Here is a 72,089-nt window from a genome sequence, read left to right as displayed (position 1 = left end):
TGTTTTCTTATTAAAACACCAGTCATTAATCTTCTACTGGAGAGCAATAGTAGTGGTTTCCACAAACGACCAAGACTACAACTAACTACCTTTGGTCACGCTGTTTTCAAATAATTGTTTATATTGGCAATAGATGGGCCCAGAAGTGGTCCAGTTAGAAAATGGGTCTGCAGACAGAGAAAGAAATAATGCAGGGAGCACTCAAATTAAGTCACCAGATGGGCCCCAAATTGTCAAAACTAGGGACCTGCGAAATGGGACCCACACGAACCCATCTAGTCCCCTACCAGAAAGGCAAGATAAGAGTGTAGGGATTCGCTCTGCTTTCGTCCAAATTGGAGTGTGCTCAATCATGCCAAAACCTAATCAAAACAATTGACGCATCATTACATTAGAGGGAGATAGTGCTGGAGATGATATGAACAGGTTAGAGCTTATAAGCTACTATTTTTTTAACATGATGTGAAAAGTATAGTCTTCTAAGGGCCTTGCATAAGTTGGTTACATTTAAAATTGCAATGATTTACTTTAAGTAAAGGTCTATTTTGTTTGTTTTTGAGGTTCATGTACTTCATATTATTTAAAAAATTAAATGATATTTTACTTTAAAAATTGGAAGAAATTCCCAATCTTTTGAAAAGGTAGGACAGCTCCTAATCTCTTCTTTCCATTAGTGAACTTCTCCATCCAATTTCACGTTCTGGTTAGCAGCTCCATTTGCTTTCCTTGTGCCTTGCTTACAATTGTAAATTATCAACCGAATTGAAAGAATTTTGGTTATATTTCTGATAGGCATGGGCTTTTCAAAAATACTCTATTTAAATCTGGGATTGACAACAAACTCCATACAAACTGTAGCCACTATCAAGCTTCTCAAACAAAAAAAAACTCCATACAAACTGCATTCTGCCCTTAATTTTATAATATTCTAAAAACATAATAGCAGATGGTACTTTCACAAATCAAAATTCAGAATGCAGGACAATATAAAATGCTTCAATTTGGAAATTTTTATATTGATTTAAGCAACTAAAACTTATAATTGGAAAAATAAAATTTGTATAAAAATGCTATACAAGTCCTTACATGCATGGTACAAAAGCAAAAAATAAAAAATAAAGGGCCTGATACTGAAGCATAGTTGCACTGTTGGAATGTAGGTTGCTGTCGATACAATGAAAAATGGGGATTAACTGAATTAGGCAATTACAGGCAATCACCAAAGTACAGTCCAGAAATATATAAATACATGAAATAAAGTTAACAATTGCATTTACATACAATCATTATATTTCCTGGCAAGGGAAATATTTCTGTAATATTGACCGGAGACATCAGCCTAAGAACAAACAGGAGCAACACATCAATCTGAAAATCCTGTGAAAATTCATTCTGATCCCTTTCATGCTTTACTACTCCAGTTGCAATCAGATTAGAACCATATTTCTTGCTACCAGTAATTAAAATGATAATCAATGCAAGCTTGTCATTTGAATTGAACAGAAAATATCAGACCCAAAAAGAAAGCAAATTACCGACTATATAAGAACAGATCATAATGCAAGATTTTAGACAGTACTATAAAAGGCTTGGAAGTTATCAGCTCGAAATAAAAACACGATAAGAATTATTAATTTGAATAGCTCAAGATAGCAACTTGTATGATGCAAATGGCCAAAAAACTATTTCAACTAATTTGCAATATATCAACTTAATTTGCAATCCATCCACAATACTTCTAGTAACATTTGACAAATCTCAAATAAACAAAGGGTATCGATTTGTCCTTACAGTATATAGAATTACATCAAAAATTAGGGAGAGAAAAAATTGAAGATGACAGCCCTTTGAATAGAATCTATCCAAAAATTAATTGAGGGATGCTAGCATCGATGAATTCTATCCCCATTTGATAATACATCCCCGTCTTCACTAGAATTGAAATTTTGAGTCAGCATGAATTTATCGCCATCTCAGCACCATCACTGATGCAAATAACCCCTTTTATCCAAGTTCATTTACACGAGAGAGGAGTAGAGCTTATTCATGTTTACCTTTCTCTTTGTGACGATATGTCGATATAATTTTCTCTTTCAATCGAGACCATTGAACATCCCATCAATTGATTACCACAATTCCTTCCTCCTTGCATACTATTGTATTGTTCTAGTGAGCTTGCACTTCGAGATGAATAGCGTAGTGGTATAATTAAGGCTGCAAAGTTTCAACAATTCAGCCGACCGCTGCTTCACCTCAGGACAACAGCCACTTTGTATGACAAGTAACAGCTTGGCCGCTAATCCGGCCTCTACAGCTGATCCGGCACACTCCGGGGCCATCTCACACACAGCCCACAGCACATTCATTGAACACCTCGTGCATGCCTCGGAAACACTCATTATCACCCAAACCAAATTCCGTACAGCATTTTTGCATTCCTTTATTGCCACACGCCCATCCAAGGTTGACGAAATTTCATGGAGTATTTGCAAAGTGTGTTCTAACAAGTTCGGTTGTGATAAAAAATTCGAATTGGCTGAGACAAGATCCACCAAATTGGGCACCACACCAAGTCCGACAAGCAATCCCTTTGTTTCGTGTCTCTTTGTACATATGGTTTTGAGTAGTGTTAGGCCAGAGAAGACCCCATTCAAGTGTCGTTTATCTTTGATTAACCGTAACACCCCGACTAACAAACTCGGGCTGGAGACAATTTCGGACCTGAACCCAGAATCATCCTCCATCAGCGTCTGGATCAACCCGGCACAGCTCACCTTTGTCTCAACTGTTCCCTCATTGAGCATATCTGTTATTAGAGAAATTTTACCAGGTTGCATCAGAATTGATCTTGACTCTTGATCGAGATGTAATTGCACGAGCAAAGCTACCACCTCTGACCCGACCGCATGAGACGTGAACGGGCCCAGCAGTGAGGCAAGAAATGTGGTCCCACCTGATGTGGCAACCGATCTTTTCACAGAAGGATGTAAACCTATAATCTTTTTTATCTCCTTCAGAGCATGAACACGTGCCTGGCCCTTAATTTGCCGGCTACGTAGTGCCGATACCAAATCAGAGGCACGACCATCTACATCCTCAGCACGCTTTTTAAAGCGGACATATCTCTGGGAGAACCAAGTTTGGATGAGGCATGAGAGGGTTGTATTAGGAGTCACCACGTCATCCCACAACTCCTGCATGGTGGTAGGGCAGGTGCGGCGGCCCATGGCCAGCCACCTCTGAATGTGGGTCCACTCGTAGGTTTGTCCAGTGCACAGCGTCACTGGATCGACCATTGGCTCGAGAGAGATGGGGCAGATGAAAACGGACGGTATGTCCTCTAGCTCGTCACCGGACGCCTCCAGTTCCTCCATTATCCGCTTCAAATCCGGCTGGTTTGTCGCAGGTGGTTTACCATTAGCCGAGTCTTTGTGAGATGAGAACGGAAGCAAGGTTGTGGGCCCGCCTAGGATACCGTCTTTGACAGCCGTGGCCAGATCTAGAACCTGAGCGCCTCCTTCGATGTACTCAGGCATTTTTGTTTCTTCTAATTTTCAACTTGCGAAGTTTACAATTTCAGATTCGAGTTATTGATTGCTACCTTTTCTAGGTGGTGAGGAGAGCGAATAATGAAAGCACGAACTCCTTCCTTATATCGCCAATATCTCTTCTGATCCTGCCTTGAAAGAGCGGGCTGTGGTGCAAGAAATCATCATTGTTTGGAAAAATAAACAAAAGCAACCAAAAGAAAGGAAGATTTTCTGTGTGGAGAGGAGAAGAAAAGAAACGAGAGGAGAAGAAATAGTGAAGTGCAAGAGACCCGACAAGCAAAAGAAAAGAAAGGGGATCTTGGTCAAAGTCTCAAAGCCACTTATTATGGAGTCTTGGGTGTTGGAGATGTACGCTAGTCAAGTCCCCAGTCCCCACTTCCCACTGCCAAAAAGAAAAAAAGAAAAAAATAATGGTGCTCCAGGTGTATCCAAATAAAATATCCGCTTCTGACTACACTGCTCCTGGTTCCCCATTTTAAATCTATGGCATCTGAAATACCCTGCCTGTGTATATAAAAAATAAAATATGTGAAATTTAAAGGCTGAAATTGGGAATTTTAAATGGGAAACCGCTAGGCCGGTCACTACTGGAGAAGGTCAGATCTCTATATATATATTTTTTTTTCTTTGTTTCTTTATCGACTGGCGTAAGGCACGTGCAACCGGTCTTGTTGTGGGTGCAGCGTAGACCACACGACCCTCAAAGACCGTGAGTCCGTGACTTTACAAATTACGAATTTGCCCATTTACTTTTCTATTTAAAACTTGCTCTGAACGGAGGACATAATCGGATGCATAATATACCATAGTAACGATGGATTCGATTGTGAATCATGGCAAGAATTTAAGCATCGATGATCTCAATGTGTACTAAACAGTGGAATAGGGATTTTAGATCTCACTTATTTCGTTAAATGTGATTTAATTGAGTCTGACTAAGGTAAAATAAATCGGTCTTTAAACTGGTTTAAATTGATCTAAATTAACTCATCGTGGTTTAATTTTATTTGAACAGCGACCTAACTTTTATTTTTTTTATTATTTTTAATCATCTTTTTAATTTTATTTCTAATTAAGCATAAAGAAACTTATAATTTTATTGATTATAGAATCAATCTTTTTTTAAAATGACATAATTATTTAAATTAACAAAATATACAATCTAAAAAATAATTAAATAAAATATTTTTTAAATTGTAATACAAATATATAAATTTTACATCAACCCAACATATTTTTGACAAATAAATTAGTATACATATAAGTTTAATTAAACAAGATTCATTAAATGAAATGTGCATCTCTGAGATTTATAATTAATTTGTACAGTTTATTTCAATCAAAATGAAAAAAAAAAAACAAAGAATAGTTTTATTAATGATATTACAATTTTGTAAGACAAAATAATTTGTAATATCAGAACATTTCTTAACGCTCTGTTTGGATGGAGAGTAGAGGAAGGAATGGGAGGTAAATAACAGAATGGAATGGAATAGAATAGAAAGGAAGATTAACATATTTAATCTCTTCGTGTTTGGATGATTAATGAGAGAAAATAAATTTAACTTTCATTTCCGTCTTATTTCTTGTTTGGTTACACCTTGTTTGGATGGAGAGTAGAGGAAGGGAGGGAATGGAAATAAAAAAAAAACTTTTCGTCGAATTGTGTTTGGTTGATAAAATTATGTCGGAGGTGAAAGGTTTAACCTTGTATCATTGTAATTAATAGAATCGGTTTCCCTCCCAATTTGGGGTGTAACGGATGGAAAGAAATTTTGTTGCAAATATTTTTAGAAAAAATAACACAAATGTTCAAGTCTATATCTTACCATTATAATTCTCATACAAAGTTTTTCATCACAAACCTACAACAGCCATCAAATTTCTCATTAACCTTCTAAATTTTAATCAACTAAACAAGAAATAAGATGAAAAGGAAAGTTAAATTTATTTTCTCTTATTAATCATCCAAACACAAAGAGGTTAAATATGTTAATCTTTCTTTCTATTCCATTCCATTCCCTTCTATTCTTCACCTCCCCTTCTTTCCTCTACCCTCCATCCAAACAGGGTGTTAATTAAAATTTAGGAGGTTAATAAGAAATTCTGTGACTGTTGTAGGTTTGAGAAAAAAAATTTGTATGAGAATTATATTATGTAAGATATAAGGCTGGACATTTGTGTTATTTTTTCTAAAAATATTTGTAACAAATATTTTTTCCATCCGTTACATCCCAATTTGGGAGGGAAACCGATTCTATTAATTATAATGATACAGGGTTAAACCTTCCACCTCCTGTACCATTCACCTCCGACATAATTTTATCAATCAAACACGATTCAACGGAAAGTTTTTGTTCCTTTCCATTCCCTCCCTTCCTCTACTCTCCATCCAAACAAGGTGTAAGCCAATAAATTCTTATCAAACAAAAAAACTCAAGTTAAAGTATAACTTTAGACATCAATCAAATATGAAGAATTTAAATTAACCTAAGTTAAAAGAGGAGGGTTCAAATGCCTCCATTTTTTGTGCCTCCATCATGCCTCCATTTTTTAAAACTTTAATAATTCAAAATTTAAAACTTAAAAGTCAAAATAAAACCGTTGGATATGATATACATCATTTTATCTATGCACGTGTAAAAAATTATGACATTTCAATTTTATTTGAATTGCCATCAAGAGCTTGTTAAAAACTTACTAATGTGGATCATTTCTAGACGTTGATTTTTGAACTTATTGATTCATATAAAAACAAAATTGAAATGTCATAATTTTTTATGAGCACATAGAGAAATTAACATAGATCACATCTAACGATTTTATTTAAACTTTTAAATTTAAAATTTTGAGTTATTAATGTTTTAAAAAATAAAAGCATAGTGGAGGCACAAAAAATGGAGGCATTTGAACCCTCCTCGAGTTAAAATAGTCAACTTAGATATCACTAGCTTTAGTTCACAAACAAACACTACAAAAAAAAAAAATATACAAAATTAATGAGTGTTGCTTTCCTTTTGAAGTAGAAATGCTTCCTAGCTAATATTAATGCTGCGTATCTACTATCATGTCAGCAATATCACTATGAACAGAGTTCGTGATTAGATAAATAGTATTGCTCCCAGGGTGTCAATTGTCTCTGAATTTTGAAGTTTTATACAAATTAATTGATTCGATTCGACTTTGTCTCCTTTGGATTTATGGTTTGTTATTAATGTTACATTTACAGTTAAAACTATGATAAAGTTCTTGAATTCTAATTAGAATTAGAAGTTAGAGTATTGAAAATTAAAAGTCAGAGCATTGGAAATTACAAATTAAAGTATTATTTTTTTATCTAATACTCAATTAGCGAATAAATTTGAACCCGATTAACTAATTAAATTCAATTCGTTATTTTCTTATCTCTTTAACAAAAATTCTAGATCCGCCTCTGATTGATTGCTCTGTCAATTAAAAATTTGAATTATTAGTTCCAAGATCCAATTTAAGCAGTTTTCTGTCTACAGGTTCAGTCATCCAGCTCGCCATCTCACGAGTTGGAGGGCCCGACAATGAAAAGTGTTGTTCAGGACTTCCAAATAGTTTATTAGTGCTAAGTGCTAATTAACCACCATTCCTTCCAACTTCCGAGTGTTTTATCTAATCTTCAAAAGTTAGATATAAAAATCGCGGGAAACAGATCTGCATCCGCGAAATATGATTGCGAGGCAGACTCAGAATTTTTATGAGGAAGCAAAAAAAAAATATCGAATTGAATTTAAATAGTTAATTGAGTTTAAACCTATTAACTAATTAGATACTCGATAAAAAAACAATGCTTTAACTTATATTTTTCAATACTCTGACTTGTAATTTCTTATTATCTAACCTATAATTTAAAAAAAATATATTTTAATTTTAACCCTAAATTTAACCCGAATTACAAATTAAACATCCAGAAGGAGGCAAAAAAATTTCAGGAGAGGCAAAGCCGATCAAAACATCCCGATCTCCACTAAAACTCAAAATCCAAAAAAAGCAGTCCCCCCCCCTCCCCCCCCGTCTGGGACCATGTGGGTCTGCACCTGCCTTTCGCAACGAATTAAGTTTATGATATTATATTTCAGAAAACTTATTATATGTGTATTTTTTTAAAGATGATTGTTATTGTACTCAATAAAAAAAAATTAAATATTCAATTTCTCTGTCAAAATTAAAAAGTATTTATATTCCTACTAAACAAACAAACAATATTTCTCATTTTTTTCCCCTTTTTTAATCTAATTTTAGACTTTTATTTTAACTTATTAATAATATCTTATTTAAGATAAAACACAAATTTGTCCTTCTCTTCAAAACACAAATTCTTATTACTTAACTACGATAAATATTCTTTTATTGATTATAATTAATTAAATGTTGAATGCTAATGGATAAATTTTTCACTTCTATCAATACAGACTTAGTTTTCCCATTAATACAAATACAGTAACTAAACTTGGAATTTTTTTTTATAAATCATAATTAATTAAATTAATTTTAGCAAAGCAGCATGATTACTTTTTTTTACAAAAAACATAAGGACCAAATCCCCAATTCGGTCTCCCCATTTTACTTTTCTCTAGACCGAATTGGGGATTCAGTCTTCCTTTATTTTGAAATAGGGGCTGTCCCTGGCAGAAACAGCTTGTTCCCGGAAGAAACAGGAGCTGTCTCTGACGAAAACAGGCCGAAACATGGGCCGAAACAGAGGAAATACATCACATAAATACGGGGTGTTCGAAATAGCTTGTTCCTGCGAGAAACAGGCCAAAACAGAGAAAAATGTGGAGACCGAATCTCCAATTCGGTCTCTCCAAAAAGTAAAATTTGGAGACCGAATTGGGGATTCGGTCCTTGTAGTTTTTGTAAAAAAAACAGTAATCATGCTGCTTTTCTAAAATTAATTTAATTAATTATGATTTATAAAAAACAAATCCTAGACTTGCCCTCTGATTGATTGGAATCCAAAAATATATTGATCATAGTTGAAAGGTAAGAATGTGTTCGTTTTAAAATATAATATTAATAATAAGTTTAAATAAAAGTTTAAAATTAGATTAAAGATGAGAAAATGAGAAATGTCGATTGTGGAACCAAGAGTAGTGTAGTCAGAAACGGAAATTTCAAAATGAAGAAATAAAAATATTTTAAAATGAAGAAATAAAAAAGTTATGTTCCAGATGAGAAATATGCAATTTTCAAGTTATAATAGGAAAATTAATATTTAGAAGTTTTTTATGGGCATGATAACAACTACCTCAGTTTAGTTTAGGGGGATAAATTGACATCTTTTGTTTTAAAAAATAATAATAATTAAAAATATAATTTAAGCATGATATATAACATTATAGGTATTATCTGTATCATCCATGTATTATGTTTATAAAGTATGATGCGATTTGGTCTCTACTGATACATTGAGAGTTTTAATTATTTTTTTTGGTTGAAAGTCTATAAGCGATTGCATTGATCCAACGATTTACAATGTAACTATTACATAGATTTTCTTGTTAAATTAAAAAACATGAAAATCTATACATTGAGCTACTTATAAAATATATAATCTACTATTTTAGGAAATAATATATACGTGAAACCAGAGAATGCAAATTGGTCTATTCACATCCAAATAGCAAGTGGGTCTTTTGTTTTTCTTCACAATTTGAATTTGATTATTCTCACTCTATCCTGACAGAAATCCTAAATCCGCCTCTCTAATCTAATATATTTTCTTAGAGTGAGTCTATTGTACTATGCATATCACGATTTGGTTTGTAAATACGGATCATCCATTTTCAATATACTAATGGTCGATCCGAACTGTTCAAAATGATTTTCATGTGAATATGTACCTGCAGACCGATTTTTATATTTTTTAAATATTTTCACTATTTTCTAAAATAAGTAGAAAAATCACTATTTTTGGATGGTCCAAAATTTTCAGATCAAGTTATTTTCTACCTATCTTAAAAAATAGTAAAACAACTCTAAAAAAATATAAAATTTAGTATGCAAGTACATATTTATACAAAGATCATATAAACGGTTCAGATCGACTGTTAGAATTTGAAAATCATAAATATTGATCCGTATTTGTGAACCAACCTGTGATATGCATACTACCATATACTCACCCTCTTATTGAAAATGTAAGATAGGATCTTTCTTTTCCAAAAAATGATTGACCTTCTTATTATTATTTTTTATTATTTGAGCTGATGTGCGTTGATCTGCGCCAAAGCAGGTAATGGTGTTACAAATCTTAACAGATCCGAATCCAGCGGTCCAAATCATTACCTGACTGGTCAATACGATAATGAACTTTGCCACCTCAGCAACACAAAAGTGGAGGTACTTTTGACCACATATGGATCCTCATTGTTGCAATTTTTTTTTTTGATTGAATCATTGTTGCAATTCAATTATCTGTTCTTGACCACCCTTTTCCTGCTGGGACCACTCAATAATTGCCACGTGGTTGCGGGGACCATTTTACAACTCACAAGTCACGTAGTAACAATTTCATGTTCCTCTTAAAATAAATAAACTAAAATGAAAATAATTTAAAAAAAAAAAAAGTATTATCTCCAGTTTTGAATGCACTGTCGAGAGTTGAGACTAAAAGATTGAACAATCAGGCACCTATTAACCTATAAGGCTACAACTGTATCCGACCAAATGGGTCCGTTACTCCCGTGTAGTGCGGCCAAAGCATGATTTCAACTGTAGCACCGTATGGATGTTACAATGGAATATGTCGGATCATGTGGGGTTAAGTTTATTTTTTGACATCGGAACGGTTAATTGTAAGTTGTCTTGAATGCGTATCCTCTGCATTAACTCAAAAATGAATCTCAACCGTCTGATTTTAAACGTAGCCAATTCGGTTTTTGTTTATGATATAGGGACCCTTTAATATTAGCGCGGATTTAGACTGCACGAATCTTCAAATAGATCGGATGGTCAAGATTCATTAACTCAAAAGAGAATCTTTTCAATTAATGCAGATGATACGAATTCAGGTTGTCTTCGATCAAACTTGGGTTGGCAAAAAAGCTCATTGCTTGTGGATTGATCGTGACTCGCTCACTTACAATTCATTTGTCAGTGGATCGAGCTGTTAACGAGCCAGCTCACCACTAGTTCGATCAACAATTAACAAGTTTGAGTTGGGATCCAAATATGAATTTGTAAATTAGTATGAATTTGTGTGAATTTAGTATGTATGAATTTATTTTGTGAACTATGTTTATATGAATTTATTTTGTGAACTATGTTTATATGAATTTATTTTGTGAACTATGTTTATATGAATTTGGAAATTTAGAATTTTAATATGTATGAATTTAGTTGCAAACTTAATTTAAATTAGTAGTTGACTTTATAATACATAATTTAATATATTTGGGCTTTTGATCCACGAGTTTTCACGAACTAGCTCAGTTCGCTCGTTGTCAAAACAAGTGAACTATGAGCAACTTTTTCAGTTCGGATCTGAATGTTGGCTTGCTCATAACTCGCTCATTGCTAAAACGAGCGAGCCATCAGCATGGTCTAGCTCAGATCGAGCCGGTTCGTTGCCCGTCCTTCAAATTGAGTTGGATTTTGAATAATTTAATCTGGAATTATTTCTAAATTTCAGGTTATTTTGATATTATTTTGTTCAGTTTTTGTGTACCGCTTGTTAATTATGAAGTTGTGTCATTCTGTATATATTTTTGTGTCACTTGTGTGTTGCGTCCCAGGCAAGTTTAAATTTCTTTAAACGGTGAAATATTTAAAAAAAAAAAAAAAATCAAAGTAAACGGTTGGGATTTCTTTTATTTCACATTGCTTTATGAGTCTTGTAGGAAAGAAACATAAAGTTAAGACGTCTTACATTTTTTCCAAGTAAAAAGGCAGAAGTCTTGTTCAATTAGATGAAACAAAGTTTCAAGTTAAGTTAGACGTCTTATATACAACAAGTCTGAATTTGAAAACAACCTTTGACTATCAGAAAATAAGAACAGTAATCGGAGAAAAAAACGCTCTTTTTTATTAGAATAATCATTTCTGTACCCGCACTACAGTATCCGCGCTACAGTAACTCCATTTAGAGAAATAATGTATTATGGTCCCCATTAATTATATTGTGTACACTAATTATTATTCTAAAAATATATTATATAGTCTTAACTAATTATTATTCTAAAATCGTAGCAGCACCCTTTCAAAGCCTCGGCACTAATTCCGCGTCAACATTTCTCTAACAAAAATAGTTGACCTCATAAAAATAAATACTTCAGTGCATAGATATAAATACTTTCAATATTTAGATATTAATATTTTCAGTGGCATATGTAAAAAGAGGAGGGATCCAATTACAACATTATGACAGTTTAGACCCTCACAAGCAGTTATGTAAAAATTACAACATTGTTTACTATATAGATATAAATACTTGTGTTCTTTGAACTATATACTTCAAGATTTGACTATTAATATTAAAAAAAAGTTATAGATCTGGAACGATTGCGGTCCCCACAAACAATTACGGCAGTTTAGGTGCGGGTACGACGTCAGAAATTTCAAAATAAGGTGCGGGTACGATTATTTAAAAGTAATTAATTTATCATTTACATTGTTTACTATATAGATATAAATACTTGTGTTCTTTGAACTATATACTTCAAGATTTGACTATTAATATTTTAAAATAAAGTTACAGATCTGGAACAGTTGCGGTCCCCACAAGTAATTATGGCAGTTTAGGTGTGGGTACGACATCAGAAATTAAAAAAAAAAAAGTGCGGGTACGATTATTTAAAAATAATTAATTTATCATTTACATTGTTTACTATATAGATATAAATATTTGTGTTCTTTGGACTACATACTTCAATATTTGACTATTAATATTAAAAAAAAAGTTACAGATCTGAAGTGCAGTTATGGCAGTTTGAACCCCACAAACAGTTATGGCAGTTTAGGTGCGGGTACTCATATCAGCTTCCTTTTTATTATTATTCTCATTATTATTATTGTTGTTATTATTATTATTATTATTATTATTATTGTTATTATTATTATTATTATTATCATCTTATAAAATTTTGTTTTTACTATCCCAATTAACTTTTCTTTTACCATACAACATTTTTAGTCAAAATAACTCTATTTATTTGTTATTCTAATTTTACTATCTGATAGTATTTTATCTCCATTTTCTTACATTACCCCATGATTAATCTATCAGACTACAGCTGATGCTGTTGCTCTGCAGTCAAAAGGTACATTAAACAAGTTATAAAGCATTTGAATAATGATTAACCTTATCCATTCCTCGCTTAGATGGATAAGGTCATCATAAGCCTCTCGCCTTCAAGGACAAATTGGTCATTACACAAATTCTCGGTCATCGAGGCGTATAGACTGCACGGGGAAACGGCTAACCAACCGGATAAAATATATTTTTACCGGCTACAGTAGGTAAAATAAGAGGACGCTCTGCCCACCGTGCACACGGTGTATTTCCCGAAAAGAAGACGCAAGAATTTTAATTTCTCCGATTATTGTTTTTATTTTAATCTTGTTTACTTTAACCAATATATCTTTCTCCTCGTTATGATAATAATTTGCAGACAACCTTTTTTATAATAATAATTTGCACAGAGGTGCATTGAACGAGTTGTTGCGTTTTAGATATCTGAAAATGTACTTTTAAGTTTTCGAGATGATTTTTTTCTGAAAAATAAATAAATATGAAAATTAACATGACGATCCACTTATAACATTTTATAGTTACAATATCTTATAATATAATTTTTCACAGCTCAAACACTCGATCCAAAATGTTCAACATAATCACTCTATTAAATTGTGCTTGGAGATCAAATTTTATATTTTTTTTTGAATTTTTTTACTATTTATTTAAGTATTTTACAAAACTGTTGTTTTCATACCATTGAATTTGTATCAATATTAATAAAATTTTAAAAATATATAAAATTTGATCTCCAAACACATTTTAATATAAAGATAATGTTGATCAATTTGAATCGATTGTTTGAACTTTAAAAATTCATGTTGTAAGATATTGTAACCATATAATTTGTTGATTCCTCCTCAAATAGCATACATCCAAAATTCAAAACTCAGAAGATTTATGAAATACCGTTAAGAAGTTATCAGTTTAGTCAATACTATTATGATCAAATCATTGCAGATTGAACTCGCATTTTAATATAAAAAATAGTTTTTATTCAATGACTTCCAAGAAATACAATTAATTTTGTAAAACAAAATTACTTCTTATGACTAACTTCTTTAATATTATAATCACTATATTATGTCAATACACACCAGATGACCAGAGCAATCAGGCCGGGCATTTTTATTAATATCCCTAAAAAAAATTGAAATTTTAAAAATGCCCCTGCTCACAATTTTTTTTTAAAAATGCCCTGACCGCCTGGGCCCAGGGCGGTCCAAAATACCCAGTGAGGCGCCACCCCCTGGGGCGCCTCATGTGTATTTTTTTTTTATTTTTTTTTAGAGAAATCTTAGTATTTTGATTTGAATAATTTTGTGAAAAAAAGTTTAGGGTTTATGTATATGTGTATGTGTATGTCAAAAAATAAAATATTATGTATATGTGTATGTGTATGCCAAAAAATAAAATATTTGATATATTTACGAAGTGATGTCGTAAATTTTTATAACTTTGATTTTTTTTTTTTTTTTGGTGAACTATATGTATAATATACACATATACATATACATACACATATACACATATACATATATAGTTCTAAAAATAGTTTAACATAGTTCAACAAAAAAAAGTTCAACAGTACAATCAAAAGCGCAATTAAAGTTCATAACATAGTTCAAACCAAATAAATCAATTCGCATAAGCAAAATACTACAACGGCATACAATTTGGGTCTAAGCCTTACGAGCAAACTATTTTAGAACTGCACTTATTTCTAGCATATTCAAAAATAATGCAGCCCATGTTCAACCTAAATACCAGGAATTTAAAATTCATAAAATCTAGATACATTACTAAATAATACAGTACCGTCGAGTCCATAGAATAAGGTAACATAAAATTCATACAGCAACAACCAGTTCAAATAGCAATTATACAAACCGTTACAGTTAAAACATAAAATACTACAACAACATACAATTGGGGTCTAAGCCTTACGAGATGAGGAGCTTGCTCCCTTTTTTTCCTCAGCCCGACGGACGCACGCAGGACACTCCCACGTAGTGAGACGAGCGTCATTCAGCAGATCTGCATGCGGGTCCATGCAATTGGGATGAACAGCTTTGCCACATTTATAACAGAATAACATATCCACCATATCTCCCTTCAGCTCACATAAGCAGCACTGTCCCCATCCAGGTGGAGGGACCCTGTCCACCCAGCCTTCCATCAGCATTTTTCTAATTGATGGATCAAGAGTGCTCAGAAATTCTTCATTATTTTTGGGTGAAAACAATCTTTCCAAATTCCTCATCGCGTAGGCTTCAGCCGTCCAAAAATTATCAATGAGTGCTCTTTTTGCTTCGCGTTCGATTTCAGTTCTTCCTCTATTTTTTCCAACTTTGGGTGCCATTATAACTAGGGTTTCAAGTGACAGCAATTGATTAGGAAGGCTAATTATGTGCGTAATTAAATACTAACTGTACAGTAATCAACGACTAATTAGAAAATAATTAGAAAATATTTAAAAAATAATTGAAATAAATATTTTAAAAATAATTAAAAGAAATATTTAAAAAATAATTACAAAAAATATTTAAAAAATAATTAAAAAAATATTTAAATTACCTATAGCTGTAGTCACCCAGAAAATCGTCCGAAATCGCCTTCAGCGCTTTCTCCCTTCTCTCTGCCTTTGAGGTGGGAGGTAGACTGATGTTGGAGTGAGAAGAGAGAGAGAGAAAAAATGAATAAATAGGCATCCCTAGTGGACCGCCCGTGGCCCAGGCGGTCAGGACCCTAGCAAACCGTCCCTGTCACAGGCGGTCTGCTGGGAGTGTGGGTCGCAAATAATAAAGAAATTGTAATTACTTGAATATAATTTCTTAGTTTGAATGTAATTACTTGAAGTGTACTGTTAAGCTTTTAATTATATTGTTGAACTTTAATTGTATTGTTGAACTTTAATTGTATTGTTAAACTGTGTTATAATAAAGAAATGTAAAGTGCAAACAACATAATACCAACATGAACATAAAATAAAAAAACATAATGTCAACATAATGCGCGCCAATATAATACAACAGTCCCATAGTCAAAATACTAAAGTCAGAAATATATCACATTAAACAAAAACTCTACAATCATCATCTTCGTCTCCTTCCGGATAGAGACAACCTAGGAGCCGCTATGCCCTTGCCATGCCAGTGCGGCTGCACGCGCCTCTGCGGACTCACATCTCGTAATGCATCCTCTCCCAAATCCTCCTCATCGTCTCCCATATCCTCATCCTCGTCCCCCGTATACATGTGCTGCGTACCTGTCCTGGCTGCCCATGGATCAAATCCAGCAGCTGACTCTGCATTGGCGGGCTGTGTATGCAGCTCCCATGGATCTTGCTCCCAGCTTGGAGGATACGTGGAAGGAGGCGGTGCACCAAATAATGCAGAGACAAAGCCATCTGCAGTCTGAGATGAACTCCCACCAGCCTCAAAGTCATGCTCCATCTCCACTCCATATCGTGGTCTGTGGGAGTCATACGCCTCTGCATCTGTATTTGCCGGGTCCAGCTCATTTATGCTAAATATGGGATCGGCATTCTGTTCGCGTGAAAGCGCAACGCAAGTTTCGGTACGCTTGGGAGCGTACCTTTTAAAACCGCGGTTACACTGTCCGATTAGGGTTGCAAGTGCACAACCCTATCGAGGAGTATAATCGGGTATCGATCCACAGAGACGGTTTCCTTGTCTAGAATCTACTTATCTTGACTAAAGACTAGAAGTGAGAAAGAAGGAGTTTTGGTATTTAATCTTCCTAAAGAATCAATTCAAGCAATCAAACAATGCAATAGAATAGTCACTGTGCAAGGAAAGGTATAAACTGTGTTTTGATTTAGGATAAAAGATGTTTCAAGGGTTTCAGACTTCATCTCTGATTTGCCTCTAGTGGTACGGGTCTTACCAAGTTGGTACGGCTAGGCCGCACCAACCTGGTCCGACCAAGCCGAGTGGGGCTTGGTACGGGTAGGTCGCACCACTCTTGTAAGACTCGTACTGATTTACCAGAACATAGCTTACAAGTTCGAGTTGATGCATTTCTTGCTGGTACCTCGTATTAAACTCTTGAGAAAGGTTCAGTTGACCATACCTAAGGTTCCTAAAGCTCAACTCTCGTTTGTTGGTTCAAGATCTAGGTTTGGGAGTCAATTCTTCACCTTCTAGGGTTTCTAAACCTCAACTCTCGTGTTTTGGTCCAGATCCTCTAGTTGATTGATTGGAGATCTAAGGTATCCTCTAATCTGTCAATTAGGGGAGAATTCAACCTTTCGGCTTCAATTCGAACAAGTCTACCTAAAGGGATTGGTTTGGTTGAGAGAAGGCAATGGTCACATGACCTAGTTAGGGTTGATCTACCACTATAGGCACACCACATGCAATCACAGCAAGACAAAGCAATCAAGACAAGCAAATACACAATCAATACAATCAAAAGAGTTCATACAAGATCCAAATCAAGAAAAGCAACACAAATCAAGAAAATCCATCTACAAACCCTAGAAACAATGATCAACTACTCACAAGTCATAGATCTGTCCAGAAATACAAATAAAAAGATAAAGAGAGGCATGATAGAACTAGATCGAAGATCGGAAGTGGAGAAGGGGTTGATCCGTCGATTTTCGCCTCTTCCTCTTCCTTCTTCTTCTCTCCTTGCTCCTTTGCTCTCTTTCTCTCTTTCTCTGAGCTCTCAATCTGGAATGGAATGGAATCCCCCGAAAATGGAGAGATCCCTCGCTTTAAATAGCCTCTGCCAAGATTTGAATTCTGTCAGGCGGCATCTATGTACGGCCCGTACCAAGGTGGTACAGCTAGGCCGTACAAGATGGGAAAGAGCTGGATCGGCTAAGTCTGGTACAGCCCGTACCAAGCCTGGTAAGGGTCGTACCAGGGAGTCCAAAAACGCCGTTTCTTCGTGTATTTTGCTCCAATCCTGCAGAAAACAAACAAACTCTCAGCAGTACCAAATTCTATGGATATTCAATGTAAAATACACGATTTGGTGGTTTAAAACGCAGATTTTGGTACAGGAATTGGTCGGAACAATAGATCAAATATGGAGATATCACATTCCAACGAGTTGCTCCATCCTAGATTAAAATAATGTTAGTTTTGCTACATACAAAGAACTCTGCAACAAATAATGGTATAATTGGCGACTGACCGTGCCAAGCTCTACTGCAACTCCGTATTTATTTTTATAAGCATCCCATCCTTGGGTATTCAACACCCAGTCGTGGAACGCCCAACCTGAGTCATCAACTGATTAATTGGAAGTTAACTGAGTTAGAATGAATAATTCAGCGAAAATAATAATATTGTGTGTGTCGTACTTTTAATTTTGAAATGTAATTACCTGCAGGAGGTGGCGGCATATCGTGACTGTAGATGGCCTCTGGTTGGTAGTCCGGATTCCGTGGTGCAGACTTTATCTCCTGCCAATTGATGTTCTCCCCAGCATGCCAACGAGGCGGCCTTCAAAACCGCCTGTCTCCACGATTGGTGCAGTGTGCTCGAGCATCTAGCATCCTATATATCGCCAAGGATCCCTCGCCATGCACGCCAAGCTGTGTCCAACTCCTCTCATAGCGGTCAACAGCTGCACACAACATGATTATGCCAAATAATGAGTAATTAAAATTTGCAATTTTAAATTAAAGTATGTTTCGGTTGTACTTACCGCGCGAGCATTGATCGGACCCCAAGGCATGTAATTACTGGATGAATCCATCAGTCTACGTCGAAGGGTCTCGCCATAATGGCCCGTCAGGTAGACTGACGGCATGCCCCATCTCTGGTACCATACGGCATATCTCAGATCGCCGGGACCAGCAACCAACGATGTAGTAGATGGCGGGCTCCATAAGTGCTACTCCGGATGTCGAGCCCAGTTGTACTGCATGACGAAATGCTGGCTCCAGTCGACTTTAGACTTAGTGTGCGCCGTTCTGCAAGTGCAATTAATTAGAAAGTAGAGAAATAGTGGATATATTAAAGTGATAATGAAATTAAGTAGATGGTACTTACTTGTGGAACTTGTCGGTAGCATCATTGCCCATCAACGGGTGCTCCGGGATGAAAGCATCCAAGCCAAACTGTCGGGATACCCGATCGGGGTAGTGGTACTCCACTATCCAGAAACAGACGACCGGTCCCCGATAATACCATAGATGTGTCTGCTCTAATGTCAGCGGGCTCAGCCATCTACGCTGATACCATGCACGATACGGAAACCAATCGATATTTCCATCTCGGAGCATCTGGAGCTGACCCCGGACATAAGAAATCCCCCTGCCCATCTCTTCATGATCGTGATGACTGCCCCATATGGCGGCGTGTGCGGGGCATCTGGCTGGGTCAGGGCCTCCCCAATCGGGATGCGGCAATGGTATGACTGGCCAATTTATGGGCAGATGTGACCACGACCAATGCTGAAGCAGAAGAAGTGGTCCAAAAAGCTGTTTATTCTTGACCTGAAAATTTAACTTAAAATAAAAACTGGGTGCTTCTTATCCAACCTTCAATAACAACGTATATTAATACAGACTTACCAGACAAGCATGACAGAGGCCTCTGTATAAGTGGGTGAGGACAGCTCCACCCCAGTTCCATCTCGATTCTTTCTCCAGGTCCCTCAGCAGGGAGAGATACATCATCGGAACCGCGTCACCGCTGGAATCCTCGAACATGACAGCACCGCACAAATCCAGCACATATGCTCTAGTATACCTGCAATATAAAATAATCAATGTAAATAATTGAGACTGTTGAGCAACTACTAAGTTAATTTAAAGAGTGTAATAGTACCTCCTGACCGCCTCAATGTCATCAGTATCAAGATCTATCTGATTCTGGAAGAAGTGAGACCGGAGTGCCTTTAGAGAAATGCAGTACCCGGAATAACGAAACTCCTCCTCCTCCTCCTCCTTCTTCTTATATTTCTTCTGCAGAGTCTTCGGATCACATCCTAACAACTCCGGTATCATCCTCTGCAGCTCTGGATGGTCTGAGATGCCACCTATGGGGTCGCCATCGATACGTAAACCCCATAAGGCGCTCACATCACCAAGGGTGACTGTCATCTCCCCGACCGGGAGATGAAATGTATGAGTCTCAGGTCGCCATCTCTCCGCTAGACCATGCATAAGAGACACATCGATCTTACTTTGCGGCATGGTGGCAAGCTGGTACAACCCGAGGTTCAAGATGTATCGCTGCATTTCTCTATGTGGAACGAATGGAATCTCAGACCTGCGGTGCCTCACCGTAAGCATGACATCATCCTGTATTTATTATCAATTTGTCATACTCAAATCGTGCCATTTTTTTAGTAACTCAACAGAATATCATTTTTTTTAAGTATAAAAATCACGTACCTCAAGAGATGCCAATGGGACGCGGTGCTTAACATGATGGGTCCATAGAAGAGGACTAAATGTGTCAGGATCATGCACACCATCTGGAAAATCGGCCTGAGACGACGGATCCGCTCCAGTCGGATCCTCAAAACCCCTGCCAGTCGTATCATCATACGACGACGGGCCCTCTCCAGTCGGATCCACCGAGGACGTGCCAGCTCCACTCGGATCCACAACATCTGCACCCTCTGCAGGCTCAGCTCGTACTCCCCACCGTCTAACTCTAGGCATACTACATTTGCCAAAAAGTATTAATCAAAACATACAATTTATATAAATTTTTTTTAATAAGAATTGAATGTATATAATCCCAAAATAATTGCATGTATATGATTTTCAATAAATCTAAAAAAAGTAAACCCATAATTGTAACTAAATTGCATGTATATGTATTTTTTTTGTTTACAAAAATTAATTTTGTTGAAAATAAATAAACTTTACAAAAAAAAAAGCATATACAATTCTGGATTTACTTTTTGGGTGTATATGCAATTTGTTTACAAAATTAATTTTGCATGTACATGCATTTTTTTTTGTAAACAAATAAACTTTACAAAAAAACAAAATTAATTTTTAAACAAAAAAATGCATTTTTTTTGTATTCATATATACATGTTTTTCATGAACTATCACAAAAATAATTTTCAAAAAATAAATATGCATATTTTTAAATCATAAACCCAACAACTAAATTCTTAAACAGTTCAACCATTTGAACCATAAATTCTAACCCTAAATTGAACCGTAAACCCTAAATTTTTAAGTAATTCACAATTCACAAACATAAACCCTAAATTTAATTATAAACCCTAAATTTTAAAAAAAATTCACAATTCACAACTATAAACCCTAAATTGAACCATATGACATTCAAGCAATTTTACCATAAATCATAATCCTAAATTCAAGCAATTGAACCAATTCAACCAATTCAAGCAATCAAGCAATTCAACCATCTAATTCAAGCATCTAATCGAACCAATTCGACCAATTCAAGCATCCAATATAACCAATTTGAGCATCCAATCAAACCAATTTGACCAACCGAACCAATTCGAGCATCCAATCGAACCAATTCGACCAATTCAATCAATTCAACTAATTACTCACATTTAACCCTAAATATCGAATCGAATCAAACCGAATCACATTACACAATTCAATCACATTTAATCTAAAACCTAAACTCTAATCGAATCAAAAACAAATAAAACTTACTTGTTCAATCGAGGGAGAAGCGAATCGAGGTCGGACGTCGTGCGAGGTAGAGGTGCGTGGTGCGGAGCTAGGGCGGCGGTTAGGGTGGACGGTGGGGCTCGGGTGGGGTGGGGGCAGAGGGGGGGGGCTAGGGTTTTTTTTTTTTTGGGTTTCTGGGCGGGTGAAACGCAGAAGGGAGACAGAGAGGGATGGGGCGCGGTGGGGTTAATGTTGGGTAGTGGGGCGCCAGGGCGTGGGGCGCCTCACAGGGTATATGGGCCGCCAGGGTGTGGGGCGCCTCACTGGGTAGTTTGGGCCGCCCTGGGCTCAGGCGGTCAGGGCATTTTTAAAAAAAAAATTTGAGCAGGGGCATTTTTAAAATTTGCCATTTTTTTTAGGGATATTAATAAAAATGGCCGCAATCAGGCTATTGTATAACTACATATTTGCCTATAATATTGATTCACATATGTACATATCAACCAAGGCGTAATTGTTGACAGCTATTATGTATTGATTAAGTTATAACACAATCTGACAGTTTTCCACAATTATATTAATCTTTTAAACTTATTGTCAAACCCATTTAATGCACACTTGAATATTACACTAATACACACCTGACTATTGTATCAATGCACACTTGTTAAAATATGTAAATAAATAAACTAAATAATTTATATTATACAATGGTTAATAATTAACGATACAACTATTTAAAAAAATATGATATAATGTTATAAACAAGTGGTCAAGTTAAGATGAATTCTTAAGATCAAATTTATAATTAGATTCAAACTAACGGATTAATTAATGTTAAATCGTATGCAATATAATCACATTTCAGTCTTGTAACAAGAGATTGAGTTGTATACAGTGGCAGATCTAAATTTTACAATAAAATACAAATCAGAATTAACATTATCCCTTCCTGAAAATTGTTTTCCTCTCTTTTGAAAAAATAAAAACTAATTGATGAAACTGTTTCGTCTCCTCCTCTTTTTGAACGCTCATCTCTCTCACGGCTAAAAGACAAAACCATTAACACTAGTGAGTCCCTCTCTTCTCTCCCTCACTCTCAAGTCTCGAGATTTAGAAATTTAAATATAGAAACAAAGAGTAAGAATTTAGATTTAGAAATCAATTATTCAATTTATGATGATGGTGTATCAATTAAATTCTGATTTGGTATTGGTTTTGTCACACAATCTAAGTGTATCAGTAATTAAGAACTAACATTTGGTCTAGTGGCAAAGACACATGGTCTCTATGTGAGAGATTGTGATTTCGAAATCCGGATGGAGAAAATCTTTTGTTATATTAACAAGGGTATTAAATAGTTGGGTGACTTGATCTCTAATCTTTACTAAAAAAAAAAAAAGTGTATCGGTAATTGATACAAATACAATAGTATCAAATTAAAATATTGATATCCAATTAGCTAATATGTTTCAACCCGATAAGCTGTTTGAATCCGATTCTCTTCCCCCTGACAAAATTTCTACATCCACGAGGCCTGTTCGGCCATTTAAAAAGAACAAAAATGAAAATTTTTGAATGACCAAAATACTGTATGTATAGGTTGATTTTTGCAAAATCTGAGTAATTTTTTTTTTTTTCACACACAGTAAATTGCCGAACAGCTTGTAGAGGTGGAACAGATTGGAGAAATAGTAAGTTTGAAACTATTTCCGACATCCCTGCCAACAGACAACACCCTCTCCATAGAAAGAGAAAACTAATTTTATTTGGCTGAGCCAGCTAAGCAGTGTAGTCATGACACTTGGCAGAAAGCATACGGGATCCAGTTTTTTAATTATATTTGACTGGATCCGGTTCATACCATACGTTTACACGAGGAGCAACCAAATTTCAAAACTGTATTTTTCCAAATAGGAAAATTTAAGCATCTCCGATGGCGATGTGGCGATGTTACAGTACAGTACCCCCAAATCCCCAATCCCCCATTCCATTCCAATATTCCATTTATTTACCATATTGGCAATTTATTATTTTTTTTCAATTAATTTTTGAATGACCCTCCCCGTTTATCATGTGTACAACAGCACTAGGTTTGTGCATATTCCAAAAACTATTTTACTGGAATACAAATTCGTTATGCGACCGAAAAGATATATGGATAGAAATCGTTTCGCCATCGAGCATGTATGAACAGAAAAATATAAATCAGGTGACCAAGGATATAAATAGCGATTATTATGTTATAGCGGAAAGATTAAATTTTTTTTTTTTTTTTGTGAATAGTGTAGCTATAACGAAAACTATCTTATATAGTATTTTTTGTTTAAAAAATTAAAATTATATTTTATATTTGTACTAATTATCAAAATTATCTAAATTCTCATAGAGCAACAAGTAATGCAAAATTGATTAAGAAATTAGAATATTCATATTAAATCAGTACAGAGTCCAAATTGTTATTCAAAATATCTCTAATAATATCATAAACTATCTTGTTGGATTGTACCATACTCTACTTGTCAGTTTGACTAAACTTACAAAACATGTATTGTTAAATTTTACAGTTTTCTTGTTTTGAGATATTATGCATGTTCATGACTATATAAAATGCAACATATGCATAAAATGATGGATGATCAATTGCTAGATTTATTGATAATGCAGTCATGCATCACTTGACATTGGACATAGAAGCATCATCTCAAGATTAGGATTATAAATCTGTAAAGTTGGTAAAACTATGCTTAAGAATGTGTCATTTTATGGCTAACCGTTAAAAGGTTCAGTAACCATTGTAACAAAATAATTCAGAACTTTAACCGTTGTGCAACGGAATAAATTATTTTGGCACCCCAAACTTCCAAAGCCAACCGTTAGGGTTTCTCGGCAGTCAAACCTGAGTAATTTGGTTAATCGTTGTAACAGTTCAGGAATCATCATAACTATTAAGACCAAATTACCTTTTTTCTCCTTCTCTCTCTATAAATAGAAGCAAAATTAAGGCTTGAATTATCACTCTAACTACCCCCAGCTGCAATATTTCAAATTTTCAGATCAAGAAAAAGTAATTGTTGCTTGTGCACTAAAACATCAATACCCATACACAATCTCAAGCATATTCAACCAATACTCAATCTCTCTGTAAGATTTCGAGTGATCATGAGCGATCAACATACTTCTTTCAAACATTAGAGCCTTTGTTGCTCCCCTTGTTCAACTTTGAGCCTTTAGTGCTCGTGAGCCATTTATATGCTCGGGCCGTGTGATTTCCCAGAAACTTTGTAAGGGCTCACTGGTTCCATCTTGTACTTCATTTCTCATTGGGTAAAGAAAGATGCGTCATCTCAAAGGTCAGGGGCCCCGGAAACGCAAGCGTTAGTGCCGAACTCCGTAAATAATCCTCGTATCAAGTGTCTCTAAACTCTACTATTTAGTTTTCATATACTTGTTCAGACTAAAATTATACTAGTTTCTGCCAAGAATAACTCATAGGCACGTTAGTTAAAAGTAACTCAGTGTTAAAAAGACCAATATTCAACCCCCTCTAGGTGCCTTTGGGATCAACATATATATCTTTTTCCATTCAAAATAACCTAAGCATCATGGCATAAATTATATATTTTTTCTATTAAAAAAAATCTAAGTATCATGAAATAAACTATCTATATTTTACTATTTAAAAGCAAAATCAATATGGACCTTGAAAAAATTGATCTTTAAAATTAATTTTCAGTCGAGCCTTTACATTAAAGCCTACGTAGCATAGCGTGCGTTATAGCGCGTAGCGTGTAGTGCAAATAACGGACCGATATTGCCACTATAGCGGTCGTAGCTGAAATAACCAACTTTTATCTCATAGCTTAGCGTTTAAGGTCTTAAGACACTATAACGCTGCTATTGCGTCGCTACAGCGCGCTATGTAGAACACTACCAATTCATTTACTGTCACAGTCATGATTATTAAATTTAAGATATATGAAATTGGCTTGTAGGTTGTATTACAAAAATGCCGAAATTTTTATAAATACCCAAAAAAATTACGAAATCTACCCAGTTTCTGAATGAATTTAAAAAAAATACCCCTTCCGGTTACTAAATAACCGGATATTGATCTTCTTTCCGGTTACCCAATTTCCGAATCTGGAAAAACTGTCCAGTTACTGAATAACTTGAAATTTGAGGAGTGTCCGGTTATTAAGTAACCGAAAAGTTGCTTTTGTTTGACCGGTTATTTATTAACTTTTTTTTTTTTACAAAACAGAAATTTTTAAATTTTTGTATTTTTGTATTGAAATATTAGAAATGTTGAATATATTTCTTCGCAAATAGATGAAATACAATATAATTTGATTTATTAGAAACACTGCAACAAATAATCCGGATCAAAATTTTTCAAGCCGGATTTTTCACAGCTGTAAGAAAAATTAATATATTTCTTTATATGTTATTGAAAAAAAAAATATGTTCTGAATGTGAGTTATTGATCGCAGTTCAAAAGTTACTTCTAGGTAATAAAGAAAATATTGTGATCCTTCTAGTACATTTAATTTCTAAAAGGTTGTATCTATTTTGAGAATTCTTTTTGAATATCAATCATTAAATAACTTAAAGTTTTTATTTTTTTTAAATAGATACAACTTTTTATAAATTAAATGTACTAGAAGGATCACAATATTTTATGTATTACCTAGAAGTGACTTTTGAACCGCGACCAATAACTTAGAATCTAAACATTTTTATTTTTTTCCAATAACACATACAGAAATATATTAATTTTTCTTACAGCCGCGAAAAATTCGGCCTGAAAAATGTTGATCCGCAGTATTTGTTGCAGTCTTTCTAACAAATCAAATTATATTGTATTCCATCTATTTTCAAGAAAATATATTCAACATTTATAATATTTAAATACAAAAAATTAAAAAAAATCTGTTTTGTAAAAAAAAATTGCTAAACAAACATGAAACATATCACTTTTCGGTTATTTGATAACCGGACATTGTATTTTGGATCTGGTGACTAAATCACCGGAAAGTTGGTTTTTGTCCTGTTATTTAGTCACCAGAAGGGGCAATTTTCGAATTCCACCGAAAAAGTTGGTAGATTCGGTGATTTCATATTATTTTTGGGTAATAATAAAAATTTCGGACAAAAATGCATACCATTTGAAAGTATATAAGTTAACCATTTTTTAATCACTTTCCATTTACATTGGAATTAATTGATCTCTCTATTTTTTTATGTCATATGTTTGCAAAAGTTGGAAAAAGAAATATATATCTAGTTGATGGGTTTTATTTCTTTCGATTTTAACAATTCAACGATATAGATTATTAATATTATATTTTCTTTAAATATTTATTATATATTTTTACTACAAACATTAATTTTTATTTATATAATATTATGTAATTAATAATATTGTACGCTTAACTGCAACTTAACTTACATTGGTTGTCAAAATAGTTATAATTGAAATAATTTTCTGTTGACCTTCCTAATAAAAATAGTTTGCGCTTGGTCTATATATGTATTCGATTTTTTTAAATAGAATCAAATTTAATATTTTTAACAAAATAAGCACTATTAGTTTGGATTCTATAAAAAAATGACTCCACCGAATAAAAATACGTTTGCTCCACCAATTTGCTAGATCGGTGGAGCCATTTTATGACTCATCTATACAATCTAACCACATAAATCAATAGCAAATGACTCCACCAATCGGTGGAGCAAACATGTTTGTGCCTCACATCGATTCTGCAGATTGATGAAGCTGTTTTTTATAAAAATTAAATCAATAATGCTTGTTATAATTAAAATTGATATATTCACACCGCTTACAAATTAAATGATTACAAAAATATATTACTATTTTTTGACAAATTATTAATTTAGTAAAATTATTAAAAATTAAAAACTATTCGTTATCTATAAATCAAAATTTTAAATAACAAATCAGTATTTATAATTCTTTTACGAGCAAATGAAGAGTAGAATTAAGGTGTTCCTAAGTTTATCAAAATCCCTTTGTGGACTCAACTCTAAAATATATTGGATTAATTTCAACTGACGAATTCAAATCATTAAAATCTATGTATCTTACGAGTGATATGTCTACATGCGAAAAATGTAAAATTTAAAATTAATTTTGTATAGAGTCAAGTGGTTAAAAAACGTTCAAAAAATGAATATATTAAAACTAATTTATAAACCTTCTAATTTTGACTGCTTGACTTTATATTATATTAATTTGAAATTTTTTAATTTTTGTATGTTAACATCAGTGGCGTAGCCAGAATTTGAATCAGAGGTGAGCAAAAAAGTTTCAGGTTACCGAGTCAGTGGGCAAAATTAACTTATATACTTGAATCATTTTAATCAATCTCAACAAATTCTAAATCAAATTTAAACAAAAAAATATATATTAACACTCAACAATTTTAGTTAATTATCAGTCGCAATTTGCAATTTAATTCATTCAATTGGATTGAAATATTGAATTGCCAAAGAACAAAGATAAACAATCTAATTATAAAGAACAGGAAAACAAACATATTTATACTACTTCATATCTGATTTTAAAATATCATAAATAAGTAATTGCTCACCCCTGTTATATGTATGGTGGCTCCGCTACTATTAATCATCCCTCATAAGATAGAATTTTTTTAATAATTTAAATTAATTATTTAAAACTAATCTAACAAATTTAAAGTTGAATTCAAAGTTAGTAAACTTAAAAACACCCTAATTCTACTTGCAAATGAATATACTTTTGGAAGTCTCTTTCCACTCCTCAATTGGGTTCAGTGGATCTCTCAACCTCTCACTCTTTCTCCTTTGCTCACTCAATAGTGTCTTTGACCAAGATTTTCTTTTGGTGGAGCGACCGAACCTTTGTTGCCTCCCTCCTTTTCTGTCTTCCCAGTTCCCACCACCCTCCCTGTCAAATTTATATTCAGTTTCCTCCTTTCGCGCTCTTTTGCGCTCCTCTGATCCCTCTTCCATTCCCCCCCTTTCTAATCAATAATGATTATGATTTCACCCTTTTGGCTCTAAAAGCACGCGATCATATCTCTATCATTCCATTCTCCTGCTCCAACTCCTCTCATCATCTCTAGCCCCTCTTTTTTTTGACTTCATTCCCACTTGTACATTTCCACCACCACCACCACTAACAGATTTCGTACCTTCTCTTTACCATAACTAAACGGGTGATGATGGAACTGGACGCATCCAGTGACGAACCAGAGGAGATGCTTCCCGTCTTCATCTGTCCCATCTCCCCTGCTTCTTAACAGTAAAGATGAAGAACAGAGTTCATAACCTTATATTGCATTGTTCGGTATAGCAGGGGCATGTACACAATTGGCATTTATACAGTAAAGATGAAGAACAGAGTATCACCATTGAAGTGAGATGCATGTACACAATTGGCAATTGTCTCGCTAACTTAGCCGTATAAGTGCAAAGTGTTGACACATATTTATCGAATTAATTGTCAATTTTGTAGTATAATTTGGGAATTTTTTGGATAGAATAGATTATTGAAACACTCTTTTATGGAATGTTGATTGTTTCGATTATGCATTTCTGAAATTTTTGTACGAAATGTAAGAACATGCTGTTTTGCAAATTTCAAAGTCAGCGTGGGATGTGAATTTTATATTTTATTTTGAAGGGTTGTATAGGTAATTATACTAAAATTATAATTTGTTTAATTTTTCGTTTTTAGAATTCAGAGTTATTTCCCCATGACTTTAAATTATTGTGCTTGCTTCCATTAGATCTGATTTCTTTATTTCATCAGATTATAATTTTAGAAGATCTTTTACGTACTCGTGCTGTTAAGAAATTCTAACGAACAATGTTCTCGATCGAGAAATAGTTCATTAGTATATACTGTTTCTATTGAGTTGAGGATTGCTGGTAGTTTTACATGTACCACAATTCTTGAATCTTTTTTAATAGACAAATGGAAACGAAATTAAATAAGTAGAAATATGCCAGTTGGATTTCATAATTTAGGAAAAGGACGGGAATCCGCATCACCCCCAGGTACCTGAGGTACAAGTGGTGAATCTGGATCATTCATTTCACTTGGCACGAATCTCAAAGCAGGCCCCCATAACCTCAACAGCTACCGGATTGAGTTTAACCCTAAACCATAAACGCGACTGATGTGTCCGGTGCCCATTCCGGGTGATGTAGGAGCCTAGTATTATTTGAGCTTCGAGATTCGTGCATAACGTATTTGAACGTTTGAGATTTTCTAAAAAGTCACTCAAAATATGAGATATCTCAGAGAATGCGAATTCGGATATAAAGAGAAGGCCCGTGGGATGGAGTCCACATCGTCTGCATTAACTCAAAAGAACATCTTTTGAGTTAATACATATCGGCCGTCCGATTATAAATGGAGCCTATCCGAATTTAATTCGCACAAATTTTAAAACTGATCGGACAATTCATATGTATTAACACAAAAGATTTCTTTTTGAGTTAATGCAGAGGATACAAATTCCCACGGATGTATCTCAGCAAGAGACGCTGACATTGTATTCTGATTTGCATGGAAAGCTAGCTAGTGTGGGAAAAATGGCACGGCGGAGCTGGCTCCGTCACAGAACGGCACGGTTATGGCACAGAACGACACGGCACGTGTTACTGTTCCGTGCCGTGACTTGTGTGTCGGGTGCCGTGGTCATCTCTTGACATTTTGGTCACAACACGGCATGCGAAAGATCCGGTCACGACACAGCACGTAATCACGTGTAATTAGGACCATTAGGTTTTATTCAAATGGTGAATCTTGAAGAAAATAACTTAAATTATGAAAAAATAGTTAAATGTGACCAGCTACGTTTGGACACGGCATGTGAATAGTCACAGCGTGACTCGCATGTCGTGTCTACCCCTTAACATTTTGGTTACGGCACTGCATGGCACAAGTCATTGTTCACTTGATTATAGCACGACACGAGACCAAAATCACAACGTGTTAGTTACGGCACGACACGTTTTTTCCACTCTAAAGCTAGCAATGCATCATGCTCATATTTTCTTACATATTTAATTCTGCTTATATTTGCAGAATTTGCAGATATGATGTGACATTTACCCATGTACCACATTATTTGTCGCATTTTTTTTTTTAATTTCTTCCTCGCATTTTTCTACTTGAGCGGTTAATGGAATAATCATAAAACTCCGAAAAAAATTTTAGTTAGCACTTCAATAATTTAAAATTAAACAACCACCATTTAAAACTCTAGGTTTCAAATTTTATCATTCAGGCACTCTGTAGATGCACATCAAAATTTTCAATGCGCCAACTGAGGATGCGCACTAAAATTTTATTTTATTTTTTGGTGGGCACCCTCAAGTGCACAAAATATATATTTTTATTTTTTTAGTTTTGTTGTGTTTGAATTTTTTTGACTAATTTATTTTTTGTTTTATTCTATTTTGTTATGTGGTATTTAGAATTGTATTTACATATCAAATTTGACAGTGAAATTGTAGAAAATAAAACACACTTGTTTAATAAATAAAAATTTGTACTAAATTTGAACTAAAAATTACTACAACAAATTATAAGCACAATTTAAGCATCGTTTTGTACTAAGTAAGTTGGTGCGCAAATTACTACAAATTATACACATAATTTGATCAACGTTTTATACTATAAATTATACGCAGAACATAACATAACTAAGAATATATATATATTTGGTGCGCTTCTTGAGGATGCGCACAAAAAAAAAAATTGTGATCATTATGAGGATGCGTGAGTGGTAAGAATTGAAATTTGAAGATATGAGTAGTAGTTGTTTAATTTTGATTTATTAGCGTGCTAATTAAAAAAAAATCGATCATAAGACTTTGTACTATGAGTTCGGATCCTCTCATGTAACTCAAATTTTGAGTTTAGATCTAGACCATTCAATCATAATCCGGACTAATCCGATCTGAAGTGGAATGTATGGGACCCCTTTAATATTTGTGCCAAGAAAGATCGGACGGTCTGGATCTAAACTAAAAATTAGAGTTAATGATATAAATTCTTATATTCCTTGGGTTCTTTGGTTCCAGTTGGAAACGAAATGGCCTGACTTTCCCTGTTCCACGTAGGAAATGTATGATGTTTCATTCATGCACGGTGTTATGATTTTTATAGCGATTCTTTTCTGAATTTGAATCGGTTTAATAGGCAACACAGCGTCACAACTAGGGGTGCAAACGGATCGGATATTATCCGACCGTATCCATATTAGAAAATTGTATCCGTATTTGCATCAGAAAATTAGATACATATATCCGTTATCCGAATATCTGTGTGGATACGGATACGGATACAGATATAGTTTTGAATTTTAATTATCCGTATCCGAATCAGTATTGTAAAAAACGTCCGTTTAGGCCGATTAGTCGCTGGCGGTGACCAAACCATCATGAATTTTCCCGACTAATCGGCTGATTATTTTTTATTATTCCCGATTAATCGCTTGGCGGTACCCTGTCCGTCCAACGACCGCATGCCGTTATTTACAACACTGATCCGAATAGTAAATATATATCATATAGTTTGTCATAAATTATGTATATATACAGATATCAGATATCCAATATGTGTCCGTCTAATATCTGATTCGTATTCGTATCTGAAAATTAAAAGCAGATACATATATGATTTTACCACTATCCGATCTGTATCTGATCCGTTTGCACCCCTCACAAGTCACAACTCACAACAGTAGAATGCAATAATTGGCAATAAATTTGGTGTAATAATTTTACATGTTATACACGGAATAAAAGACTGTTGAATTAAGGTAGTGTGGAAATGTGGATATATATAAGAGGAGGGTTCAAATGCTTTTATTTTTTGTGTCTCTATCATGTCTCTATTTTTAAAAACTTTAATAACTCAAAAGTTAAATCTTAAAATTCAAAATAAAACCGTTGGATGTGAACTACATCATTTTATCTATGCATGTGTAAAAAAATTATGGCATTTCAACTTTATTTTGGTTGTCATCTTGAGCTTGTAAAAATGTATACTAATGTGGATGATTTATAGACGTTGATTTTTCAACTTATTGATTCATATGAAAGTAAAATTAAAATGTGATATTTTTTTTATTGGCACATAGATAAAATAACATAGATCACATCTAACGGTTCTATTTTGAATTTTAAGTTTTAAACTCTGAATTATTAAAAATTTTAAAAATAGAGGCATTTCAACCCTCTCTACATATAATTTCTTAAATCGACAAGTTAGATGGAAAGTTGAAACGAGACAGTTGATGACTTGGTGTAAACATCAAGCGGCCAAAGAAACTCGTGAGAGCTACTGAAACAGTTGGCTTTGAATAAAAAAGAAAAAGGAAAAGAAAAGCAACATAAATAAGCTAAGATTGCAGCGCTTTTAATACAAACTGTGTGGGTGTGTCTGTGTGTTCGTGCAAGGGACAGTTGGTCAAAAAGATTTTTCATGGACAATTCTTTTGCGGGTTAGTTATCTTGGTGTCTTTTTCTCTCTGAAGCATTTTTTTCTTTTTCTTTTTGAAAAATAAAAATCACAGGATGTCCTTTTTTTTCATTTTTATAAAACACCAAGGTGAAACAATGGAAATTCTTTTAGAAACCATAAATAAAAAAAAACATTTGATCAAACCAACTTAATTAGTTTGGTTTCTATAAAAATCATAAGAACCGAGATGTCATTTCGGTCTGAAATGTTTTTCTTTGAGACCGAGATGTTATTTCGGTCCGAGGTGTTTTCACAAGTTTTATCCAGCATCTACATAATTTTTTGATCGAAATCTATGAAAATGGCTCGGACCTAAATGACAGCTCGGTCCCGAAAAAAATAATATTTCAGATCGAAATGACATTTCGGTTCTTATGATTTTTGTAAAAAACAAAGCAATCGAATTGGTTTGATAAATTTTAATTTTTTATTTATGATTTAAAAAAAAAAAATTTCGAAACAATGTACCGTTGTTTTCTTTCAGTAATGTGGCAGCGTGTAGCCTGGAAAGAGGTCCTACTGGCTACTGCGGTACAACTGGTACAGACAATAAGTGAATACTGATTACAGAACCAGGTCTTTGAGTGGTCCTCTCCAACATCGAAATACAATTACTGGCTACAGATAGATCTGGATCTTTCATTACTTATCTAACCGTTCAGATTTTTACTGATTAACATAACAAGTATTCAATTTTAGATGATAACAGTTAAAAGCAATGTAGAAAATCCGTAGAGGAGAGAAGACAGAAGATTTAGATCTGCCAAAAAGCGGGAATTTTTTTTGTCCATAGAAATTATAAAATTCTAATTTCTGGAAAGACTACCTCGTTTCTATCAAATATAGTAAGATCAAATTCATTGAATCTGATCTATTGAATTTTTTTTAAACATGAAAAGAAAAATTTGCAAAAAAATAAAAAAAAATAAAAAAATATGAATCGGACTCAATAAATCCGATTCATAAAAGAGTTGATTTTTTGTGACACAAAACCCTCTGTATATACGGATACAAAGAGTTTGATGCCGCAGAAAATTTATGGATTGTGAACAATGATTTTGATCCATAAAGGGATTGATTTTCTACGTCACCAAACCCTCTGTATCCTAGAAAATCAATAGTTACAAATGATTTTGTGCCGCAGAAAATCAACCCTTTTATGGATCAGAATCATGATTTCGATCCATAAATTTTTCTTTTTCTCCGTGCTGTAGTTCAAAAAAAAAAATCAATGGATCGGACTTATTGAATCCAATCTTACTATATTTGATAAAAATTATATACTTTTTATATTTTTGTACGTCTGAATTTTATCATTCTATAAATAAAATTTTTCCCAAAAAGGGTGAAATGAATTTCATAAAATGAGAGAGGACACACGAACTGACGAATATGGACCCAATCTGAGACCTTTACAGTCAACACTCAACAGCACATGTGACTATCTGATCTAATTGGATCCTCTCCGTTCTGCGCTCTCAGTATACAATCAGATCAGAGGCATCATTTCTCTATTATAGTTCAAGATAAGAAAATCCCTTGATTGTTTAACCCCAATTGGCCCAATTGGCCCATTTAAGCCCAAATGATGACTTCAAAATTTAAAATGGAAAACTTGGGCTACATTTGCGAACAGAATTAAAAAAAAAAATACAAAAGGAACGTAAAATATAAGCAAAGAATAATTCTTAAAAGATGATTTTCACAGAGATTACTAGAATTTGAGACCAAATTTTGTAGAAGACGAAAAGGTGCATGGCTGAATCAAATCATATTTGTTTTCTTTGTTTTTGTTTTTGTGTTGAAATCTCTGCTTGAAACTTGCTAACTTATTTTTCTTTGTTATTTTTTATTTTGAAAACGTCTTTCTTAAATATATAGATTTTTATCAGAAGATTATGCAAAATAATGTAATTTTTTGTAATTTTTTATTTCCTTGAAATTAATCCGTGGGTATTTTTAGTATTCAAAGATTATGGGTGCATCAGTAAAGGCCGAAATATTTTTATTTGCCATCTTAATATTTCAAAATTCTGACTTCCGTTTTCTCAAAAATTTCAATTTTACCATCACACAGTCTGAATCTGCATAGAACAACTTTTTTTTTATTAAAAATTATTAATCTAAAGGCATAATTATCGGTACAAGGTAAACAAAAATCAGCGTCGCATTTTTATTTTACAATGAAATACCAATGCACCGCTATCGAAATTAACCAAAGTATATAATATCGTCATATCATTAATGTTTTTGTAATGAAACCTTAATGTATTGTTTTTAAATTTTAAACCACTATTAAGTTTGGTAGGAAATGATATGTTGCGTGATCTCCTCGGACTACAAAGAATGAATTGATGAAAATGATCTGATTCACGTGATCTATTTAAAATGTCTAATATTAATGAGATGCTGAGAACATAGAAGATTAAGATCATGAAGATTACGAAATCACACTTTGTCATTTTATTTTTATTTTTAATGTATGTCCAAATATATGGTAAAATAGATCTGAGGTTGTGAATGTCTGATTCTAGCCGTTGTATAGCTAGATATTCAAATTCAAAATATCTTGTCAACACTCTCAAATTTACTTGACTTATCTTTTAGGATATATAGTTTAGTATCTAGGATTTAGTTCTAGAGCTTTTCGATCCTAGCTAGTGCATCCTGCTTGTAAGGCTCAAAGGGGTACACTAGCTTGAGCATTTTCGTTCAAATATATCCATAGTTGTATGACGATCTCAGGGGACTCTCCAGCTTGAGCTTCTGGGCTCACCTTGTACACGAGTTATGCTGTGACTTCCCACCATTGTTGGGCTCACGTGTTATGAGTTGTATAACATAAACTTTCTTGTTGGGTAATAGGAAAGGGATGCCGATGATGTTGCTCTACCTCAGAGACGTAGGTATTTTACGCCGAACTCCGTTATCATCTTGCATGTCAACTTTCTTTATACTCTACTACATTTATTTTACTTGTACGCACTTGTTTGACTTGTTAGTTTAGAGGGTTTAAGTGAAAAAACGTCTAAGAGTCTTTAAGACTCCCTATTGACCTCCCTCTAAAGTGTCGTTAAGGACTCCAAAGTGTATTTGAGGTTGCTGGAGAGATAATTGAAGTTTGAGCACAAATAACAATGGACTAGGCTAAACCTCTCAAAAAGATTATAAAGTGTAAGATTTGTGAGTATTCTTTCGTTATTGAGACAAGAGACATAGCCCACTATTTATAGTGCAATTCAAAGGAGAGCTAACAGCTCTTTGCAGATCACAATATCTACAACAAAATGGTTTAGCCTATTTTTCTTTTGCCCACGTTTACATTATTGATCATGCCCGGTAATTTAAATTTTGAATTTGATATCCAGTCAAGCAACGGCTAGACTCGGGTGATCTTAATCTCAGATCTATTTTACCATACTTTTGGAGATAAATAAATATAATAACGCAAATGGAAAAGTACGATCTTCATAATCTTTATGATTCAGCATTCTATCAATATCTAACATTTCAAATGACTTGTGTGAATCTTCCATCAGATCGTATATATTAAATCCTTCCTTGTAGCTCGAGGAAATCATACAATAGATTATTTTGTGCAGTTGGTCACGTTTCGACTTGTCATGATGTACAATTTGACTTTCTTTGACCTTCGGACGCAACTTGTTACTCCAACTTGTCATAATGTGAATTGTTGACTTGTGTTGACCTTTGACCGTAACTATTAAACCTACACATATCTCAAACAGAAAAATTGTAAAATTTAAAGATTATATATTTTGTAAATTAGTCAAACAACACATAATATTGTTTGCAACAATAATTATATGAGATTACATTATTAGAGAATATTGCTTGCAACAATAATTATTAGAGAATCGAGAAAAGAGTAAAAAGCAAATATAAATCTGATATATAATCCAGCCGCTTGTAGATTAGTCTTGCTTTCAATCTCAATTTTGAGTGAATAAAAGACAACGAGCTTTAAAGAGAAAGGAGAAACTTACGAAATCTGAATCTGTTTTTAACCGGGTTATTTTAATCGAATTGGTTTGATGGGTTTTAATAAAACCCGACCGGTTTAATTAGATTTGAACGGTTCAAGAGCATAGACGATCCTTTCAAAGAACCGGATCGGACCGTGTTTAATAACTCTGGTTTTAAGTGTAATTAGATAATTATCTATATAGGGCAATATTATATGAGGTGTGGCAGTATTAGAGAAAATAAAGTGATGGGCCAATTTAGGATCACAACAACTGCAAAAAGTCCAAACATGATGGATTCAAATCTGCTCCAGTACTCTCCTATTCTTTCATTTGAACCGTTCAAAATTGATTACACAGCTTCAATTATTATTTTTCTTTTATATCAATATAATATATTAAAACAAATCAGATGTAATTGAAGCCGTGTGATTGATTTTGAATGGTTCGGATGGAAAAATAGGAGGGTGCTCCTTTTCTTAAGAAAAGGAGTAAATTTGAATCCAAACAGGATGATGCATCTAAAGTTTTAATCTGTGTCCAGCCTTATAAGTTCCAAAAAGTCCAAATAATTTAACGGCTGTTGACAGTTAAAATTAATAGAAGAAAAAATAAGAAGAAATTCCAAAGAATGCTACCGATAATGATTTGAACCGAACTGAATTAGGTAAATTAAAGTTATAATTCGAAAATAAAACTAAATCGAACCGATTTAACATTATAACTGAATCAAATCGAGCCAATGTTTTATTTTAGTTTGTTTGGTTCAAACTGAAACATATTACTTTTATTTAAAACAATTGATTTATAATAAACCAAAGTATATTAAGAAATAAACCGGATATTAAGAAATAAATTGAAGTATTTAAAACAAATAATTAAAAAATAAATCGGGATAGTTCGGACCAAATTCATAATATATAAAAGTTGAGTCGGTTCAGTTACTTTGGTTTTAAAATTTTCGAACCGAACTGAAATTATAATTCAGTTTTTAAAAATAAACCGAACCAAAGCATTAAATCAAAAAAATCTATCCATTTGGTTCAAACTTCAAACTATTTCGGTTGAAAACCAACTAACCGGACCCAATGAACATCCCTACATCTAATCAGTTGTTATAACTTATAAATATTGAAGTATCTTCTAAAAGTAACAAGCCTTTTATTGAAAAGCTACAGAACTCCAACTTATGCAACATTACAAAATACAAAATAAATCCCTCTCCCCAATTTTGGTTCACCTGTCTCGATACAATTCCGAAATTCCCCCAAAAAGAAAAAAAAATAAAAAAATCAGAAAAGCAAAGTGCCGATGTCATGGCTGGCTCGATCTCTAGCCGCCTCCCTCAACCCCCCTGATTCCGATCAACCGGCTGATCCGGTCACCGCTGCTGAGACTCCCTCTCCCTTTGTCAGAGATAACCGACCCGAGCCGGTCACCACCACCGGTACAACGGCTCATGGCGTCAAAGAAGATCTCTCAGAGCTATCCCAAACCCTTTCTCGCCATTTCAAAGGCGTCGCGTCCTTCCTCGCGCCACCTCCCGCTCCATCCGATCAGGATCCGTCCGTTGACTTGGACGGCCCAGATTCGCCTATGTCCGATTTGAGCCATAGAACTGTGTCGGAAATCTCCAAAATCGCGTCGTCTTTTCTCCAATTGAAATCTGAAGATGAAGAGCAAGAGGAAGAGGAAGAGGAAGAGGAAGAGGAGGAGGAAGTAGAAGAAGTAGGTACAAGTGGATATGCTGGATTTGATGCAATTGGAATTACTGATGAAGTACTGGCCTTTGCGAGGAATATATCCATGCATCCGGAGACGTGGCTCGATTTCCCTTTATTGCCTGATGAGGATGAACCTGACAGCTTGTTTTCTTGTAAGTCAGTTTTATTGGCTCCATTCCCGTTTCCATAAATGTGGTTTAGAAGTTACTAATTGGAAATGAAAAACTATTTGAAATCTCATTTTCTTTGGATAATTTAGAGAATTAAGTTCAAATTGACACTGCAGTGTGAAACACTTCACTTGTACCAATGGTCAAACTTGTTTGAAGCGTTAAATGATACAATTAGTACAGTATGTGCTGAATTTCTTGACCTTTTCTATTGGATTTATATATTTTTTTATACTAAAGGAAATTTCTCTTAGAATCTGATCAAGGATATCGACTAAATCCACCTTATTATTTTTTAAATTAGTCAAAATGATTTTTAAATTATTCATGGATGTCCATGTGTTTATCTTTTGTGAAAGGAGTACTAAATATTTTTTCCTTTGAATTAAATGAAACGGCACATTTGCAAATGAATACTAGGAATTGAAATCAAAGTTGTCTGTTCTTTTCGTCATTTCCATGTCTGGATAATTTACAAAGAGAATATCTAATATAAAAGAGATGCTTATTGGTCTGCCACTCTGCAAATCAGTCACATTGGTCTCATATGAAGCTGACTTAGACGTAGTTTGATCAAACTATAGAAACTGTAAATTTTAAACTGGAGGTACAGTAAATTTCAGATGAGTGCAGCTTTCTCCTCTCTTGCAGCTTAACATTTGTTTGGTGGCTCTGGAACTATTGTACTAACCTGACAATTTGGCAGAACAATGCCATATTAGAACCGGGCATTTTTAAGATCTGAATGGCAGAAATCCTGACCTGACCAGACCTGAATTGGATTAGAGTAGATACCAAAGTGGCACCAATCAAATTTGCCTGAAACCTGAAATTAACCAGACACAATTCCAAATCTGATATAATGAGAACTGATTTAAAAGAATCACCAGAACCTTGTGTTGACCTACTTTTACAGTGACCAATTGACTTGAATCAGACTCTGACACAACCATCATTCTCTGTGGTCCAGTGACCTGAAGCAACCCAAATCAAGATTGTTTTATAACTGGAGAGCCTAGCTCCTGAGTCAATCTTAAAAACCTGACTGATGGAAAACCAAGTCAAACTAACCTGATGGTGATCCACACTAAACATAATTTTACTTGAACAAGAGCCCACATTTTTTCTCTCTTATATATTAATTCATCTAACTTTCAGTTATGTATTCTTTTTGTTTGTTGCAGATTTTGACATGTCAGAGGCTCAAATTGAACATGCAATCACCATTGAAGGACTAGCACCTCGATTGGCTGCATTGAGGTTTGAGCTGTGCCCAATACACTTGAGTGAAGACTCTTTTTGGAAGATATATTTTGTTTTGTTGCACCCCAGACTCAGTAAACACGATGCAGACCTCTTGTCCACCCCTCAGGTTTCCTATTTAACCCTCCATTATTATATCTGTTACACAGGAAGCATTCTGCACTTGCCCAATATTATCTTGTCCGTACTGATGTTTTTCGGGTATTGAAATATGGTGCCAAGTTAGTAATTTAGAAAATGATCTCCTGTTTTTTCTCTTTTTTCCAGATTGTTGAAGCAAGAGCAATGCTAATGCAGTGTTTGCAAAGCAAATCTAAGCCAGAAGCAGAGAGGCCGACTAAAAGTTACTTCACTTCAACTGTACCTGATGCAACTGGTTTTCCTACGACTGACATTGACACAGACAAGCATCCGATCCTATCAACAGAGATGCAGGTAGTAGACAAGTGCATCATACGAGAAGAACCGTCGTGGGACCAACAACCTAAGAATATCGTCAGTGATTCACATATACATCCATTTCAAAGTTTTGATGTTGAAGTTGACAGTGATGAGGATTGGTTCAATAAAGAGACAGAGTTGCAGGAAAATATCACTACAATGCATGTAGGGACAGAAGAGGATGTCTCTTTTAGTGATCTTGAGGACGATGATTACTGTAAGAAATAAAAATATACCTATACGGCTGTACCTATAAAAGTTCTTTCATCCACTTATCCCAGTTTATTTTGTGATAAGAAGGTGATATTGGTGTGACCTTAACTAAGGTTGCTTTTCCCTTTATTTTGTCTTTTTGGCTGATTTGTTTTGTTGTACATACAAAAGTCATTCTTTGTTACTTGGCGAGTAATGTGATTATGCTGTGAGGTGACCACCATATTTTTGTGGACTATATTTATTAAGTGCAATTTTTTTGGTTTTTGGTTGAGAACATATGAGAAGCCAAAATTTCTGTGCATTTTTTTTTTGTTTTATTACAATAAACTCGTGCAATTATATGCCTATAATGTCTATCGTAATTAACAGGAAGGCTTGTGCTTCTTTACCCTTTGATTTACATTCTTATTCCAAAACAAGATATTATTGATTGAGTTTAAAAATTATACTTTGTCATATATTGTTTGTTATAATTTCATATAATCATATTAATAATCTACTACGTTGACCTAAAATGAATAAAAAATGTCCGTTGCCAATAGCTTAGTACCATGCAAATAAGATAACACGAAAGCCATTTGCTAACCGTGACAAAATTGAAATAGCGTACATGTTTAATGTTTTCAAATTTGTTACAATTTGAAAATTATGGTCATTAATAGAATGTTGATAGAACTGAACCATTAAGTTTTTAATGATCAAATGCTGATAATGGATCGTTAAATTAATTGCTTGATCAACCAATTACTCTTTTATGCACGAATTACCCAAGTTACAGACACAAATATAATTATAAAATTTTGATTCCGATACGTATCATAGGCTTTACGGTCATTATGTTTATAACCTAACATCCTACAACAATAATAAGGTAATTTGTTTTGATCCAAACTCCTCTTTTCATCAATTTCAGCAAGTACTGCTGTACTGGGTTTTTAAAATAGAACTATGTTGGGTTATAGTTCTCACTTTTGCCTTTTTAAATTTATTTCAAAAAAAATTGTGAGGGTGCTGAAGGGTCATGGCAAAGAGTTCATTTAATGTTGGAGAGGTGTAAGTAATATCTTTTCAATTCGGGTCCAAGTATCACAGAAATATAAATGATAATATTTTTATTGTGTACACATAATGTGCTAACTTACTCATAGATAAAAAAAATAAAAATAAAAAACTAAGGCAAAAATATCAAGTATATTTCAATTTAGCTAAAAGGTTTATTTAATTAATTCGAGTGACAATGCATGAAGCAATATATGATGAGATGACACAATGCATGAGCTTACAACTATGCATAAGCTGATTAATATAGAAGCAAACAGAAGCAATTTACAAAAGACTTGGTGCTCTAACTCATGACCTTAATATCAAAAACAAAGTTCCAAAATTGGTTTAATCCAATTGCATGATCCCTCATAAACATATCTAGTCTAAGGGGTTTTAGCATCTGACCATAGCATAAGAGTTGACAGCAGAGCAATAGTTGCCGTCTCTACTCTGAGCCGACATGCACCCAAACCCACTGCTGTTGCCCCAGCTGCTTTCATCATCTTTAACTCTTCCTCGGTAAAATCTACAGCGTAAAATTGTTATAGGTTACCTATTTCGACACATAAATAAAGAACAAACCTCAAGTGTGGTAGTTAGCAGGATAATGGAGGAAATAATCAATTTAAAGTTTCTAATTGAATTCAGATCACACAATTCTTGTCAGATTTAAACTTCACATCAAACGAATCATGATGCAACTTAAAGGAGGAAAAAATGGAAATTTCAAGTACCTCCTTCAGGTCCAACAATTAGAACTCCACTCTCTTTGACGGTGGAGTTTGACAAAATATTAAAAAGAGGGGTCGCTTCTGCTACTGCTATAAATGAAGGTTTTGACTGCGAAACCTTGAGCATTAAAAAACAAAATAACATGAATTATCCCGTCATAAAATATCTCAACACGTAAGTGAACAGAGATCAATACTAAAAGTCATAAGATGTAGGTATGAACTTACAATTGGCAAAAGATCAGTGATATCCATTGGAGAATTTACAGCCATTTGATGAAGCCGCTGACCTGGTAAATAACAATTCCTTAGCATTAATATGTAATTAGCAAGCACTAAAATTATATTTGGGCACAATTTACTTCTACAACCATCATGTTAGGGAAAAAGGAAAGTACAAGTACATTGTTTAACTGCAGCTAACATCACACGCTGTAACCTGTCTACTTTATTTTCTGAAATAGCACGGCATCTTTCTGTTAGTAAAGGTGTTACACTGCTAGCTCCTAGTTCCTATTTGCACAAGAAAGAAAATAAGTAAAAGAGGGAGAGAGTAAAACTAAAAATCCAATACCCCTCCAAAAAAAAATTCTCCATGGTTTGTGACTATGACTATCTAATTTTATTAATTTTGGTACACATGCAGAAAAGGGCAAGACATATGAAAGCCAACTCTTATGATGGACAATGCATTAAGAATATAATAAGAAATTACATACAGTACATTTCTCGATGAGCCAATCTGCTCTCCCACCCTTCAAAGTCCCTGACAAAAGGTATCATTTAATTCAAAATTGATAAAACTAAACAATTTAAATTTAGTTTGGAGAAGTAAAAAGGGAGTACAGAACTCACCAAAGGCTGCAAAAACATGCCACTGCATGCCATAAGGAGCAACTATTATCGGATCTTTAACAGCCATTATATCTGACCCATTCTTTTCTATTCTCTGTATAGTTCCCTCAACCAAACAACCCGACCCATCAAATAGTTCCACCCTTGCAATTATAAAAAGAACTTACACATCTTAAATTATTCCAATAAAACAGCAGTACATTTTCATACTGGCATTAGAATGAACAGCAAACCTTTAATACAAAAATTGAGAGAAACCAACCTATCATTTATGCTCAGGCGGAGGACACGTGTCATGTGCCAGAACTCATCTCCTTGTATCCTAACAACATCTCCCTGCATTATAAAAATAAAAAAAAAGCAATGAAAAGAATTTATGCAGTACAAAAACAACGAACGCCACCTGTTCGACGAAATGCCTGAGAGAACTACCTCGGAGGAAGGAAGGGAAGGGGAATGGAAACGAGGGAGACCGCCGCGGGACTGGTTAACCTTTGGTTGGGAACTTAATGAACGAGCACCTACAACACCGCGAGGCACTATCCGACGGTGTAAAAGCACCGGGAAGGAAAATCGGACGGATGCCGTACGCATCACTCTCACTTGGATTTGGAATGCATGATTCATCCTTCTAACGGCACCTGTTATTTATCATACGAGAATCAAAATACTAAGCCTTAACGGGCCGTATATTTTCGGGCCTGATGGGCTTCACAAATAGATACTTATCAGTCCATTTCGGGCCGTTCCACAGGTCAGATAGAGGCGAGAAGTTAAAAAAGTATATCTATTCTTATTCCATTTGAAATACTAAGCCTTAACGGGCTGTTTATATATCGGGCGTGATGGGCTTCACAATAGATACTTATCAGGCCATTTCGGGCCGTTCCACAGGTCAGATAGAGGTGAGATGTTAAAAAAGTATATCTATTCTTATTCCATTTGCTAGAAACTACTAACAGTATTTTTTTTTTTTTTGGTGTTAATTTGATTACAAATGAAAAGTATTACTGGTATAAAATGTAATGAAAATGAATATTGTTACTTGTTAGCTTGAAGTTAATAATATATGATTGCACTCTATATAACTTTGATTAACTATTATTAATACACTAATGATACTTTATAAAATCTGATGTTCCCAAAAATATAAAAATAAAAAATAGAAAGAGATTGGTTATGATATGTTGGCATAATACAGTGGTCAAAACCATTTCTTTTATTTTTTCTTAGAAATTGCGAAAGAAGCAACCAAACATTAATAAGCACTATAAAATGATCACTTGGATCCAGATAGAATTGCAGTCTTTGGCAACTGTATTCCTTTTGGAGGCACCAATGATGAATGATCAAATGTTACATGTTACATGTTTTGTTTTTTAATGGATGCGTTATCAGAAAACTGCACCAATGATGACTGCTTGCCTTTTTCATTGGATCATCCAACGAACAAAAAATGGATGCGTTCCTTTTTTTGTCAAATATACAGTGCCCTACTGTTAAATGAAAGCCAATGATGTTTCCATTTCTCCCAAGTTATTAGCAGTTAGCGCATGATGCCACGTGTCCGTACCTGACCTAGCATACAAGTAAAAAATGAGTCGCCTATGAAGTTATATTTTATGACATGTCATCGTTTGGACGAAATATAAACCAGGTTTGGAATATGACCAGTTTATGATTTAAAATTTAAAAATACTAAAAGCTTGACAGCTGTGGGATTTGAACCCACGCCCTTTCGGACCAGAGCCTAAATCTGGCGCCTTAGACCACTCGGCCAAACTGTCTTGTTTTAAATCCAATGGTATTAAAGATTTGTTGGCTTTCTGTTCATGGTATCATTTAACGAGCCTTTCTCATCTCTATATTTTATTATACATCCTTTTTGTAGTAGTTAGTGAGCATCAGTTTCGTTGAAACTATTGGGTTCAGTAAGCACCACACGTTCCTGTTAGGTCATTAACCTAAACTCCATGAATGCAAGGAGGGCGTGCAAATGTGCAATAGGATGCGATCCCTCTTTAAATTTCTCTTAGCCCCCCTCTCTGCGCCTTGTATTAAGATGTAAACGTGTCCTTATTTGATGTGAGTGATCATTAGCTTTGTAAAAATAACTGTTTTTTAATGGTTCAAAATCTTCTGCTTTTGTACCTATCTTTAAAAATAATAACAAAAATTCAAAGAAACATAAAATTTGGTCTTCAAACACAATTTAATATGGAGATCACGTTGAGCAGTTTGGACTTTGAAAATGAAGATAAGAATGCAGAGTATAATTGAAGTACGAAAATAATGGAGCATATTAACTCTACTCTTATTCTAAATACTACCCATTTATAAAAGGGAGAATTTCATGAATAACCTCCGAAAACTTTGAAATTACGCGTTTCCCCCTCTGAAATTCAAAATATCATATTTACCCAACTTCAAAAACTCACAAATTTACCCATTTTATTGTATTTTCTATTAAAACTCATTTTAAATTTATGAAGTACCCATTTACCCTTCATTGAAAGAAATAAAAACTAATAGCATGTTTCAGAAAAAATTTAATTGGTCAGTTTCCAAGGACAAATGGTCATTTCTCTATTTCTGATGCTTACACAAACATATACCTATATGTCAAAGTGTAAGCATTGGGAGTAGAAAAATGACCTATCTGTCCTAAAAAATTACTCAATTAGAAAATTAAAACCTTCCTAAAACATGTTACATGTTTTTTTTTTTTTTTATTAAAGAAGGGTAAAATGGGTACTTCATAAATTTAAAATGAGTTCCAATAGAAAAGACATTAAAATAGATAAATTTGTGATTTTTTAAATTTCAAAGGGTAAATATGATATTATGAATCTTAAAGGGGAAAATACGTAATTTTCAAATTTTCGAGGGGTATACATGAAATTCTCCCTTTATAAAATGAACCCCAGGAGAATAATGGTATCAGTATTTCTAGATATGCTAATTGTCTCTCAAGTCATGCAAGTGCAACATAATCTTATCGTTAAATTAGATCTACATTACACCTCAGTTCTATTTTAATGGGCTATCATTGACCACTCTAAAAACAACCAGACCTGACCCACTTGTACCAGTAAACATGCTTGCTAGTATCAAATGTATCAAACTTTATTTACTACATCAATCACACACAAAGCAACCGAACATATATCTCAGCATCTCCACAACTAAACACATCATCATTTGACAAAAATGATTCTCCTTATCCATTTTACTGGACAGGATTCATCTGCATTGCCAGCACAAGGTCCCAGTTCTGGTTTTTGTATCTCATCAAATTTATGTGGCTGTCTTGTGACCTGAAGTGCCAACCCCAAGACCAAGAAGTTTGTTTGGAGAAACACATATCTCAGCTCTCAATGCCAGGTTTGTGTAGGGAACACAGATGCACTCTGATAGGAAATAAGAAGAGTAAGGGGAAATGATGGAGAAGAAATCAGTGAAGGGGCAGGACTCTGGACAGGAGGGCAGGGTAGCTATAATTAAAACAACAAATAATCTAAAGATTTAAGTTTATTGGACCATTGAGATCAGAGAAACCTTGGTCCCTACTTTTCTGGGGGAATAACAGTGGGTATGAGGAACTAAATCTCCTCCCTCTAAAGTCACTAACACGTGAGTTCATGATAGATTTTGAGACAAAACTATATTCAATATTTAAATGTCAAAATTCACATCGGACTCATATGTTAGTGGCTTTAGGGGCCGGAATATCCTGTCCACAGGAGGAGGACAGCTGATCCGGTTCCTAGGTATGATAATATGAACACAAATTCTGATATGGGGAGTAGGAAGTTTGGACATAGGAATAGGAACCTGATGCTGACAATGTGAAACTATAAAAAGAAAAAAAAAAAAGTAAATGACCAGTAGAGAATGAATATGTTACACTTCGCAAAATCATCTGCGGTAACGATTGTTTTCCAAGGAAATTATATTTTGCTCAATAAAACATACAATCCAAAACGCATTAGTTAGTCTAATAAAACATAACGATACATCAGACCTGACAGTCCAGCTAAAAAAACGAACAAATAAAGAAACACATAGCACCAAACCCTTCATAACATCTAAACTTACAAACCAAATCAAACCCTAAAAAGAACAAAAAAAAGGTTTAAACATAAGAGATTTTACTCAAGTGGTTAACAAGTATTGAACCGAGATCTTCATGTGATTTATAACTCTCAGGTCTTGGGCTACTACCTGCACTACTTGACAAAGATCCAAAGGAGGATTTCTGCAACACGCCAGTAGGTGATGAAACATGTCTTGGGCTCAAATCCAAATCCCATGTGTCCGTTAAGAGGTTCAATCCCTTGCTTTGATCTTTTGTTAAGCTGGTATTATGGGTCCCACAATTTTTGTTTAAGACTTCACCCAGAGGTCCCCCCATGGAAGGGGTGGAAATCGAGAGCTGGGTTGTCTCTGACTGTGTTTCTTCTTGTAATTCAGGCCATGAATTGTATGATTGATATTGTTGATTTGGGTTAGTATTGGGCCAGGTGTCAATGAAGTCACGAAGGGTGTGGGACCCAAACTCTGATGCAGAGGAGTCAGTTTCTGGGAAGGTGTTGGGACTCCCCTGTTGCTTTGCGAAGGGAAGTAATGGAGTTAGTAAGGAGAGGCTCTCTTGTTCTCTATCAGCCAATGTTCTGTAAAACAATTATCAGTTAAAAATAGTTTCCCAAGTAATAACATGTAACAATTAAAATAGAAATTGCACAAGGTTATATTGCCTATGGAAGATGGTTATTTCATAAAACCTAATGTAAATATATTAACAATTTATCATGGTCAGGTATCTTTCAATCTTACGAGTTACGACTAAATTAACTACTCTGATGCTTCAGCGCCAGAAGAAGAAATTAGAAATTCTTAAACCACTCAGAACCACTTGACAATTTTACAAGTTTATTTTGAGTATTAAAGGCAAGACAAAAGCAATGCACCATTAATACTGGTCCATCTACACTCAGAATGGAGTTCAAATGTATGATTATACCTATCCAGCGGCGGATCTGAGCAAGAAGCGGAAAGATCTGTGCCAAGGTCATTGGTCTGGGGCTGCGTTGATGCTAATGTGGCAGCAGTAGCACTCACTGGTTTGGAGGCGTTAGTGGTGGTGTTCGATTTAGTAGAAGAGGAAAGGCGGTTGGAGTTAGTTTCCACATGCTTTCTTGAACGGTGGCGGCCACGGTTGATGTGCCGCTCACAGTATTTCTGGTCAGCTACTGCATCCCTTGAGCACCTCCATTTCTTGCCATCTGTCCTTCTGCACCTCCCTGGTTCTGGGTCGCCGGCCCCACCCGTCATTGTTAGAGCATATCCCATTGTGTATGGATGGCCTCCCCACCCCGCTAACCAAAGCAAAATCAAAAGATCGGTAAAGAATTGACAGAGTAAAAGCAGAAAAAAAAATCTACATTTGGATTGACAAACCTGTACCTACTTGGACCCATTATAAGGCTCAATTTGGTACCCGTCATAACCTTAACTGGTATCATTAGCAACTGTTAAAGGCTTAAGACCATTAGGCACTTCCCACAAAAGCAATATTCTAAATGTTACTTCAGACTCTAATTTTAAGTTTAAAAGTGAGGAGGGGTCCAATGCCGATGTCATCTGTGTCAAACAGTGCCAACTTTGTACTCTTAAATTTACAAATTCAAACTGCGAGATGTGTTTTATATTATATTATTTCAATACATGCATAGAAAACATTGTAAAATTGTGATATTTTAAAGCATCAATTTTGTTAGCTCTAGATGCACAGCAAAATATAGGTGCAATGCCGTAATTTTTTACGTATGCGGTACTAGTGTAACAAATCTATAATATTTAAAAAAAAATTGAGAGAATATAATATTTAAAATTGAAGTTCTGTTATTTGAACATCTAAAAATAGTGATTTAAGATTTTAAAGTTTATTGCCACGAATTTGGCACCAAAAATTTTGGCATTGGATCCCTAAAAAAATGTACTGACACATATAATTATTATTATTTCTTTCGGTGTTGTTGGTGGGGACTGGGGAGTAAAAAGAGCTTACAGGCAGAGGAACCAAAAAAGGCAGAAGAATAAGGAGGGGTAAAACCGGGAGAAGCGAGGCTTCGTCTTAAAGGGAGAAGAAGACTAGGAGGAATAGCCACATTTGCAGATAAGTATTTGTAAATTAAAGCTTGGTGTTCTAGCTCCATCCATTGGGAAGGTGTGAATGGTCCCTTCACTCTTCCCATTGCCCCTTGCATACTTGCATTTACAGCCCCTGAAAATATCACAAAATTATTACGCACACTTATTGGCACTGTAAGTCTGTAAATAATCTAGAAATATAAGAGAATAAATAAATAAATTAGTAATTTTGAAGAAGATCAAGAATAGCACAGTGTGTGATTTTTTAAGAGACATTTATTTTTTCTCACAGATCGGGCTTTTCCTTGTTGGATAAAGAGTACCAATAGCTTCTATTGCTTCTTTCCCATATTGCATTTTAAAAAAAAAAAATTTAAGGCATTTGTGCACGTCTTTTTTAAAACAAGTCACAACCGAAAAATATAAGAAGATAACGAACGAACCAAAAAAAAAAAAAAATGTTGCTTTCCTCTAGTGGATATGGCTTTAGGAAAGGGAAAAAGGAAAACGAATACTATGGATAGAAAATGGAGGGGAATAAACAAAAGTACCAAACAGTCAAAACGCTAAGCAATAAAACCTCTGATCCTAAAATAGCAGTTGGTTGAGAGAAAAAAATAATGGCAATAGTTTATAGTAAGAAGACAGAAAGCATTTGCCATTTGCTACCATCAGAATTTATAATCTTACTTGAGCTGGTTACAAACCAAATAAAAAGGTTTTTCCTAAAGATAGAAGCTTTTGTATTCCCGGGAAAAAAAAATCTCAAATCACACTTCTAATCTAATACAAAGAGCTTTGTTAGTACCTTCATTTCTTAAATACGACTGATTTGAAAGGTTATAGTAGTTGGAATGCAGAGAACCATCAGCGTTTGGCGAGGAAAAGCTCAGCATCTGCCCCTCTCCGTTCCGAAAAAACGAGCTTGTCGCCATCGAATCGTCCCTGGAAACCTTGACGAACCGCCATTCACGCGCCTCCTCTGTTTCTATGCCACTGAACCTGTCGCGCTTGAAGGAGCCAGATCCAAAGAGGATTGTTTCCCTGGGATTGAGTTCTGCTGTCTCTGAAGGTGAAACTAATGCACCTTCCATGGGAAGGGAGGGAACTCTAGAGAGAGAATGGAGGTTTAGTGGAGTGTGCTGGGCTCATGAGAGAGAAAGGAGAAGTGAGAAAAGGTGAGGGAGAAGAGAGAGAGAGAGGGGGGCAGTGATTTTATGAGTTATATTTAACTTTCGAGTGAGGATGAGGACGTTCCTATGTGTGCGTATCCTCTGAGATATCTCATATTTTGAGTGACCGACGTGTCCGGTGCCTATTCGGGGGTGATGTAGGGGACCAGTATTATTTGAGCTTTGAGATTCGCGTAGAACGTATTGCAACAGTTGAGATTTTCCAAAATGTCACGCAAAATATGAGATATCTCAGAGGATGCTAATTCCGTTCGTATCCTCTCCAGTTGCTTCTTTTGTCCTAACGCAATTGAATATTTTCAACAATCTTAAACGTTTGTTGCGTATCGGACGGTTCATATTTTCTTAAGAGAAAAATGCCGCAACTTTCTACCTTGAATCTGAGTCGTCTGATCTGAAATGGACGTCGCAAGTAACAATAGAAAATTTAATTGTAAGATCTACAAGTGAGGAGGATCCGAACCTAGAGCAAGAGTGGGATATTGAGCTCAGTAAAACCAGGCTGGTTCATTTTGGGGAATTGGGGTCTGAGTCTGAATTAATACGAGAGAGAGTAGAGCACTGTTCGGACTTGGCGACTCGAAATAATAGTGTCCGAATCCGTGCACCGAAACCGGAGCTTTGGATCCACACGGGTTTGTTGGGATGCTTTGGTTCCGACTTGAAATGGACCGGGTCCATGAAAGGTTAAAAATCAATGAAGAGGGACTTGCCGCAATTGTGCTACACTAACCTGGACAGATGCTGGGGAAATGTAAGCGTAATTTTGCGAAACAACTGGAGAAGTCCTCAGACGCAGAGATTGCGACGATCTCAATGGGAAGTACTGTCCTTGTTTGTAGGCTATTTCTTATCTTTTTAATTTTTACCAAAACAAAAATTCAATTACTTTTTGGTACTTTTCTTTGGGGTAAATATTTTAACAGAACAGTTTTGACTTCATGCAGCGCACGTCCTATAGAATAAAAAGAGCGTGCATGTGGTTCGTGCGCTGCATGAAGTAAAAGCTGCCCTGTTATAATATTTACCCTTTTCTTTGCCCTCTCTAATAAATGTGGTAGGGATAGGGCTGCACAAAAAATTCGTAGTTCGTGATTCGATTCGAGTTTGATTCGAAAAAGTTCGTAAAAAATTAAATTCAAAATAGTTTCATAATTAATTCAAACCAAATTTAAACTGGACCTGGTTCGTTCAAAATAGGTTCGCAAACTATTATAGTTCGAAATTCAAAGTAACGTAAACTGTTGATTTCTGTTGATGACTTAAAAGTTAAAACATAAGGCCGCACAGCCATAAGTTGTAACTCGTAAGTCGTAACCCTCGCTCTCAGTTCTAAAATCCTAGACGACTTTCACCTCTCACTTTCAGCTACTACGATCATTCTTCCTTGTCGTAAAAAAATTCGTAAAAGATTTGAAATTGAGTTCGTAAAAAATTCGATTCGAAATTAATTCAAATCAAACTCAAAATAGGATAAGTTCGATTCGGTTCGATTCATTTGCAGCCCTAGGTAGGGAAATTTGAAGTGATATTAATTAGTTGGGAGCATTTTTCTTTTTCTTTTTTAGTATTAAATGCACACTCTACAACATCCACCAAACTAAGCTCTCAATGTAAATCTCCACTGTTGAAGATTGTGTCAACATCATTAGATCATAATTGCATTTGCATAGTTTCAGAATTTACTTGCACTACTAGTATATATTTTTGAAAAAGGAGTGACACATTATTTGAACATGTTGCGTAAAGAATTCACATTTACTTTTTTTTCCTATTCCTTGTTTGGCAGCTGAGGAATTTTCATGTCGTTTATCCGTACCGGCCGGTAAATAAAATGAATGCACGACTTCTGTAATTAATTTTGCAGAAAACAGTAGAGAATGTTTCTAATATTGTTCCAATATATTTTTTGTTGCATTAAGACTAATTTTGTCAACAAATAATTTTAGGTGTAATAAATCAAGAGGTGCATGAAAAACAATTGAATTAATGGTGTTAGAACAGGCTACCGATTGACAAATCAAGACTATTAAACAACAAGAATATCCGACTTGTATTAAAATCCACAGCTTGTTTACCCTCTAATTAAACCAAAGTAATGCAAATGGAAATAAAGGAAAATGAGATAGCCATTAAATTCTTCAAAAGTATTCAACTCAATTTTTTTCCTTTTTCTTTTAAAATTAGTGACTTTAAGTGTCAATTAACATTTCATTGATAAGAAAAACAAACTTATAACAAGTCAAATAACTCTGTAATACAAAATTTATTTTTTTATTCTCACAAAATTCTTCAAATTACTCAAAATAACTCTAATCTTCTAATCTCACTTATATACACTTGTAATTACTCTATTATCTTAAACCCTATTGCTCTCTACGGTCGAATCTAATTTTTGACTGCTGTCGCATTCCAACGTCCGAATCTACTCACTCGCGCTCCGATCGAGATGACGTAGAGACTCAATACTCCGAGCTCCGATAATACTACACTCTCAGCTTTGTTTGGCTCCGGCCTCTCCTCCTCTCTCATTCTTCTCTCCTTTCTCTTGAATTTTTTTGTGAAATTTCCCTGCTAGTGATAATAATCCGGAATCAGATACGGGCAACAATGTCGTTTTTATGATCCAAAGCTACAAAAAAAAAAAAAAAAAAAAAGGTGCTTATTATACCCGGAAACAAAGCCCCTTACAGTCACTAGAAATGTGAAAAGATGCCTCACGTGCCGCATCACGGTGCACTTATTTTATTTGAATATTTATTTTATATTTCCTTGGGTCCAAGCTTTTTCGCTCCTGGCTTTTGTCTTTAAAGACCTTTTAGCATTTTCCTGGTCAAACGAATGCAAGATTCCAGTGTTGGATTTTGCTCAACGAAGGAAAAAAATAATAGAGATGATGTGAGTGTGTGACAGTGTGTATTTGGGCAAGTGGGCAGCTAGCGCTATTGAATGATGCTTCCTTCTTCTCCTTTATTCATTCAAATAATGCAAAACTTTGCTTGACATCCATGGTTCATCATTCCATCATGGATCCTTTCTTCAAAGCCCCCTCTTTTTTCTTGGATCCCTTTTTGTCTCCTCTCCCCTCTCTTATTTCAAAAAGGACAAAACAAAAAACAAAAAAAAAACCCAAAACTTCTTTCTCCCCTTAACTAATCTTTTGATACTTTTTTTGATACTTCGATTCCCGTAAGTGTGAGTTCTCGAGAATTAAACGGTAGATGAGGAATATCACCGACGGGTGGGACCCAGTGGTCGTAGGAACTCTCAGAAAGAGCCGCTAGATGAGACGAATCATATCCATAGTCATGACTCATGAGAGAGAGAGAGAGAGAAGGATGTCATCATCAATGATGTGTTTGATGGGGAATGCAACGACCAATGCGTGAGCGCGACTGGTCAATACTTTCTGGGCCCCACCTCTTTTTTTTTTTCTCATTACTCCATGACCCATTTTTAGCAAACAGGTTCTACGTATAAAAGTATCCGTACTGAAATTTACGTATCTTTGGCTGTATTCGCTGCTGCCTTTATTGATACCGCGACGATCAAAAGTTCAGAGCTAGGGGTGTTGAAACGGTCGGTTCGGTTCAAACCGAATTACAAAGATCAAATTAAATATATTTTTTTTGTTTTTAAAAATAAAACCGAACCGAACCGATTAAATTTATCAATTGATTAAAAACTGAATTAAATTTCAGTTTATTCAGGTTCAAACCAAAGTATACTTATTGGTACCATTATTAACGGAAAAAATACATTGTCATACACTGTAATTGAAGTTCGGTTTAATTCGGTCCAGTTTGATTTAATGAAATTATTATAACACTAATAAATTAGAGTCGAACTAATATAAACTGGTCAGTTCAATTTAGTCAGTTTTGAAAAAATCTAAACCGAACCGATCCATTTAAACCAAAATTATTCAAAATTCCAACCAAACTGATCCATTTAAACCAAAAGACCAATTTATTTAAATCAAAATTTACCGATTTAATTAAAAACCGAACAAACTGAACCGTTCGAACATGGTAGCTGTCCATATAGACCATAACAAGCATTTGCATAATTGTATGCCGATGACACTTAAAAAGGTTAAAAGACTTCGCAAGCTGCAAATACTATTTTTTATTTTTTTCTAATAACCGAATTGCATAAGAAAATAGTTCGTGTCATTTATATTTGATTATCACCTGCCTTGTTTAATATGACCAGTCCGAATTTTCTGACTGTCTAATTTGGTGATGTATATCGTAAATTCTTCAACAGAATATTCTATTTTTAAAAAGAATATCACTTATGGTTGATTTAGCAGGACCAAGGCCGGCATGAAGAAAATTCAGGATGTAAATATAATTTTATAATAATTAATTTGAAGACAATTTATTGTTTACAATCATTTTTTACTACGTATGTATCTGTGCAATAATATTTTTGTAAGCCTAAGAGTACGGTACCATACATAACGCATATGTACTCTAAAGAGTTAGGCTGGGGTGCTATGGATAGCATAGTGACCTCTATGCTACGACTCAATATTCGAGTTTTCAAAATTCAAACGATCGATTCTAACCGTTCATCTTATTCTCCATATTAATATCTGCTGGAGACCAAATTTTACATTTTTCTGAATTTTTTTACTATTTATTAAGTATTTTGTGTGCTAGAGGGAGGCTTTTCTTTCTTCAGTGTAATTTCATGGGATGTTTTTTTTCCTTTTTTCAGTGTAATTTCATGGGATGAGAAACATGAACTTAGACTTCATTATTTTTTTCCCAATCTTCTCTCTCTTCTTCCACGTGGAGCTCATAATTTGAGTTATTTTCAATTTACATCTTTTTTAAGCTTAGATGGACTTACATGTGTGAAATACTATATATAAGGAGCTCTCTCCTTCTCTCATATCTACTTGTGGGACTAACAAAAGTTCAATCCGGACTTAATTTTATTTTGTATTCTATATAAAATTCAGTATAAAAATAATCAGTATAGCAATACATTATCTCCTGTAAAAAAATGTGATTTAAATATACTTGATGACATTTAACAATAATTAAAAGTTCTTTTCTGTATTCTAGATCACATTTAAATATACTTGATAGCATTTAAATAAATTCAGCAATATTCTAGATCACATTTTCTGAGAGTTTCTTTTGTTTCTTTCTAAATTTAACAATAATTAATAGTTAGTCCGATATTTAAATATACTTGATGATTAGAATGTTAGAAATTAGATTCAGATATATCTATTGATATATTATTATATGTACAGAACTTAGTAAAAGTAATTATACATAATTTAAATGTTTATTTTTCTGTGAGTGTTTGTAAAATTTTATTTTTTGTAAATGTTTTAATTACATATTTTAAATGTTTGTTTGTTTTCTAATTTTTGTAATTATATATTTTAAATGTTTGTTTGTTTGTTTATAAATGTTTATTTTTGTAAATGTTTTTAAAATATTAAAATTACAATATATTATTGGTCTAAATAAATAGATGGTGGCACGACAGTTTTTTTTATTGTAATTTTATATATAATTATTTTTTTATATTCAGCTAACTTTAACTTAATTGGTTAAAATCAATACAAATAGAATGCTATACTATTCAAAAACAATATTAAATAAAAAATCATTTATAACTAAACTAAACTAAAACAAATAAATATACATATTTTAAAATAAATAAAGATTTCCCACAATTAATCCCGTGATATAAACGAACACTCATTTTCTCATATTTTCATAATTAATCCCGTGCATTCCGTACCCGTGGGTTCCCACTTTTTCAAAAGTGAATTCCTATTCCCATTCCCATTCCGTAATCCCGTGACATCCGAACACGCCCTAAAGGTCAGAGTACAATTGCTCAATAACATTGATATCCACACTTAAGGGGTGTCAACGGGTACGGTAAGGGTTGGGTGGAAGCATTTTCATACCCGTATCCGTCACAAATTATTCTTACCCGTACCCTACCCTTACCCGTTACAAATTGTCTTACTCGTACCCTACCCTTACCCGTTGTAGTTGTCAGATAACGAAACGGTAGCGGATAAATAACGGTTAATACTTGTATAATAATAATTTTTATTATTTATTAAATAAAACACTAAGACACATTTATTTGTCACATATATAATCACATTATTAGTATGAAAATTAATTCCAACTAAATTGTTTTATTTATCAAAAGACAAATTCAAAAACAGAGGGTTCTTTACTTAAAAAAAAGCAGGCATGCAAATAAAAGTAAGATGATAAATTGTTCAAGTGCTTTAATGGCGAATTATGTTTAATACAATTACATAAATGATAAATTGTTCAAGTTAGAACATTTAATAAATTTAGTTTTCCAAGATCAAGAGTAGTTGCCAGTTGGACTGTTGGAGATGGATAATAATTCAATGCTCATTAAGATATATAATATATATAATTTTTTTTATGTAATTACCCGATCGGGTAACGGATACGAAATAGACTTTACCCGTACCCGTACCTTTACCCGTTTTGATAACGGAAAAAATATTAACCCGTACCCGATAAATTTACGGAAAAAAAATCTTATTCATATCCGTCTTATCGAATATGATATAGGTCGAGTAAACGGATAAAAGGGTGTCATTGACACCCCTATCCACACTAATACTTTTGTCGATAATAACCATATTTCAAAAATAACTACCCATAATCTTATTGTCGACAATAATTAATTTTTCACGGACGCCTTTAAAATATTTTTTGTTCTTTAACCTTCCATCGACCTAGCTCCACCTTAGATTGTGATTAAGTTTATATGAAATAGTTAAAGAATTGTCACTCAATTATAAGTAAATAACTTGACATTTTAACAGTATTTTATTAAATGCATGTAAAATAATATGCTATTGATCGAATATGTAAAAGTTTATATACATTGCAAGTGTTATTAATATTGTAAATCGTTAATTATGAGGTTATTAAACATAACACTATTTTTTCAGTAAATATTGAAAGTCAAGTCATCCAACTCATTAAAATCCTTAAAAAAATTCTCTATTCGGATTTCAAGGCTGTCAACTCCTACACAAAGGAGGGGCGGAACCAGGATTAATTCATTTGATAAATTTGAGGGTGCCACATGAACATTAATTCTTTGATGCACAGTAGCTCCAGTAAGCAAATCAGATTTTATGGGGGGTGCCTGGCCCCTTTTTGCACCCCTCTAGTTCCGCCCCTGACACAAAGAATATTATCTTTTTTACTATACTAAAGATTAAAGATTAGTTCTCTAATTAAACTCAAAGCTATTAGATGAAGAAATATGTATAAAATTTTATTATTATTTATCTATGTGATATACATGAGATATAGAATGGTGAATAGAGGAGAGTTCAGTTTACAATTATTAATTGTTTTGAGAATTTTGATGAAGAACTTTTTAAAAATCAAATAAATTGGAAAATTGGAAAATAAATTTATGAGTGTGTTATAGACATATAGTTTCATAACTAAATTTTATTCAATTTCAATATTACTTTGATGATGTATCTACTATTATATTTGGAACCGTTATATTATTAAAATTGTAAAATTGCAGAGACTTAGCACAATAACGAAAACTTTGTATCTCTCTAGTCTATACAGATTTACAGCTTAGTCGAGAATAACATAGAAAACAAAATACAAGAATGTATCGGAATATTTAATAAACTATATCACATTGCTTACGTCGGATTTCAAACTTTGATTATTTCTCGTGGGATGGCAACGAGTCGGCTCGGTCCGAGCTAGATCAAGTTCATGGCTCGCTCGTTTTAGCAATGAACTAGTCATGAACGAGCCAATATTTAGATTCAAGCTGAAAAAGTGGTTCGTGGCTCCCTTGTTTTCACGACGAGCGAGCCGAGATGGCTCGTGAAAGATCGTTGGTCAAAAACTCAAATATATTAGATATTGTATTGTAAAGTCAACTAATATAAATTATGTTTTTAACTAAAATACTAAATCTGCAAATTAATACAAACATAGTTGACAAAATATATTCATGCATACTAAATTCACACAAATTCATACCTGGACCGAGCTGTCTTCGCCAACTCGCGAGAGAGCTAGGTCACAACTCAAACTTATTAATTTTGAGTCGAGCTAGTGATGAGATGACTCATTAATAACTCGGTCCACTAACGAACGAGTTAAATGCGAGCCACAATAGATCTACGAGCTACGAGATTTTTTGCCATCGCTATTCGCTACTCGTGGTTTTCTCTAAATCATTAAATGAGTTCCAATACAATATTCCCCAAATTAACTATAGCCGTATATCAAGCTCTACGTAATATTTGTGACCGTGATAAATTCAATTCAATACGAACCCTGAATTAAACGATCTAAAGCTACCCGCAATGGACCAATGGTGCAGTAAAATTCGTAACGGATCCGGACCCAGAATAAATACAACCTGTTTCATAAATTCGCTTCCCGGTGGCCGACATAGATGAGGTGGGACCCAATCAAGCCGCATTGTAACTGCTCCCTTGGTCACGTCTCATTCGCCTCTGACACGTGTAATCCCACCTATGGATTAAAGTTTCTTATTTACTTCTAGGTTCTACCTCTTCGCATGAAATGACTACTTTGCCCATCAGCTATTCTAGCTCTTCTTCTACAAACAATTAACTAGAGTTACCTCGCCTAAGGGCTTTGCTAAACTTTGAACCTTCCTCGGAAAAATATAACCCAAAAAAAATGAAAAACACAATTCGAGAAGGAAACATTTATCGTTACTGTACGACAGCTATTTATCATTGTTACTGTCGGAATTTTTATTTATACCATGTTAAAAAAATTAATTTTTTTTTTAAAGTGAAATTATTAAAGTTTTAACCATCTTCAAAATAAATTTACCCTAGCCCGTGACAAGGCAACGCAATCAACCACTTGTCCTGCTCATAGGACCCACGATTAGTCAAAAGGAACCTACCAATTAATGATAGACCAAAAATGAAAATAAAATATCCCCGCTGAGTTAGTATTGGTAACAATCTCCAACATCTACTCCGGTATGGTTGTTTTCAGTTTTCGGTTCGATTTAATTCAGTGTCTTTTACGATAAAGTCTGTTAGCGGGATAAACTTTGTGCACAAAGGAAATAATCGGTAGGCTTCTATCATTTTCATCAAGTAAGGATGATCAAATTTGTATCTACATGATGCACATACATTTGTATGTTTTTAAGGCACTTATTATAAAACGTGTAATAACTACTTTGTAACTCTTCAAATAAATAAAATTATACTAAAAAAAAAACATGCACTCTTCTCTTTTGTTTTATTCTATGTTAATTGTCTTGTAACCTTTGCGTTGTAAGAATGCGGATGTGTTTCAGTGTTGTTATGAATTGCCTGTTTTTATGACTTAAAACTTTAGTTTAGTAATATTTGTTAGAGCCATGTATTTATTTATTTTTCAAACAAAAAAACAGTACGCAACAAATTTTAATGGCCAGACATGCCAGTGAGGTCGACTATTTACTGGGTCCGGATCGATCCTCTAAAATTCAAATTTTGAATCTAGATCTGGACCGTCCAGTTAAAATTTCGGCTAATTCGTTCCCACATAAAATTTACGGAACTCCTTTAATACTCACGTCAAGGCAGATCAAACGGTCTGAATCCAAACTCATAATTTGAATTACCTTAGATGATCCGAATTCTTGAGCACATGAGTAGGGGTGTTAACGGGTACAATAAAGATCGGATGAAAGCATTTTCATACATGCACCCCTTACAAATCGTCCCTATCCGTACTTTACTTTTATCCATTACAAATTACTTAAATAGTAGCAGATAAATAACGGATAATGTTAATATAATAATTATTTTTATTACATACTAAACAAAATATTAAACACACATAAATTTCACATGTTTTAAAGTCTAAACTCTATTGAATTTGCTATAATTTATTTGCATAATTGATTTAATGGTTAATTAAGTATAATATAATTATCAACAGTAGTTAGAAAATGAATATTCGTTGCTAATTAATTGAGGAGGGTTCTAGTGTCTCATGTCTTTCATACCTCATATTTTATATCTTTGTTTCCGAAGTCCAAACTCTCAATCCAAATCGCTCAATATAAAAATCATACTAAAATATGCTTGGAGATTAAATTTTATAATTTTTGAAAATTTTTAGCTATTTTTTAAGATGGGTAGAAAATCACTGCTTTTTGAACGGTCAAAAAACAGTGATTTTATATCTATCTTAAAAAACAATAAAAAAATTTCAAAAATTATAAAATTTCACCACCAAGCATATTCTAGCATGAATGTGATGTTGAGATGTTCGGATCGACAATTTAGACTTTAAAAATGAAGATATAAGGTATGAGGTATGAAAGGTTTGGATAACGATAAATAATCTCTACCTGTTTATAATTTCTTTTTACAATTACCTAATTAGATAGCAGATACGGAATAGGCTTTATTTGTATCCTTACTCATTTAGATAACGATGAATAATTTTTATCTGTATCCATTCTCGATATGTTTATAAAAAAAAATCTTATTCATACTCGTCTTATCGAATAAAGTAAAAGTGTAATTTACACTCCTACACATGAATCGATCTTTAAAAATATTATTTGGTTTATTGATCTTTGATCTGCCACACATCAACAATATTGTTGGTTCGATCTTTGATCGGTGGTGACCGTAAATTAAACGGTGATTTCATTAAACCGTAAATTAAGTCTTAAGGAGGCTTCTCCCCAAGTCTTAAGACATCTTATCTGATTTCCCGCTGCTGCTTAAGCACAGGATACGAAGAAATACATCGGTCAATGAAGCAATCACCGGTACGTAAGCTTTTTTTTTTTGATAACTGGGCAGTAGCTGCCGAGTGGACCCGGTACGTAAGCTGACTTGGGGTTTTTAGCTTTTTAGGGTGTGCGCTACTGAGCTAGTTCCTACGGCCTAGGTATGGCATCTATTATTTTCATTTAGAGATTTTTTTTATTCATAACAATTATAAAATTCAGATGCACGAAAATATATAGAATACTTCATTTTTATTAATATAGTAATATCGTCAGTACGGATCACGATTCAACTTTTTATGGATCGTGAACATTGATAACGATCTATATATATATATAGGATTTGACTAATATGCTATGGGTAGCCAAGAGGCCTCCCGTGCTACGGCTCAATATTCAACCTTTTAAAATCCTAACGGTCGATCCGAACCGTTCATCTTGTTCTCCATATTAATATGTGCTAGGAGACCAAATTTTACATTTTTTGGAAATTGTTTACTATTTTTTTAGATTTATTGAATATCATTGTTTTTTATGGTCCAGATTTGTCTGAAAAACAGCGATTTTCAATAAATCTAAAAAAATAGTAAAAAATTTCCAAAAAATATAAAATTTGGTCTCCAAGCACATATTAATATGGAGAACAAGATGAACGGTTCGGATTGACCGTTAGGATTTTGAAAAGTCGAATATTGAGCCGTAGCACGGGAGGCCTCTTAGCTACCCATAGCACCGTAGCCAAGTCATATATATATATATATATATTTATAAAACAGTTTAAAATTGCAGTCTAAGTTTTTTTTAAAAAAAAGATAGATCGTGATCCGTCCTGACGATCTTATTATATTGGTTGAAAACGAAATACTCTATCTGTTCCGTACATCTCTTTTTTATAATTACTATGAATAAAAAATTCCTCCATTTCCCTATAAACTTATAGTTGTAGTTCAAATATTAAAAGAATATAATTGCGTTATTTTTGTTTTTTTGATATACTAGGAATAATAGAACTAGTTAGATTTTCTAATTATGTCGATACGATGTATATTTTTTAACTTTCATCCATTGTTTATTTATTACCGTCAATGCTAAAAATTAGAAATATAAATAAATAAAGCTGCTGCTGAGTTTATAGAGAAGAATAAAGCATTAGGACCTGGGCTGCACAGTAGGAATAAGAATAGGAATAGGAATAAGAAATTTTTGAACTGAAATTTACTGTTCACGTGAAAAAAAAAAATTTAGTCTGAGTGAATTTTATTTTTCCCACGTGAACAGTATTTTGTGGGGAGCAGCCGAATAGCCCCTTACTGTGTAAATTGAACCGTGAGCTTGGTGCAATGACATAAGTTCTCTTCTTTCTTTCAAAAGAACACAAATTCAATTTTCAAGAATAATATCTAAAAGATTATGAGGTGTACCAGAATTCTTTAATATAAAAAAAATGTAAATTATATTTTTCTAATTTACACTGTAAATAACCAGTGCATCGATATGGAGTATATTTTTACTAAAACCGCAATTCACCAATCTTTCACTAGGGGTGCGTTTGGATGAAACAAAGAATACTCTGAATAACAGTTATTTCTGGGTTTGAAATAGCGAAATGGCAGCTAACCCGAGCTATTTCTTGTGTTGAGAATAATGTTTTTTTCACTCAAACGTGTTGTGTTAAGAATAGCTCGCTAGAAATAGCAGCTATTCCTGTGTCATTAAAATGTACCCCAGAAGAAAATTATATACACTTGAAAATAAAATAAGGTGGAATATAATTAATTGTACAAGTTGTATGTTAAGGGTCAGAAATGCATCCGACCAAAGGGTTCGTTGGAAGTGCAAACTTTGGACAATGGTTACTCGAAAGTTGAATGTCAAGTCCTCTTCTTGTTTCTTTCTCCATCTAATAGTACTGTTCATCATGGCCCCATTCCTTTGGCTTGCGGCTCAATGATTAACGAAACATCAAAAGGCGGTCTGGATCTACTGTTGGCATAGTATGAAATTTCTCGTGGTTGATCTCTGACTAATACCACCGACATTTGTGCTTTTTAAGCAGAGATCGAATCTTCTGCCTCTAGAGTCACTATTAGTGGACCACCAATTCAAAAATGAACAGTGACTGGCTGCCTTTAACAGTGACCGGTCCCAGTTGCAGCGATAGAGGGGGCAGGATTTTCCTGCACCCCGGGGGGCAGACAATTTGAGTTCTTTTAAGCACCCTGTGACGAGTTCAGATTTAGTGAAGTAACCCAATCTTTAAGCTTTAAATCTGGACTGTTCGATTCGAATCTGTGATGACCCATCTGAAGTTGAGTACACAGATCTCGAGAGATGAATTCGAATTGTGAAGCAATCTTGAGCGATGGATTCGAATTAGACGGTCTCGATCCAAAACTTAAAGATTGAATTACATTAGGGGGTCTGGACCCATTTGGATGGGTAGTAGAGGAAGGATGGGAGGTGAAAAATAGAAGGAAATGAAATGGATAGAAAGGAAGATTAACATATTTAACTTTTTTGTGTTTGATTGATTAATGAGATAAAAAAATTTTAACTTTCTTTTTCGTCTTATTTTTATCTGATTGATTAAAATTTAAAATGTTAATGATAAATTTGGTGGTTGTTATAGGCTCGTAATAAAAACTTGTATGAGAATTATATAGGTAAGATGTAGGATTAGATATTTGTGTTATTTATTTTTAAAATATTTATAACAAAATTTATTTTCACCCACAAATTGTGAGGAAAACCGATTCTATTAATTACAATAATAAAATGTTAAACCTTTCACCTCTGACACAATTTTGTCAACAAAACATGATTCGACAGTTTTTTTTTTCTTTCCATTCCCTCCCCTGATATGCTCTCCATCCAAACAAGGTGTTAAGAGACTAGCGACGGTGACCTGATATAAAATATTTGAATTTGTTTTTATAAACCATAATTAGGAAAAAAAAATTATGAAACCAACATGATTATTTTTTTGTTTAGAAAAATCATAAGAACCTAAATACCATTTCGCCCCCCCCCCCCCCCCCCCCCCCCCCACACACACACACACAACACATTTTTTTTGGACCGAACTGTCATTTTGGTCCTAGCCGTTTTTATATATTTTGAGAAAAAAATATATTGAAAAATTGTAAAAATATCTTGGACCAAATTATCATTTCAATTCTAAAAAAAAAAAAATTGAGACCAAAATGATATTTTAGTTCTTATAACTTTTGTAAAAAAAGAAAGTAATTTTCTATAAAAATCTTTTTTCGAATTATGGTTTATAAAAAAAAATTCAAAATATTATGTAAGAAAAACAGAGAAGTCAGACTCTGAAAACAAAGTAATCAAGTTGAATGCGGTGGTCTGGTGGGGTGGCGAGTCGGAACTCGGAAAGCATCATAAAGGCATTCATATATTACCTCAAAAAAAAAAAAAGAAAAAAAGGATGGCGATATAGAGGCAGAGCAATAATATATATGTGTTACGAAATTGTCCATCAAAACTTGGAATTTACATACGACGTTTGATAAAATGCACACTGTAGTTGTTTTAAAACTAGGTATTATGTCGTATAAATACCTACAGGCAAGAGCGGAATCAAACTTTCAAAATATGAAAATCAAAGAAAAATTTAATGTTGTGAATAAAAATATATTTTTATAGTATTCGCAGTATTTTACTCTTAAATATATAAAAAATCATATATAAAATTATAAATTTTGATAAAAGAAATGGAAGATCAAATGACCCTATTCATTGCTAGGGCTCCGTCACTGTATATAAGAAGTGAAACAACTCTAGATAATAGGGTCATACAAAACAAATGACAAAATATATTAACTCCGTGCTTAATTTGTGAATGAGCTTTTAATCTAGTGACAAATTTAATACTCTTTATGTTAAAAGTCGCAGATTAAAAATCAGAATGGATGAATCCTTTTAAATTCAATATTCACAATTGACCTCTCATTCGAGTTTAAAATTAGTCTCCAACATGTAAAGCAAATTTCTTACGGATTCTCTAAATTTTATTAAAGAAAATGTTTCTAATTAACTATTATGCAATAACTATTTCTAAAATGTTTCTAAATTTTTACGGGACAAGGCTATTTTTTTTATGGCATGGATGATATTTTAATTAATATTCAGTTTTTGATACAATTGTAATACATAATATAACATAAACTTCTGAAGAAAATTGTCAAAACTCTTTGTGTGTCGGATTCAACGCTCATAATGAATCATATAATGACTAATTTTCTTGATGTCATATCTTCTTGATAATGCATCAGTGTAGACTTTATTTGTCATTCGTCTTATAAATGATATCGTCTTAGAGATAGAGAACTGGAGAAACAATATGTATATTACTTTTTTAGTTCAGGGAGGTTGAGAATTATTATAATGGTCACCATTGTATAGATAGAGGGTGGACAGAATAATAGTTTAAACCTTGTAACTATATATTTTTGTTATTAATACATTTGTTGTGGGTAATTGTCGCCAACCATAAAAAAAAATAAGTTCGAAAAAAGCTCATACAATCGATGGTCAAAAATAAAATTTGAATTTAACAGTTTTGTCTTATAATTTAATTGTAAATTATAACTATTAAGACCCAATTAGAGAAAATTCGACCTACCAATTCGTTTACGAGACAGCTGTTAGCCTGTTAGTACCACTCAACACGGACACGTCCCTTGGGTGGGGTATTTAGAATTTGGCAAACCTACCTTCGTATAATGTGCTTATTATTTTATTAGCTAAATCCTTGGATGGAGATGAATGAATACATGAGAGAGAGAGAGAGAGAGAGAGAGAGAGGAAGCAAGTCCCAAAGTGATAGAGTAGGCTTCAATCCAGTGTCTCTTGTCAGTTTCTTAGTCAAGACAAACCTGTATCTATCTACGTAGCTACTTTCCAACCCAAAACAAAGTAAAATGGATCTTGCCGCAATAAATAAACAAATAAATATATTGGCATAATAAATAAACGAACACCTACTAAAGAATAGTGCAGACAATATTGTAAAAGCGCCGTTACAGTGCTCCGACTCTGTACCTACAAATAAATATCATCAACGGATGATTAAAATGGCCCAAATTTTTATTTATAGTATAAAAAAAAAAAACCAAATCACCATGGTTTTGGGGAAATTCAAGATTTACCCAGGCTACAGATTAGCTCTACGGACTCAAATATTAGAGTCCGCATAGGTATTCCGCGGCCCCTGACTAGGGTCTGCAGAGCCAATCTGCAACCTCAACTTTTTTTTCTCTAAGAAAATTTATTAACTAAAGTTTGCACAAAAAACAAAACGTTGGCACAGAAATCTGCGACCCAAATACTGAACGCTCATTCGTAAATAAAATTATCAAGTTTTTATTTATATTTTTTTGTAGAAAAAAGGAAAAAAAAAAATTGGGGGCCGCAGATTGGCTTTGTAGACTCTAGTATGGGTAGCAGATTGTCTGTGCAGACCCCCAGTATTTGAGTCCGTAGAACCAATCTGCAGCCTGAGTAATTCTCGAAATCCTACCAAACATGAGTGTTTTGGTTTATTTTTTTATTATGCTATAAATAAAAATTTCGATTAAAATGGTATGCAAAAAGATCATTGAAAAACATGAACTGAGTTGCAATATCAATTGTTTGATTTATATGTGAAATGTTTTTTCCACTTGTGAAGAAGATAAAGTACTTGATCCTATATTTAGTTTTTAACTATAAAAAATGTATGATTATATTTTTATAGCCCAAAGACGAAATTAATTTGCTATATCATAATACCATGAGACGATAGGACACTTCAGATTCAATTTCATCCAATCAAAATCAAATGGTCAATATTCAATATTTCCTCAATTTTAAAGTAAAATTAACATTGATTTTTTTAATTTAAAGTGATATGTCCTATGTGATAAATTCCACCAATCCTATAAATTTTATTTTATCTCTCGTATTTTTAAATGAATAACATGACTAATTTACCTTAGCAGCATCTGATAAGCTTCCAAAAAAACATGACTAATTTTATTTTGGAACGTTTGACAATACTATGTCTAGTTTTTAAACACATGCATCATGTAAGTTTGACGGAACACATACGTTCAGTCAGTTAAAGAATGTCAAAAGTTTATTTTTTACGTACAAGATAGAGAAGTCAACATACAAACGTGTGCGTTGAGTGATTTGTGCATGCATTCACTCCATTGTTTAAAAAAATATATTAGCTACATTTATATAAATTCAGTTAAAACTACTAAATAAATATATTCAGAATCTAGACATAGTATTATCAAATATTTATAGATTGAAAAAATATTTGTTATTATTTTATTAATAGTACATAATTTTTTTTACGAGTTAATTAGTTTGTTAGTTTCTAATTGTAGCACAAATACCTACTTTTTAAAAAAAAAAAATCGATGTAAATAACTGGTGCCATCGTCTACAAAATTGGTACTACATTGGAGACGCACATCATTTGAATTTATTGGCTCGAAAATTTAGGTTCAAAATTGAAACTATGTATTGACATTAAGTGGTGACATATTTCGTTAAATATCATATCATATTATTAAAAAGGGTGTTGGAACCCATTCCTAGTAAAATGTTTGGTCCAATCAATCAGCATCAAATATAACTATATAAGACCTGTATGCGACAAAGGAAACCCACCTTGAAAATGTAACATCTTTTTGGTAGCTTGTTTTATATTAAAAGAAAATATCATTTAGGGAGCTGGTTTAGAGTTTTTTTTTATAAACCATAATTAAAAAAAAAAGATTTTTATGAAAGTAACATGATTAAATATTTTTTTTAGTGTTTTTGTGAACTCCAATTTTTTAATGAACACTTTTATATAATAAATTAATTGCTTGTTTTAATAGAATTGCAACTTGCATGTGTGCTAATTTTCTTTTGAGACTTTTGAAAATGAAAATACTAGTACCTTTCCTTGTAATAAAAAGAAGGTAAAATAATTAGTACTTTATTGAGCCTAAATTTCCCTTCTTTTAATGCTCTTTTTTACATGGTGTTTTATGCGTCCCATGATTCCAATGACAAGTCTTCACAATGCCACATGCACATCTTTTGCTTTTTGTCTCTGCATGACCTCCGAATAATAAATATTTCTGATCTTTTAATGCTAGGTTTTACGTGGTGTAGTGATTCATTTGATGTACTGCCGTTGTGTTTTTTACTTTTTTACCTTTTAACCTTTTGTATTTTGTTTACTTATTGTTAGGATAGGATACAGTCTATAAAAGAATTAAACCACTTGGTTCTTTTCATTAACAGAAGTTTCATATTAATACATGCATCTTATATTCTTATATAAACAAATATTACAAATATTATCATTTGATTCCGTAATTATTTAGATTAGGTTTGGATGGGAGCTAGAATAGCTAAATTTGAGCATGATAAATAAGAATAAAAAAAATAGTGATTTTCATATTAGTATAAAAATGGTACTATTCGGATTAGTAAAAATATTGTTTGGATTATACTTATGGAATAGTGAATAGTTGTAACCAATAAAAAATAGTGTTAACAAGGTGCTAATTAAGATGAAAGATTGACAAATAGAATCTCAAACGAATTGTCACGACGTGAATATACCAAAAGTGGTGTCAAATTTGTCATTTCTGAACTTTGTTGGCAGAAATATAAAAATGAAATATTTCTTTTATCTCTCTTCAAACTTCCAAATAGTAGCTATTTTACATTTACAAAAAATAGAGAATAGCAACTATTTTAGCTATTCCGAATATAAAAAATGCTATTTAAATGCACGTTGCTATTCTGAATAGCTACTATTATATAATAGCTTTTATTCTAGTGTCATCCAAACATAGCCTTAGTAAAATATGTATGATAGGTTTCTCATATGTTGTCATCCTTTTGTCAACAATATATACAGAAACAAACTCACATATACTGAAGATAAAGCAACTATCTTACTATGGATTTTGAAAACAAAATTTATGGTATGAACTATTTTCTCCTGTCCTATACAGAAAATAATTTTGCCCTACCTCGTTGTTTTCAAAATCACCTGTTGAGCCCATAATAAATTGTGTTGTTCTGTAATTAGCTAATGAGTTTGAATTTAGTTAGCTATTTGAATCTGATTACTTTTGGTCTCTTGTCCTATCCATACAAAGTCTGCCCCTGATTATATATCAAACATGAAGAGGATTCAATATCTCATGTCTTTTATATTTCATCATGCCATGTATCCTTATCTTTGTTTTCAGTATCTAACAGTCCATCTGAACCGATCAACATGATCTCCAAATTAAAATGTGATTGGAAACCAATTTTTATACACATATATATTTTTTAAAATTGTTTTAGATAGATACAAGATCAATGTTTTTTATGGTTTAAAAACAATGATTTTGTACATATTTAAAAATAGTAAAAATATTCTAAGAAATATAAGATTTTCTTTTGAAGAAATAAAAATACTAATATAATATTTAGTCTCTACTCTCCAAATATATTTTAATATAAAAATTATGTTAATCATTCAGATAGACTGTTAAAACAAGTAAAAATACACAAACCATTTTAACCCTACTGGTAAAACAAAATACAAATAGGAAGTTTAAGTGGCAGATAACATATAAAAATAAAATTATATTTCATTTTGCCCCTCCCGGCACAAAGTCATCACCGATCTTGACTGAACCCTTCCTTCCCTTGATCTTAGGGAATTATTTAATCTGTTCAAATAAAAAATAACTTTAAGAACCTTAACTAAATAATACACCTAAAAGGGGAAATGACATAGGTTAGGTAATGAGGTAGCGATGTCTAGGATGGATAAGAGAACAAAATAGAAGTCTTTAAGACAGGTAGAATTGGAGGCTGTGTTGTGTAGAAGAGATTTCAATGCAATTAGGATTCTCCTTTTCTTGGTTTGTCAATGTGCACATTCCCACATGAAAGCATCTTAAGGATCATTTTGTGTAAGCTTGGTTTTTTAGAGAAATTGTTTGTAAGGTGTAAAAGAACTCAGAACACAGCTGTGTTGTGTTTAATAATTTATTTTTCAGACATCAAACTGTCATAGAGACTTCTCGGAACAGAAAGTGATTTTTTTAATACAAGCAGTGTCGTCAAAACGAAATTTTTATTTATACCATAAAAAAAAAATTATGTTTTGAGAGGATTTTGAAAAATACCAGGGGCTTCAAGTCAATTTGTGACTCTATTTTTGAGGAGTTTGCAGATTGGCTTGGCGGTCCCTAAAAATCCAAGGAATACATTATAATATTAAATATATTTAAGTTTTTTAGGGGTCTTCAAGCCAATCTGCGGGTCTCAAGAATAGAGCCGCAGATTGACTTGGAGGCCCTAGTATTTTTCAAAATCCTCATAATTTGGAGTTTTTTTTTTCTTTTCTAAATATGCTATAAATAAAAAATTCGGGTCCTCAGGAATCAGGATATGTTTGAACAAAAATAATTTTTTTTATTAGAGGGGTCCGGCGTTGAGGGCGCTGAGTTTAAGAAGAAAAATTATTCGATTTTTTTTTTAAATCCACCGTGAGATTGAATATTTTTCTCTTCTCTTTACATATTTTTTTTTTCCATTTTTATTCCCATCCTTTTTACATTTTTTTTTATCCAAATTGATTTTTTCTTATAATCTCTTATTTCATTTCTCTCCTCAAGTTAATTTTCAAATTAAAAAATGTTGAATGCATTAATACTCAACATTAAATAGATTATACGTATTTATACTTATACTTGTATATGAATATTACAGAAATTATCATGATATCAAATTACTTAATTTAATTTTCTAATTGTAAAAAATATGTTTAGTTATCGAAAATCAATGGTTTTTGTCATTATCTTATATCATTAATACAATTACTCGAGTAACTAATGAGAAAATTTTAATTTATATACTTATACAATTTTATTTTATTTTATTTTATTTTATTTTCCTCAATTTTGTATATGTTAATATTAGACTTTAGATTCTTAGAATCAATCACAAACTTTTAATAATTATTAATCGCAAAACCAACATTATAATTTATGGATATGTCAACTTAGAATTTTTCACGACTAATATAATAGAACCGAATATTTATTTCAGCACGTTTCCATAACAATCTCAATGCATATTCATGAAAATAGTTCCCATAAATTAATTTGTGAATTCTTATATATATCCGAAAAATTACATCCAGCATAATCCAGTGATAACTAAACATATCCAAAATGACACTCTTTTTGGAATTTAATTCTCTCTGATGCAATCTACAAAACTATTTAGCAAAATTTTCTCTATACCGTTATATTGCCATAAAGATATTCTTGCAATGTTGTAACATCACGTGTTTCCAGAGTCGAAGGGAGTAAGGCCATGGAAGCGTATCCTCTGCGGAGTTGTGCAGAACTTTTAATCTGGTCCGTTCGTTTCGGATCGGACGGATAAGATCAAATCTTGCCCGAATTGAAAAAAAGAAGAAAATATTCTCAAATTTGCAAGATCTGATCTGGTCTGTCCGATCCGAA

At 33.6% G+C, this 72,089-nt stretch overlaps 4 protein-coding genes and 1 non-coding gene across 6 annotated transcripts; 1 reads left to right on the top strand and 4 right to left on the bottom strand.

Annotated features, from left to right (window-relative positions):
* Window positions 1-1,685: 1,685 nt before the first annotated feature.
* Window positions 1,686-3,873, bottom strand: LOC144565289 (ARM repeat superfamily protein). The gene has a single exon (XM_078315002.1). The coding sequence runs from the start codon at window positions 3,534-3,536 to the stop codon at window positions 2,154-2,156; it is 1,383 nt and encodes a 460-aa protein (XP_078171128.1). The 5' UTR covers window positions 3,537-3,873; the 3' UTR covers window positions 1,686-2,153.
* A 34,275-nt stretch (window positions 3,874-38,148) lies between these two features.
* Window positions 38,149-41,021, top strand: LOC144565482 (uncharacterized). Its single transcript, XM_078315248.1, has 3 exons — window positions 38,149-38,825; window positions 40,028-40,215; window positions 40,374-41,021. Exons 1-3 carry the CDS (start codon window positions 38,261-38,263, stop codon window positions 40,773-40,775), a joined length of 1,155 nt encoding a protein of 384 aa, XP_078171374.1. The 5' UTR covers window positions 38,149-38,260; the 3' UTR covers window positions 40,776-41,021.
* Window positions 41,022-42,049: 1,028 nt separating this feature from the next.
* LOC144565466 (methyltransferase) lies at window positions 42,050-44,035 on the bottom strand. 2 transcript variants are annotated; one of them, XM_078315230.1, is made up of 8 exons: window positions 43,826-44,035; window positions 43,656-43,729; window positions 43,394-43,536; window positions 43,258-43,304; window positions 42,943-43,051; window positions 42,767-42,828; window positions 42,542-42,656; window positions 42,050-42,333 (listed from the first exon to the last, which is right to left on the bottom strand). In XM_078315230.1, exons 1-8 carry the CDS (start codon window positions 44,018-44,020, stop codon window positions 42,191-42,193), a joined length of 888 nt encoding a protein of 295 aa, XP_078171356.1. In that variant the 5' UTR covers window positions 44,021-44,035; the 3' UTR covers window positions 42,050-42,190. The 2 variants fall into 2 exon arrangements, with proteins under 2 accessions (XP_078171356.1, XP_078171357.1); XM_078315231.1 differs by lacking the exon at window positions 42,943-43,051 and having other exon boundaries at window positions 43,263-43,304.
* Window positions 44,036-45,100: 1,065 nt separating this feature from the next.
* On the bottom strand, window positions 45,101-45,180 carry TRNAL-UAG (transfer RNA leucine (anticodon UAG)). The gene has a single exon. It is a non-coding gene; the product is annotated as a tRNA-Leu (tRNA).
* A 2,150-nt stretch (window positions 45,181-47,330) lies between these two features.
* LOC144565230 (growth-regulating factor 6-like) lies at window positions 47,331-50,758 on the bottom strand. Its single transcript, XM_078314928.1, has 4 exons — window positions 50,355-50,758; window positions 49,464-49,679; window positions 48,417-48,771; window positions 47,331-48,066 (listed from the first exon to the last, which is right to left on the bottom strand). The coding sequence occupies exons 1-4, from the start codon at window positions 50,638-50,640 to the stop codon at window positions 47,529-47,531; spliced, it is 1,395 nt and encodes a 464-aa protein (XP_078171054.1). The 5' UTR covers window positions 50,641-50,758; the 3' UTR covers window positions 47,331-47,528.
* Between the last annotated feature and the right edge of the window lie 21,331 nt (window positions 50,759-72,089).

The sequence above is a fragment of the Carex rostrata genome, chromosome 14 (genome assembly GCF_964058835.1).
Source record: "Carex rostrata chromosome 14, lpCarRost1.2, whole genome shotgun sequence".
Taxonomy (NCBI): Eukaryota; Viridiplantae; Streptophyta; class Magnoliopsida; order Poales; family Cyperaceae; genus Carex; species Carex rostrata.
The sequence above is the reverse complement of the archived record's forward strand: the minus strand, read 5'-3'. Positions and strand labels throughout refer to the sequence as shown.

Bases quoted from the DNA above. Each gene is read 5' to 3' on its own strand.
- LOC144565482 (XM_078315248.1), top strand. From the start codon at position 38,261: ATGTCATGGCTGGCTCGATCTCTAGCCGCCTCCCTCAACCCCCCTGAT. The intron at 38,826-40,027 runs GTAAGTCAGTTT...TGTTTGTTGCAG, and splicing joins ACCTGACAGCTTGTTTTCTT to ATTTTGACATGTCAGAGGCT. The intron at 40,216-40,373 runs GTTTCCTATTTA...TCTTTTTTCCAG, and splicing joins ACCTCTTGTCCACCCCTCAG to ATTGTTGAAGCAAGAGCAAT.
- LOC144565289 (XM_078315002.1), bottom strand. From the start codon at position 3,536: ATGCCTGAGTACATCGAAGGAGGCGCTCAGGTTCTAGATCTGGCCACG.
- LOC144565230 (XM_078314928.1), bottom strand. From the start codon at position 50,640: ATGGAAGGTGCATTAGTTTCACCTTCAGAGACAGCAGAACTCAATCCC. The intron at 49,680-50,354 runs GTACTAACAAAG...TGATATTTTCAG, and splicing joins GTCGTATTTAAGAAATGAAG to GGGCTGTAAATGCAAGTATG. The intron at 48,067-48,416 runs GTATAATCATAC...ATTGTTTTACAG, and splicing joins TCAGATCCGCCGCTGGATAG to AACATTGGCTGATAGAGAAC.
- LOC144565466 (XM_078315230.1), bottom strand. From the start codon at position 44,020: ATGAATCATGCATTCCAAATCCAAGTGAGAGTGATGCGTACGGCATCC. The intron at 43,305-43,393 runs GTGAGTTCTGTA...ACCTTTTGTCAG, and splicing joins GCATGTTTTTGCAGCCTTTG to GGACTTTGAAGGGTGGGAGA. The intron at 43,052-43,257 runs GTATGTAATTTC...TTGTGCAAATAG, and splicing joins GGCTCATCGAGAAATGTACT to GAACTAGGAGCTAGCAGTGT.